Genomic DNA, 72,089 nt, shown 5'->3' with positions numbered 1-72,089 from the left:
CCGAGTAATACTCCATTGTATGTATATACCACATCTCCTTTATCCATTCATCCATCGATGGACATTTGGGCTTTTTCCATACTTTGGCTATTGTTGATAGTGCTGCTATAATCACTGGGGTGCATGTGTCCCTTAGAAACAGCACACCTAGGGGCGCCTGGGTGGCGCAGTCGGTTAGGCGTCCGACTTCAGCCAGGTCACGATCTCGCGGTCCGTGAGTTCGAGCCCCACATCAGGCTCTGGGCTGATGGCTCAGAGCCTGGAGCCTGTTTCCGATTCTGTGTCTCCCTCTCTCTCTGCCCCTCCCCCGTTCATGCTCTGTCTCTCTCTGTCCCAAAAATGAATAAACGTTGAAAAAAAAATTTTTAGAAAAAGAAACAGCACACCTATATCCCTTGGATAAATACCGAGTAGTGCAATTGCTAGGTCGTAGGGCAGTTCTATTTTTGGTTTTTTGAGGAACCTCCCTACTGTTTTCCAGAGTGGCTGCACCAGCTTGCATTCCCATAACTGCATCTACAATATTACAAAGAAGAAAAACTTAAATGCACATAAATGGCTTGCTGAAGGTAAGAAGTAGAAAGCAGTTACATTCTCTCATTAGAACTATGATATTGTTGGGGAATATAATTTAGTGCTTTTAAGGAATATTCCTTCTGTATTCCTTAAGAGATTCTTGTGATTTCTTCCCTTGACTTTAGGAGCTTTATTTCTTCACTTCACCCTTTTCTTTAAAAAAAAAAAAAAATTCCCCAAAAGAGGGGTGTCTGAGTGGCTCAGTTGGTTAAGTATCTGACTCATGATTTTGGCTCAGGGCATAATCTCATGGTTCGTGAGATAGAGCCTGGTGTCAGGCTCTGTTCTGACAGTGCAGAGCCTGCTTGGAATTCTCTCCCTCCCTCTCTCTGCCACTCCTCAGGTCACACTCTCTCTCTTTCAAAATAAATAAACATTAAAAAAATTTTTTTCTCCAAAAGAGAAGAAAACCCTTCCTGGCCTTGCATGGCTTACTGGAGGATAAGAGTTTGAGGTGACCTCAGGGGTGACTGGGGAAGGACAGAAAAGCTGGCATGTTCCAGGAGAGAGAATGAACTGCTGAGGAAATCACTTTAGAGTGACATGTCTTCTCAGTCCTCACCTCCCTTTTCTGCCATCTTTTCCTTCCTGCCTGTGGTCTTAAAGCCATTTGGCAGCCTCTTGCATGAGAAAGGGTTAAAGAATGTATTGCCATTCCTAGAGAATTTGCCATTTAAAAAATTTTTTTTCAACGTTTATTTATTTTTGGGACAGAGAGAGACAGAGCATGAACGGGGGAGGGGCAGAGAGAGAGGGAGACACAGAATCGGAAACAGGCTCCAGGCTCTGAGCCATCAGCCCAGAGCCCGACGCGGGGCTCGAACTCACGGACCACGAGATCGTGACCTGGCTGAAGTCGGACGCTTAACTGACTGCGCCATCCAGGCGCCCCGAGAATTTGCCATTTTAAAAGGTGGCACCTTGGGGCACCTGGGTGGCTCAGTCAGTTAAGCATTCGACTTCTCAGGTCATGATCTCACAGTTTGTAAGTTCCAGTCCCGCGTCGGGCTCAGTGCTCTCAGCTCGGAGCCTGGAGCCTGCTTCGGATTCTGTGTCTCCCTCTCTCTCTGCCCCTCCCCCACTCATGCTCTTTCTTTCTCAAAAATAAAATTAAAAATTAAATTAAATTAAATAAAAAGTGGCACCTTACTATTCCATTCCATCAGTGTTATGTAAGAACGGAAGACTGGTCAAAAATAAGCACTTAAATTGACATCACTCTTTCAAAATCCAAGATATTTCATTGAATGCACGATGGCTAGGAACGAATGTGGAGTCCCATACAAAATGCTTTTCTTTCTTTCTTTCTTTCTTTCTTTCTTTCTTTCTTTCTTTCTTTTTCTTTCTTATTTAGACAATCTGTTAATAAAGAGATCCAGAGAACAATTGTAGCTAGATGCTAGATTCTGACAGCAGAGGAAATGAACATGCCAGCAAAGCTGGGCCAGAAGGCCACAGGTGACAGAATGAGTGCATCCAAAAGACACCCCAAGTAAAAGGAATTCTATTTGCCCTGATTGTGTGATTGGCCTTGATTTTGTCCTCCAGCTGGCAAAATATGTTAAACAACTATTTATACACATTGGAAAAATGCAGGACAGGACACTGATCTTTGAGAAAGAGAGCAAAAGAGGTGAGCCCTGCAATTGTCTTTATCTTTTTTGCCTTTCTGGATTGCTCCACTGGAAGAGGCATCCAAGCAGAGGCAGTGGTTTCACAGATTCCACTGAGGAGACAGATTCAGAATTCAAACAGGTTGAGGGGCTTCCATTCCTCCGGCAGAGCACTCATGAAGAAGCAGACGAAGAGCTGTAGAGTCTCGTACACCAGCTCCTTTGAGTCTGCTGGGGATCCTAAGCTGGGCATAAATAGGGCGAAACTCCATGAGGCCAGGCAAAGAACTGCCAGGGAGCTGATAAATTTCTACAACTCACAGGACTGAGAGGCTTTCAAATTCCAAATAACTCGAGTAGAAAGCCTCCATTAAGGAGGACAATAAAGAAGAGAGAAGACACAAATTGCTAGTATCAGGAGTAAAACAGAAGTTATCACTCTAAATCCTATTAACAGGTGAAAAGCATTAAGAGAATATGAACAACGTGATGCCGATATATTTGGTAACTTTAAGTGAATGGACAAATTCTTTGAACAGACCACCATCAACCAAGAAAGGAAATAAAGCTGAAAAAGAGCAAAGACTTCTATTTGTGGTCTCAGAATTACAATTCAGGGAGCATAAGTCCTAGCAGAAACCAGAAAAGTATTCTGCCTGCGGGGTGAAAGCAAGGGGTTTTTATGAGAAAGAGGAAGGAGGGCAGTTATATGACTTGGATAAAAAAGAAAAAAAATTGCCAGTTTGTACTAAGAGGCTGAACTGCTTTTGGTTACACATTGATTGACTCTTCTCTTGGTCAATCAAATGAAACTATTCTGGTATGCATTAGTTAACTACTCTGTCTTCAGAACGTCCACAACCAACTGCCTTATGATCAGGATGCCGGCTGTCCTGTAGACAAATGTCCTATAGACAAATGCTTATAAAACAACTGCCTCTTTTGGCCCAGCCAAGGATTTTTTTGCCCAGTTCAAGTTCATTAGCCATCTGCTTTAGAAAGGAAAGTGGAGCTTTTCTCAAAATAGAGTCTCTCACGTCCAGAAGTTTTAAACAATTCCACGTGACCAAACTGACACTAGATGAAGGAGAAAATCTGAATAGCTGTGAAGCTACCTCATCTTGAGATGGCACTTTAGGCTTTCCATTCTTCCTGGTTCAGGATGTTACTTCTTTTTATTATTATTATTATTTTTTAAGTTTATTTATTTTGAGAGAGAGCAAGCATGAGAGGGGGAGGGGCAGAGAGAGGGAGAGAGAAAATCAGAAGCAGAGCTCGATGTGGGGCTCAATCTCATGAATCGTGAGATCATGACCTGAGCTGAAATCAAGAGTCTGCTGCTTGATCGACTGAGCCACTCAGGTCCCCCCCGGTTCAGGATATTTTGACTAAGGTAGCAGGGTGGCTTTCCTTAACAAAAGTCAATGTAAAGACCATAGCAATTTATGCAGAAATATATAAAACAGAGTCTCTAGACATGAAGACACCAAGGTAGAGAATGTGGAGAGATAATAATGCAAACAAAATCCTCTCAGAAATCCTTCAGTGAAGAGTCGAAGTGATACACAAAAGCTTGTGGGGGAGACTGAGGAATAACATTCAGAGAGAATAAAACTAGGACAGTGTGGTAGCTTGGAATCAAGCTAATAGAGGATACACTTGACGTTCAAGAGATGTTTCATTAAATAAGGATGGAGAAGAATCTGGTGAAAATGAGGTTCTGAGGACAAGTAAAGGGGTTACTTTTGAAAATAGAAGCAGGGTATTTTTTTTGTGACAACATTGAAGTGGATAGGAGGAAATAAGGTAAATTTTTCAGATAAGAGAAGAAGGAAGTCGATAAAATTTACTGCTAATAGCTTGAATCTTTTCAGTGAAATAGCCTCTGGATTTGAGTGTGGGATGTAGGATTCCACTTGAAGAATGTGGGAATTATTTAAGCTAGCTTCTCGGGTAAATAGAAGAAAAAGTTTGCTTATTAGTTCAAACCTAGTTGGGTTTACTCAGCATGCCCTTTGAATGAGTATAATCAGCAGTAGGGGGTATGAGAATAATGGAAACCATGGAATTAACCAAAGATAGGGGATTTTCCTGGCCCATGCAACAAAATGTTAGTGGAACAAAGGATTCTAAATTGATTTATGGACATCACTGAAACGACTTACCATAAAGTCTAGGCTAGGACAATAAATATGGCACTGAAATACAAAAGGGCACATAAGAGCTTAGAGAGGAAGTTCTCTGAGATGTAATACCTTGTTTCTGTGAGGCAAGATGTTCTGGTTTATTTTCTTGCTGTCATTTAATGTATGCTCCAACCGTATAATCTTGTTCTTTTAACTAAGAATTAGTATTCTTTACTTTAGAATATTCTGTTCCCACACTAAAATATTTAGTCATGCTTAATACCTTTAATAAAGGTAGCCAATTAAAATAAATAGCATCCCTCACTCTCAGATACTCCTTATTGTAAAGGTAAATTGTAAAGATACTTTATCTTAAAGGCTGAGCTTGATTTTTTCTTTAATGTTCTTAGTGGACAGTTTGTATAGAAAAGATCAATATTTCTCCTTAATGCATCTAGGACTTACTGTGATAGATATTAGAGAAACATGTTATATGATAAAAGGGTCTGCCAGCTGTTCAATCACTATTCAGCTTTCTCTTTACCAAGATTGATTATGTGGCTATAGCCATGTAATGTTTTTTATATCCCCTAGCAATCTGCGAAGTTGAATCATGTGAAACTGCTATTTTTTATAGGTCATAATGGTTGTATTCACAGTTTCATATGCTTCAACCTAATCTTTCAAATTTTATTTCTCTGACTTTGAAAATACTAGAATTAGAGGTAGAGTCTGGATATTAGTGAGTGAAGAATTACAGTTTGAATAGGCCGCAAAGCATTTTCGACATTAAACTTTTAATGATGGTACAATACTAGCGTTACTGACTTTAAAAGGAAATAGCACAACTAATTTCTTATAATTATAAATACATGGTTTTATAGACTATAAAAAATCCTCAGATTCTTGTAGTCACGCTCAGTCATAGGCTTCTCCTTGTCTTTTATTTCTAGTATGTTTTTTCCTCCTTAGGTCTCATATGCAATCTTATTTCACTTCATTTCTTCCCTACCAACTTCAAATTAATACTTGAAGCACTGGGTCAGCTTGCAAACTTAATGCAAATGTGTCATTTTATTATACATCTAGAAGAAAAAAATGGAGAGCCTCAGAGGTAGGCCCCCATCTCTCATTGCTTCCTCTGAACTCGACATGACAAGGACTCTCTTCTGCCCAGGTTTGTGAATCGACAGGATGTGTAAACGAATGGTTAAGTCCCCTGGTCGATAAGAGAATAGGATCGGACTTCAACCAGCACAGTTCTTGAAGTCAACAGTCCTGCATGGCACTACCCAGCTCTCTTCTGAGAGTATCACAGAATTGACATCAAGGTGTATGCTGGGCTGGGTTGTCATCTGGAGGTTCTGGGGAAAAATCTGCCTTCTAAGTTCCTTCTAAGTTCATTTTTGGTGTTGGCATAATTCAATTCCTTGCGGTTGTAGGACTGAGGTCCCTGACTCTTGCCAGGTGTTGGTCAAGGACTTCTCCGTGTCTTCAGAAACTGCCTGCATTTTTTGACACACGGTTCCTCTATCTTCGAGTCAGAAATAGAACATTGGAATCCTTGTGCTTCTTAAGTTTTTTTTTTCCATATTGAGAGAGAAAGGTGGGGGCAAGGGGCAGTGACAGGGGGAGAGAGAATCCTGAGGAGGCCCCTCATTGTCAGCAGAGAACCCAATGCGGGGCTTAAACCCATGAACAGTGTGATCATGACCTGAGCCAAAATCAAGAGTTGGACACTTAACTGACTGAGGCACTCAAGTGCCCCTCCTTTTTGTGCTTCTAATCTTTGACTTATTCCACTGACAACCTTTTTTTGCATATATAAAATTTAATGGTGAAAGCTGAAAGCCCTATCACACATTCCAAAGCCCAGAGTAAGTCATTTGAGATTACGTGTGGCTTCGATTGCTCTATTACTGTGGCGATTTGCAGTTTAAGTGTAGCTATTCCAATGTAATGATGCTGATGAATATACGAAAAACTCATCTAAATTGATATCTTCTAAAAAAATTGATGATATATGTTCTGATGTTTGTGTATAAACTTTTAGATGATTAAGATCAAATCCTTTGAAAAATGAATATTTTCTTCCTTTTTATCATATAACATGTTTTCCAATATCTTTCACAGTAAGTCCTAGATGCATTACAGAAGAAATATTGTCCTTTTCTATACAAATGATCTCATCTATTTTGACTTTGTTCTTATAACTAACTCATGCTTTCAGGAATCATTTATGCCAATGAAGTCAAAGACCATTTAAATTTCTTTTGGCGTATTTCCTATCAAATGTTGCCTTATGAATATGCAATTATATTTCCCTATTTCTGTTGTTAATTTTCTTACTTTTCTTTTTTAGGGCAAAATTTTTTCATGTTGAATAAAAATGCCAGGTTGAATTCAGCTAGTTTTACTGATAACCTTACGAGTGCTTAGTAACATATATTATCCCTTTCTATGGTAAAGTTGTTAGTTGGAAACATCAATTTTAAAATTAATAAGGTTTACCAATTTAATATTTTATTTTATTATTTTATTTTTAAGAGAGAGAGAGAGAGAGAGAGTGCAGGCAAGGGAGAGGGGAAGAAAGAGAGAGAGAGGGAGAAAATCTTAAGCAGGCTCTGCACTCAGCATGGAGCCCAATGTAGGGCTCAATCCCATGACTTTGGGATCATGACCTGAACCAAAATCAAGAGTCAATCACCCAACCGACCGAGCCACCCAAGCACCTGAACGTCTTATATTACTTGCTTCTGCATAGATAGACAAAAGAAGAAAAGATGTTAATTATCCACTTTTATTTTAGAAAAGGGATGAGTTCCTATGGGCACCTGGGTAGCTCGGTTGGTTAAGTTTCAGCTCAGGTCATGGTCTCATGGCTCATGAGTTCGAGCCCTGCATCAGGTTCTGCGTTGACAGTGCTGAGCCTACTTGAAATTCTGTCTTTCTCCCTCTCTTTCTGCTCCTTCCCCGCTCATGCTTGCCCTCTCTCAAACTAAATAAATAAACAAAAAAAAATAGAAAAAGGATGGGATAATGTCCCATCATTAGTTACCTTTACGAATTTGATTTGTACAACTGATATTTGTCACTTTGATTTGCCATGTATATAATTCAATCATCTGGATATTGTGCAAGCATCTCCAAAACCTGGCAAGAGAGCATGACTTTCCATTTCCAATATGTTAGCCAAGTCCCTGAATTAGTTTTGTTTAGAGAGATCTGTCTTTCTGAGACAACTCTGACTAAAATGAAACACTTTCTGGTGAGCAATTTTCCAAGCTTTAAGGCATCTGTGCACCCTGTTCGGTTCATCACAAACAGTGACTCCAAGGATTTGGCATTAGGGTAATGATTCTAAATCATGTACTAAAACATTTTTCCCCCCAAGCAGCCACAGAAATGGCAGTATCTCTGCAAATGAACATTTAGCTTTTCCCACCTGCCAAATGTATCAATGTTTACCTCTTTGAAAATGTAAGAATGTGTAGGTTAAGTAAATTTAAAATATTCTTTGTCTTGTAATGTCATTCACACGGCATTACGGAGGGTATTCTCTTCCAGGTGAAAGATGTTCTTGGGTTGTCTCTCACTATTTTCATGGCTACATGAAAAATCTCTCTCTGGTATTTACTGGATTTTCATCTTCCTGTGCCACTACCTGGATATTTGTTTCGTGTCTCAGTCTGAGGGATGTGGGATGAGTGTATGTGTGTGTTGGGGGGGGGGAGGCAGGTAAAAATTCTAGAAGCAATCTTGTTTTGTGAATTGTATGCAATTATCAAGTGTATTAGGCTAAGTATCTCTGAAATGTATGACAAGTTACAGTTTAAGTAGTAAATTGATTTTATTCCACTAATTTTCTTATGGAGCAGTTAAATGTCTATTTCTCAAGTTTTATATCATCATGCCATGGGAAATTGTGCTTCCATTTTCTGGTTGAAAACCAAGAAATACTCCAATCCACTTAATTAAGTCAGGTAATAATTGGAGAAGTGGAGATGTCCACCCCAATAAGGAATGGGGTGACCAAAAGTTGAGCAGATAGAGAACTAAAATGACTTTCCAGCTTTTCTGAGTCAGGTCTCTATGGTCTACTGTTATTACTTTGTCTGAAATGCAAATTCTCAGAATACCAGACACACCCATATTTCAATGAAAGTACAAAAACAAAATTGAAAGCCAACCACAGTTGAGTTTTTCATTGTCTGTCACGTTGAGTGGTCTTGTCCCTTCCCCCTTCCTTTCCATCCCACCTAACCTGAATAATCAAAAGCTGTCTCTGTTTAAGGGGGAAAAAATGTATGTACTAAAAGGTTAATTCACAAAAGGGGCTTTCTTATGTACATAAATACTCAGTTGACCATAAGCCCCCTCTTCTTGCTGATGGCTCTGAATATTACCAGATATTACTGATGTATTGTTTCTTGGTGGTACAGATGACCTTTACTGGGGAAAGTAATGCAGAGAAGGACTTTCATATCCAGCCTGTATTGCTGTTGGGCCTGTTTTCTCTTCTCACACAAGATTAAGGGGTAGGCTTACTTGAGAGTCTATGTTCTGGCAAGCCTTGCTGCTGAACTTGGCAGGAGCATTAAAATATCTTTATTAGAAACCATGAATCAAGTTCCATCACAGAACTCATAACCTTCTAGATCTGGCTGTCTTCTTTTGTCAAACCTCACAGAAAGGTGTGGTTTAAAATAAAGTTTATTTTAAGGTGCAAAGATCCAATGATGATGGTAAATTTTCTTCTATAGCATATACAGGAAGTCTTCATTTAAAGTAAAACACATCAACTTGTGATTTAAAAATATGCCACAGAATTTCCAAATATAATCCAGAGAATTTTGCCAGTGAAGAGCTGGGTTGTAAAGAAACTGGGATGGACTTTGAAGAGCGCCAGCATTTTCTTTGAGCCTGATGAAAATCCATTGGCTTTGGTTCTTTAAAGGTACATGTTAGAATAGTTATAATAGGAAATTCTGTTAGTACTTTCTTAGAACAAAGATTTGAAATTGCTCTCTCAAAATTGCTTTCAAGTTCTAGAAGTCTAGCTTGAAGTAGTCTAAACTCTCAGAAACCTACAAGACTTAAGCTGCCAGTCAGGCAGAGGCCCAGTTATCAAGGAAAGCTATAGACAATGAGAAGAGTTGTAAAATATTAGTAAAAGAATTTTTAGCATGTGTATAGTCTCTCATCAACCCAAATCTTGTTTTTCCAGCATGAACTGCAGGCCTAGATACCCATCACCAGTGACAGGTGACAAATGGGCCACACAGAATCTGTAGAACAGAATCTGTAGAATGGAATAGACTCTCTAGAATGGGCCACAGAGAATCCTAAGCACATCTTCAATCCTACGAATGGTAGTGAGAGGAAGAGGGCAGAAGAAGCCAGTCTCTCAATCAAGGTGAAAGGTGGGAAAAGTTAGAACAGCAGACTGTAGAGATTAATAAAGGTAATGAGGCAACTTCAAGAATTGTTTTGGTATGTACCATCATTCTGTACGAGTGACAGGGATAGACTACAATAAAAATTCTCAGTCAACTCTGTGAATCATAGAATTATCCAGACAAACAAGGCTTATTAGTAGTTTTAGGACTGTAAGTAGCCAAATCATTATCTATATATGCTACAGGTGTGGAAGTGAATGCTTCATAGACCTAATGCTTTGTATAAAGTAAAATTATTTTGTTTTATTGTTTATGAAAACACTGGTGAGTTAGACGCATTAGCTTTATATAAAAAATGCTATTTTTAATATTGTATGTGATTATTTCATAGAGAATAATCCTATGTGAGAATAGAGAAGGAAAGGCACTTGCTATTTCAGCTCCTATTACTAATTCTTTGATACTGTGATAACTGAGCCATGGATTTAGTGGGCTAAACAATTAATGTATATATATGTCATGTCCCTTTAAGTCTCCGATTACCCGAGAATGAATTGTTTTCAGCTGACTGAAAACACTGACCTGGGTTAGATCCTCTGACCTTCCCAGCGTCTACCTATCGCTCTTAATTGTTCAGAGGCACTATACCGGGATGGAACTCTGTTATTTTGGGAGGGCAAATTAGGAAATGGAACACCTTAGTTCTATCTGAGGGTACTCTACATGCTACCTGGCACATCTCACAGCCACAGGATGCTGTAAACACTCCTTGTTTATAAAGCCTTACAATACAAACTTGACTGAACGGCTGAGGAAAGAACACGCCACACGCCGGTGTTTTCCCCCTCAGTTGCCATCTGTAAAGAACATTTTGGCTTGGAAGGTTATCCTTCACTTCCTGTGTGTCTGAAGGCTCTGTTGAAAATAAAATGGAGTCTAAGCAAATTTTCAAAGATCTGGGAGGTGTTTGATGAAACTCTGAGTGTTTTTTTGTGTGTTTGTTTTTGTTTTTGTTTTTTTTTTGAGGTAATTGCTAAGCCCTTCCTCTCTGGTGCAGACTGCCCTTCACAGAAATCCCCATAAATTAAGTTTCTTTCCATGAGGTGGAGAGACGAGGAAAGAAAGCCTCTGTTTTAGTTTCCTCCATAGAATAACGCATATTTGCCTTATATCATGAGAGGCTGACAGGTTTAGACTCTGCTTCCAGATGTCCATATGGTTTAATGAAAAAAAAAAAAAAAGAATAATAGTACATGACATATTTTCTTTTTCTGCTCCAGAAAGAAACAGCTTCATGTCAAGGCAACTTGGAAGTTGGAAGTTGAAGGAAACTGTTATGTAAATAAAGAAGACTGATAAAACAGAAGAAAATGGGGCAAGTAAAGACACCTTGTTCAGGAAAAAAAAAAAAACCAAGAAGGCATACAATAAAAATTGCTTCTTTAAACAAAGACTGAAATGTTTCTATGATTTATCACAGGTTGAATTATATGTAGCTCTGGCTCCTGAGGTAATCTCAAATCCAACATATTTGCAAACAACCATGTCCTAGAGTCTTTGCTATACAATGCAACATGCTTAAAGCTAAAACTGAAATCCAAAAGAAACAGTATGAATAAGGAAGTTAAGATGATGAAGGCTTACCTAGGGGAGACATTCATCAACATCCAGACATGTGACTATTTGGTGCAAACTTGATTTATAGGTGTATAAAACTCCACAACCCCTAAAAATTAAAACTTTTATTTCCTACATAAAGTTTAGTAGCTTTAAGGCCTTTTGACTTTATCTTAAAAAAAATAGTAATTTTTATTTATTTTTTAGAGAGGGAACACACGCAGACAGAAAAGGGAGACAGAGAATCCGAAGCAGGCTCCGCTATGTCAGCGTAGAGCCCGACATGGGGCTAGAACTCACCAACCATGAGATCATGACCTGAGCTGAAGTTGGGTGCTCAACAGACTGAGCCACCCAGGCACCCCTTGACTTTATCTTTTAACAAAAGCATGTATAGTAGTTGATAGACTTTCTTGTTTGTTTTACAATATTTATCAAGGTTTCTAAATTTGTAAATATTTATATTTACTTTAAAAACAAAGAAAATTGAAAGAGTTCCCAGTTAAAGATTTTGCAATTCCAGGGGCACCTGGGTGACTCAGTTGGTTAAGTGTCCAACTCTTGGTTTTGGTTCCGGTCATGATCTCACAGTTTGTGAATTTGAGCCCCATATCAGGTTCCCTGCTGATAGTGCGGAGCCTGCTTGGGACTCCCTCTCCCTCTCTCTCTTCCTCTCCCTCGTTCACTGTCTCTGTCTCTCTCTCAAAAATAAATAATAAACTTAAAAAAAAATTTTGCAATTTCATCATGTCTGTATAAACAATTTTAAAATAACAAACCAGTCTTTTGAGAGAAAATAATAGAATGGAAAATGTTAAAGATATGGATTGGAAAAGAATCCATAAACTAAAAAGTTTAGTATCATAAGCTGTCCCTGTATGTGAAGCTGTATACTTAAAACTGAAATACTTAAAGGAAATCCATTTAACTTTTGGAAAAATGCCTCTTTCCTTTTATGATCATCTTCTGCATTCAGCAATTTAAACATATTCTTTACATTATTACTGAACATTCTTGAAACTTGACAATTTAATACATGAAGATTTATTTCATATCTTTCATTGAATATGTATACATATGTATTATATTCACCTCATTTATACATATATAATACATATTTATATACATATATATGAATATATACATATATATCCACATAATTTTTAAACACCAGGGAATATTGTGAAGATTCAATTGACAAATTCATGAATGAGTTTTACAAAGTTTATATGTATTTAGATTAAGGAATGACCAGGCTCCTCAAATATTTTCAGCTTTGAGTAGATGTGCTAAGATGATCAAAGTAGTTCTGCTAAATTTTCCTAATCATTTTTTTGGAAGGGATGGAATGGAGGTGAAACTAAAGGCCTATACAGACTGGCCTAGGGACCTGTAAGGTGCTCACAGCAGGTTGATATTTCTGAGCTCAACGCTGGATCTGTTGGGGTAATTGCTAATCGAGTACAGATAAAAATAAAATGCTACAAACCAAAAAATAAGAATAAAATAAAATTGCTTGAGTACTTACTAACCTCTTACCGTGCTCGATAAATAACATTGCAATATAGTTATGTGTAATATATCATGTATATAAAATATATTATGTATAATATATTACACACACGTAACAAGTTCTCTTTAAAACAGAAATCCTGTGAGATGGTTGCTATTTTATTATCTCAATCTTTTTTATATTAAAAAATGAGGTAGAAAGAAGTACATTACTTATTGTAAATGGAAATCCATGTATCCATTGCTATCCAGATCTGGCTTCCTGATTGAGATTTTGAGAACGTTCTCCCATGTGGCAGGCTCAAGGCCATGTAGGCAAATGACTGGACCAGAAGTTAAACCCAAAGGCAGCAGCTCAGACAGTTCCTTTCTTAGGTAACAATTGTGCTGGAAAAAGCAAGGAGCTGATTTTAAACATCAAAATTAGCTCTATCACAAAGCAAAAGAGCTCACACCCAGAGGGAAAGTAACCTTAATTACTGTGACTTTCAACTGTTATTCAGAGGCTTTGGACTATTGAGGTGGGTACTTTATGAATTGGCCAATATATAACCTAGTGGAATGAAGTTTAGACATATAAGTGGGAGGCTTAGCTCCTAGTCTTAGCTCTAGGAATGAGCCAAGTGGTTTTAAGTATGTCATGGGAACATTGGGTAATCTATTAACAATAAAAACAAAAACAATATGCTCAAATGCTTTAAAAGAAAGACATGTTAAATTCAAGATATTATCATCATTTTTACTATAATAAGAAAATAAAACCCATTGCTATAGTCCTAAGATTTTTCCTCTAGAGCTCAATTTTTCCAATGTTCAATGAATGTTTTGGTCCATTTCCTTGAAAGTGTGTGGGAGAGGCAGAGGAGAAACAGAAAGAAGTAAGTCCATGGGTCATCGAAGAACGGCCCCGATAAAAAGGAGGAAAATGAAAGATCATGTGTCTACTTCATTTATCTTATTCTTTATATTCAAAAATCTAAATTTTTTTTTTTTAATTTTTTTTCAACGTTTTTTATTTATTTTTTTGGGACAGAGAGAGACAGAGCATGAACGGGGGAGGGGCAGAGAGAGAGGGAGACACAGAATCGGAAACAGGCTCCAGGCTCTGAGCCATCAGCCCAGAGCCTGACGCGGGGCTCGAACTCACGGACCGCGAGATCATGACCTGGCTGAAGTCGGACGCTTAACCGACTGCGCCACCCAGGCGCCCCTCAAAAATCTAAATTTTGCAGTCATACTGCCTATATTATTCATAAAAGTTATTTATTTTAGAAGTTGTCTACTGATATCTGGGGAGCAAGAAAGACACAAATAAAAAAACTATGATGGATCCTTTAATGTTGAAAATCTTGATATTAAAAAAATATATTCAGTATTTTTTAAATATAGAATCTTGTGGCTTCTGTAATTCCATTTTGTTTTGTTTTGCCTCTTGGAATATGCCAGGATACTGAAGGTTAGGAATCATATTGAGGAATTTAAGATTTTAGGAAGCATCATATACTAAGACTGTCATTTAGATAATCATAGCTTCTGTCTTTGAGGTAGAGATTTTCAGAGGGAGATGAGAAAAAAGTTCTCTCTGATAACTATTTCACATATTTTCTAGAAGCTGGGTTCAGATTCTTTGGTTATAAAAGTGAAGTATAATTATCAATTGGCCACAGGGGCCATCATGAGGATGGCTTTAATTTTTTGGCTTCATACTTACAAATGGTTCATTAGTGATGTGTAAACAAATTTAAATCAATCTTTCTTCAGAGTCTAGGATTCTGGGCTCTACTCTATTCGATTTAGTTAATCCAACGTTTCTTCCTGGATCACATTACTACTTTCTAGGGTGGGGCTGGGTGTGTGGGAGGCGGAGTGATGAGGAAAATTAAGACTTTGTAGATCCTGTGGCTTGATAAACTTTGATATTCTACCAGGCTGGTCTGCTTCTGCCAGCACCCCTATGGAGGAGGACAGGCTACTGGCAAATGAGCTGATGTGAAACCTAGAGGCCTAAGCAGTGTAATTTTAAATATTTCCTGATTAAACAAAATAAAAGTAAAAGGTCAGAATCTCAAAAATAGCAGGACTTGACATTAATCTACTGGTAAATAGGTACGGTACCAGGATTTAAATGAGGCTTGGATGGTATTCTTTTTTCCTGAAAGAAAACCATAAACCAGACATATACAGCAAGATTTTTTTCACTTCGAAAAAGTGTACGTAGCATTGGTTTTCCTCACCATTTGAATTTTATACACCAAAGAGTTTCCTTTATAATTTGTAATAAAATATTAGCTGGAAACCAAATGGTCAAGTGGTAGTTTTATACCTTAATACCTCCCTCCCTCCCTCCCTCCCTCTCTCTCTCTCTCTCTCTCTCCCTCTCTCTCTCTCTCTCTCCCTCTCTCTCTCTCTCTCTCTTTCAGTTAGGAAGAATCAAAACACATTTTAAGGTCTTTTTTCCTGCAGGAAGAACAAAATATTTTTTCTGAAGTGATTTTATAAAGACTTTCTTTCAAGCTACTCCATAAATACTTGGAAAGCTCCCTCAAATCAAGCGATCTTATATTTAATGTGTTAGGGAAAAGGCAGTTAATGTAGTAGATAGAATGGAAGGAAGAAGGACCACAGTTCTTTTGGAAAAGCAGAGTGTGTGAAATAAGAGCTGAACCAACTTCAGTTATGTGTGGATACAGTTCTAGTAGTTAATCATTGCCTTTTTTTTTCTGTTGAGACAAGTAGAAGTTTTTCCAAAACTGGTTCCTTTCCAGGATGGAAAGTCGAGTGGAGAAGCCATGCAAATATCTTCTAAGCACAGATTGCCAAGAAAGTCATTGACTGGCAGGATCAGGGAGAGTGGAGGGGCTAGGGAACGGAGTAGAAGGGCAAATTGTCAAGTTTGAAATGTGGCGTCCATTCAGTTTGTTTATTGTAGGTTTCTGGCTTGAACCCACTTCTAGTTCTCGGACGTGTTCTTAAAACTTTGCCAATTGTTGGTGTCAGGGTTCATACTCATATAAATAAGTAGTCCAAACATTAAGATATAATTTATCAGCGTTCTTTACATAGACTGGCTCTGGAGGAAATTGAAGTAAGTGAGGTTAGTTTTTAGAATAATTTTTGTCACTTTACTACTCTTTCCTCACCCGCACCTGTCCTTCTTCTGTAGACAGAACTCTTTTCTTTCTTCCTTCCCTTTCTTTTAAGTTTATCTATTTATTTTTGAGAGGGAGAAAGAGAGACAGAGAGAGAGAGACACACACACACACACAGAGAGAGAGAGAGAGAGAGAGAGAGAACATGAGCTGTGAAGGGGCAGAGAGAGAGAGGGAGAGAGAATCCCAAGCAGTCTCTATGCTGTCAGCACAGAGCCCAATGCGGGGCTCGAACTCACTAACTGTGAGATTATGACCTGAGCTGAAATCAAGAGTCAGATGCTTAACTGACTGAGCCACCTAGGTGCCCCTGCAACTCTTTTCATTCATGTCTTTGCTCCATCTGATAAAATGTGTATTCCATTTCCTGAGGGTTCTTATTTCTGCTGGAGCTAATCTGATAAACTAATGCCTGGTGAGTTGTTTAATAATAAATGATTGCTCCTATCTGGCCCAACTAAAATTATAATTTTGCATATTAAGATCTTTCAAAGCCTCTCTTGTAAGAATGACCAATTTGAGGTATTTTTTATAATTAGTAGAGAAAAATTTGTTTGGTAGAGAAAAATTTTATACAAAGCAAACTTCAAGCGGCTAACTCACCTTTTGGGGCATATTTTTCTAACAAGACTGAATCAACTACTACATATATACATTATTAAAAGAGTGTTTGGTCCTGATTAACTTTTAATTTTTTCTGTCTGATATTCATGAATCCACGAAATGCTTCAGTGAACAGGAATACATAGTCATTCGTTTAAATTTTACTATACCCTAGCATTCATTTTCTAGATAAGTCTACTTTCCTAGATGCTTTATATATTAGTTGAGATGTTTTTGGTTGTAACAGAACTCCAACTCAAATTAGCATAAATGATAAACCAGATTTATTGGCTCTCATATCTGAAAAGTCCAGACATGTTTTCATTAAGGCAGTCTCTCAGTTTTCTGCGACTCTCTTGGCTGTGTCCTTCTCTGTGTTCTGGCTACATACTCAGATTGGCTTCCATCATAGCCATAAAATGGCTGCCAATAGCAACCAGGGCAACATGTTATTTGATTTCTTCCAAGGTGAGAGAGACTATCACTATAATCATTTAACAAAAGTCTGGAGATTTACTCTGATTGAGCCAATCACTGTGCCCAGGAAGAAATGAAACGCTGGTCAATCGGGGCTTCCCTGCTGAAACAATCTTTGTTTTAATTCGGACCAACTAATATAGCTTGGAGCTGGGATGGTGTTAATCCATCCAAAGTTCATGGCTATAGCAAAATGAGGGCAGGTCATTTCAAAAGAAAAATCTGAGTGCAGTTAATAAGGTGGAATAAATTCTAAGTACGTAACTAAATGTTATTCACCGAGTTCCTTTTAAGTGAAGTATATTCTTTCAACCTTTGAAAAATGTACAGAAAAACAGAGGCAGAGACCTCATTGCCAAACAGAAAAATTGTATATGACTCATATCTAGTTTGGCAGTTTCTTTTTACTCTATAGTAAGCAAAACTATACTCGTGTCTTAGAACTGGATATACACAGTTAGCCATGTGAGAGATTCTAAGTACCAAATAATTAAATAGCATGTCCAGCCCCCAGCCGTGTAAGGAAGTTCTGAGATACCACAGACAACTGATTTAAGAGGAAAAGGACCAAGAAGATACCTAGCCAAAGTTAAACATTCCATGTGGTTTGGTGTAAGGGTTATAGGGCTTAACCTGAGACTGAAGAGAGGTGTGTATAAATATCCAAATTAATTTTTTTTAACGTTTATTTATTTTTGAGACAGAGAGAGACAGAGCATGAATGGGGGAGGGGCCGAGAGAGAGGGAGACACAGAATCGGAAGCAGGCTCCAGGCTCCGAGCCATCAGCCCAGAGCCCGACGCGGGGCTCGAACTCACAGACCGCGAGATCGTGACCTGAGTTGAAGTCGGACGCTTAACCGACTGAGCCACCCAGGCGCCCCTAAATATCCAAATTAAAAAAAAACCCCACAGAATTCTGAGGAAAGAACCAACTTGGTGCTTGAAGAGTTATCCAGGGTTCAGTTTCCTTTGTTTCCATCTCTATTCTTGGTTCTATTGCTACCATGTTTTTTAATAAGCAATAATTAAGAATTTTAATCTGATGTTCTTTTATAGCTCCTGCTTCAGTACAGTGGTTTTCTTTAGGCATTTTCAATGTTTCACTTTCATCTCATTATGTTTAAATATTTAGGGACAACCCAAGTGGCAGAAAGCAGAGAATAACTAGTTTTTTGCTTGGTATTGACATACGGGACTGTAGCAGGCCTGCTCCAACCTCCGCTGCTCTCAGAGTCTCTATATGCAAAAATATCTCTTTACCTGCGTCTGATGCCTAGAATTCTTCTCTATAGAATCATGCCTTATTTGCTTTTAGACATTGTCCCAGAAGGTTGCTTTTTGGAATGCTTAAAATGACTTGCGTATAAGAACGCGCTGCTAATATGCAGATCGAACCTTTGTGTGAAGTTGAAATGTGAGCTAGTTGGCCCTTGCCTTTCTGGCCCTGGCTGTGTGGGTTTTTTTCACCTACACGCTGCAGAATTCCAGTTTTGAAAGAGGAGAATAGATGTGAAGCTCTTCTTGCTGCCTCCAAAGGACAGGCGTGGCTGAGACATTATGGGTAAAATGGGGATATGAAGATCTAAGACTGGCCCTTGAGTAGAAGTCCAGCAGGTAAGGAACTGGGAAGAGTGTTACTACGAAATCTTTCATGTTTAGAGCTGAGCATGCAAATATTTTTTGTTCACCAACTTAAATTAAGGCAATATAAACTTAATACCATGAGTTTTCATGCCTATGCATTACAAAATCTGGGGGATTGTCTGTCCAGCATCCCTTATTCTCATGAGTGCTATAGGACCTTCTCTATAATCCCTCCCTTGTATCTCTGCTCTGTCTAGAGACAGACACGCTATCTGAACTGGATCAACTGGAATCCTTACAGGGATTTTAGATATGGAAACTAAGAAATGGAAATCAATATCTTTTAGTACTCGAGGAATGTAGGTATAAAGGTGGAAGTGTGGAAGCAATTAGTAGCCATGTTTTCTATTCTGTGGGTAGGTGAAGTCAGGGTGCACTCGCTAATGTGATATGTGAGTCAAACAAAGTTATGAAAAATATGCAAGCTCCAATAGATGTTATGTAAGTCTAAAAGGAAACATAAAAAAAGTGCAAAGTCTAATTAAGTGGTTAAAAAACAAGTTAGCTGGAGTCTCAGGCAGCAGAATTCCATTTATTCTACTCAGGTGGAAATATTCAATAAAAGAATGTCTTGAACCCTGTTGTCAGCGGCAGGATTGATGTCAGTCTGTATGTCTACCTGTCCCAGGTCTTTCATTCTAGCCCCTAGGCAAGCCCCAAGGTCATTAGCAATTTTAACACACGGAAATGGCAATACCAACTCTTCTTTGAATAATAAAATCGTCCTCTTGTGCAAGTTTAAAATGAAAAATAGAGAATGTTCAGTATGTCAAGTTAACACTTAGGTATTAGGATAAGAATGATATATTCATATTTGGTATTAAATATTTATAATGTCATATATATTTATTTCTGATCTATTGACACTATGGCGGTTGATTTGTGTCAACTTGGCTAGGCTATGGCGACCAGTTGTTTGGTCAAATACAGTCCAGATGTTGCTGTGAAGGTAATTTTTAGATGTGATTAGTATTTACCAGTAAATTTACCTTCTGTAAAGTTCATGGGCCTTATCCAAGCAGGTGAAGACCTTAAGAAAAAAGATAGAGGTCCCTCAAAGACAAACGAGTTCTGCCACCATACCACCACTGGCCCAGAATACCTTTGGACTCAGGGTTGTAGCATCAACTCTTGCTGAAATTGACAGCCTTCCAGCTTGCTCAGCAGATTTTGGACTCACCAGTTCCCATGTTCTCTCCTTCTGTACACACCCTGCACCCCCCCCCCCCCAACACACACACATACAGACATTGGTTTATTTTTCTGGAGAATCCTGTCTAATACATATTTCTGACAATTGACTCCAAAATTTAGTGACTTAAGGCAACAAAAATATTGTGCTTTGATGAATGCTTGTGCCTTAATGTCTCTTCAAGGCTGTAATCAAGGTATTTGTTGGAACTGTAGTCTCCTCTCAAGGCCCAACCTGCTTCTAAATTCATTCACCTGATTATTGGCAAGATCCAGTTCCACAAGGTTTGTTGGACTGAATGCCCCATTTCCTCACTGGCTGTTACCTGAGGGCCTCCCTCAGTTCCTTGCTACATGGGTCCTCCATAGGGGCAGCTCACGACATGGAAGCTGGCTACATTAGAGCAAACAATCAAGGGAGGAAGAGAGGTCACCAAAGACGAAAGTCATTTGCTGTCGTTGTTGTTGTTGTTGTTATTTATAACCAGATCTTGGAAATAAAATAGTGTCATTTCTTTGGAAATTCACCGTAAGTCACTACATACACAACAACACTCCAAGGGGAAGGTGTTATATAAGAGAGTGACTATGAAGAGGTTAAGAATCACTGGGGCTTTCTTGGAGGTTGTCTACTCTATTCAGCTTATTGGAAAATCTGACAGTTGAGGATTTTTATTTCAATTTAAAAGTATAGTTGAATAATTGATTGACCTGTAATTTAGCTGAAGATCAGGAGACAATTTTTTTCTAAGATCGTAAACACTGCTGAGATGCTCGAGAGAACTTCAGATGGACCATGTTTATGAATTTATTAGGTTTACTAGAGCTGTTTAAATATCTAAGGAAGTACCTGAGAAAATTTCACTTGTTGGGTCAGGTCAGATCAGGCAACAAATGTGTTAATTTTCAACGTTGTCTGAAATTTTAAAGGCAATTAGATTAACTAATTTGTAAGAGGCCTGGTTGTTTAGTGATTTCTACATCATGAGTTACTCAGATAGCAAAGACCAACCTGAAAGTGATCGTTAAGTTTTACTAAATCTGTAAATAGAATTCTGTGATATATACAAAAGAAAATTAAAAGTTTAAGGGAAACTAAATTTTTGAATTCCTTTACTTTAATAAATTGAATATTAATTTTTAAAAGTCCCAGTAGCTGAGATTTGTCCTTCGTAGGCAAAATGAAAACAAAACAAAACACAATGAAACAAACAAAGCAAAACAAAAAAAGATCCTCATCCAAAAATAAAATCTTACATTGGCAAAAGCCAGTCTGTGGGAAGAGAAAGAGAAAATTCAAATAGTAGGAAGAAAAGGACAGTACTGATACCTTGGAGATCTTCCCTTCTAGCTGTTTCTGCCACTAGCTGAATCCCTGTCCTTGAGTTCTGAAAGACTCCCTCGTGTGCTTAGAATTTTTTTCACTTGAAACTAAGAGCCTGAACTCAAAGACGTTGTTTCCTAGAATCGCTTCTGCAGAAATGTAATTTGTGAAATACAAACTAGAGATAGTACCTTCTCTAATCATAGTAACTCTATGAGGTCCAGAAAAGCCCTCCAGCAGGGGGACGATGAGATCCAGAGTTTCTCTCTTGAGCTGCCATTGTTTTTTTCAGACCAATTTCCCATTTATTTTTCTCAATGTTTATCTTTGAGAGAGAGCAATGTTTATTTTGAGAGAGCGAGCGAGCCTGAGTCAGGGAGGGTCAGAGTGAGAGGGGGGCAGAGGATCTGAAGCAGGCTCTGTGCTGACAGCACAGAGCCCAATGTGAGACTTGAACTCACCAACCGTGAGATCCTGACCTGAACTGAAGTCCGACACTTAACCGACTGAGTCACCCAGGCACCCCTCCCATTTATGAAAACAAAGTGAATTTAATATCTGACCCCTGCCTCCTGAGGATATGGAGAAAATAAATAATAAACTTCAACATGTATTGAAAAGAATATTCAAGGTTACTGATATTCCAATTTACGTTTCAATGCCCCCCCCCCCAAGGGTAGTTGAAACTGCATTTATTTTGTAGCATTGGGATAATAATGGTTATCTGTCTTAGAAGATTGTTAACAAGATTTGAAGCAAAGTGCTTGACAAGGCATTTGGCACAGAGTAAGCCCTGGATAAATGTCATTGGGGATGCTGATCTGTTTTTAATCTTTGCATGTGGCACAGAGAAAACCTGACCGTTGTCCCAGGGCTCTCCGTCTTTTTCACTGATCATTTCCCAAGTAGCACTGCTGATTCTGATCCTATCGTGCTTCTGTCTGTGCTTACCTCTTTACCTCCCTCCGTTAATTGCACGTATTAAGGCCTCTCTCATCTCTCTTATGGGATTTTGCAACATTTTCCCACTTAGTTATCTGGGCTTTCAGGACAGCTTTTATCGGTTCCATTCTGAACACACCCCAAGATTATCTTCTCAAACACAACCCTTTTCATAACACCCACAAAAGCTTTCCTACCGCCAACACAAAGTGCAAACCTCTTAGGATGACACACAGGAGGCTTTACACGAGTTTCCAAGTCTAAATTTTATGCTAAACTTATAGAAACCTGATTCTCGTTTGCTAAACTAATTATGCAGTTTGCCTCTACCTGGAACATCTTTCTCCCAAAGTCTTAAAAATCTTTCAGGCTGGGGGCACCTGGGTGGCTCAGGGGGTTAAGCTTCTGACTTCGGCTCAGATCATGAGATCACGGTTCATGAGTTCTAGCCCCACATCAGGCTTCATGATGACAGTGTGGAGTCTGCTTGGGATTCTCTCTCTCCCGCTCTCTCTGCCCCTCCCCCCCCCAAATAAACTTAAAAAGAAATAAATTCCACATGACAATTGTACTTAAAAAAAAAAAACTTTCAGGCTCCGCTCAATATCTCCCTTTTTGTGAAGCTTCTTCCCTGACTCACTCAAGCAAAGTTTCCATTACAATCTTCCCACCAACCATAAAGCCACTAAAATCTTTAAAACATGGACTTTGTCCTTTATACGTTTGTTTCCCAAACACAATTGAAGGCGGGCATGTGACTGACTTACTCATCCTTGGCTCCTTGATGTCTAGTACTGTTCTTGAAGCAAGGTGGTGATTCAATAAACGTATGTAAAACTGAAAGGTTGATCTATTGTTATTCTTGGAATGGACAGTATTAAATGTAATTTAAAATTAAAGTAAATTAAATTTAAAAACTCAATAAATCTAACTTGCCTCACAAATTTCTCTTCTCTTGGGGAAAAGGACTACTTTAGACTATGGAACACTAAATTAAAGTAAAGCAAGTTTGTCTCTTTAGATAGTGAGATGGGGAAGAACAGAAAAACTTTTCCCATTACTTGCTTTCTGCATGTAGGTTAAAACGTCGTTAAAGTAGGATTTGTCACAGATAAACTGCAATACAACAGAGTTGTTGTATTGGGAATTTTAAGAACAACTAGCTATTTATTTACTTTTTGTGTCCATGTTAAGGGTGAGAACACCAAAACCGATGAATCAGAGAAGCTTGTGGTTGAGAAATAGTATGGGGATACTCAGTCTTTTCTCTCTACTATAAAATGCTTACGTAGCCAAGACGAGGTAAATGAAAAAAGAAACAAGCATTTGCCTTAGAAACCTTTAAAAATAAGCAGACTTTTTTTTTAGTTTATTTGCTTATTTTGAGAGAGAGAGAGAGAGAGAGAGAGAGAGAGAGAGAGCACAAGCAGGGGAAGGTCAGAAAGAGGGAGAGAGAATCCCAAGCAGGGTCTGCTGTCGGTGCAGAGCCATGAGATCATGACCTGAGCTGAAATCAAGAGTCAGATGCCCAACCGACTGAACCACCCAAGCACCCCCCAAAATAAGCAGCCTTTTAAAAGAGAAAATTTTAGGGGCGTCTGGGTGGCTCAGTCGGTTAAGCCTCCAACTTTGGCTCAGGTTGTGATCTCAAGATTCGTGAGTTCGAGCCCCACATGGGGCTCTGTGCTGACAGCCCAGAGCCTGGAGCCTGGTTTGGATTCTGTGTCTCCCTCTCTCTCTCTGCCCTTCCCCTGCTTGCACTCTGTCTCTCCCTCTCCCTCTCTCTCTCTCTCAAAAATAAATAAACATTAAAAATGTTTTTATGAAAGAGAAAGTCTTATTGGAGATTGCCATTTCTATCCTTTCTGGCTTTCTACTCATCAAGTTCTGTGTGTGTGTGTGTGTGTGTGTGTGTGTGTGTGTGTATAAAGAACTCTCCAGGGCGCCTGGGTGGCACAGTCGGTTAAGCGTCCGACTTCAGCCAGGTCACGATCTCGCGGTCCGTGAGTTCGAGCCCCGCGTCAGGCTCTGGGCTGATGGCTCAGAGCCTGGAGCCTGTTTCCGATTCTGTGTCTCCATCTCTCTCTGCCCCTCCCCCGTTCATGCTCTGTCTCTCTCTGTCCCAAAAATAAATAAACGTTGAAAAAAAAATTAAAAAAAAAAAAAAGAACTCTCCAAAAAGTGTTATTCCGTTTAGTTATTTATTTATTTTTTTAAATTTTGAATGTTTTATAGCAATGACAGGAAACAGGATTGTTTGGAGTGCAGCATTCCTCATTACTCACTCACTGTAACTTGTAATAAGATGAAAAAAGAGAGAGAGATCAGTCACTGCTCTGTTGTATTGTGCGTGAAGAGATACTGAGAGGCAGCAACCCAGCAAGCCTGGGGACTGACTGGGGATCTTTCAGGACAAAAAAGAATGTTTGGGATAAAGTCCTGTGATGGGTGGGTCCATTTTGGATTACAACTGATAACTCCGGCCATTAAAGGGTTCAAATCAACTAGCAGGTAACAGGCACTTCCTTGGACCAGTGAGGTTTTGGGAACTGTGAAAGGCCTGCTTTTCTGTCTTAGGTGCTATGATTATAATATGAAAAACGTATTCATTGCTCAATTGAATCTGAATCAACACTGATTACAAACATCTGTATGCAGACAATTAAATTCAGAAATCTATTCCTTATGCTTTTATGCCAGGCTAAATCTGAAAAACATATTCCTCTGAAGTTTATCTACATCTCTTCCTAGTATCTTAAGCCTAACACTCCCTTCACCCCCAACACCCACCCCCTCAGTTTTAATTTTCTGCCATTTGCGAGAATTCTAACCATCCCCCTTTGCGCATTCTCCTGTTCCCTTCAACATGAGAAAGACTTAGAGATGGGGATAAAAGGGAAATCCAATAAGCAAAAGCCAGAGGTGGGATTTGGGAAAGCCTGTAACTTGATAAGGATTAGCCCCAGATAAGGCAGGCCTGGCAAATTGTGGTCTGATTGTGAAAGACCTGGTATTTCTGGCCAGAGCTCCTGGACTTCATGCTTCTGGAAACAGGAGGCAGGAAGTTTTGAGCAGGGGAGTGACCTGATTAGATTACACCAACACAATAGTTAGGGTTAATTGACCAGGACAGACACAGGAGGCTTGAGAGTAATTATGAGGAAAATCAAACTATATTAGCACCTGTAAGATATTATGTGAATCTGATCTTAGGCAGTGGATGCGGGTCAGAGAAAAAGCAAAGAGATAGGAAAAACAAGAGGCCCCAGGCTAGAAAGATCCAACTTTCTGTCTCAGTTTTATAAGAGGTAGCATGTTCACTACCATGAAATCCTAGGTGTCCACTTGTGGAATCCCATAAATTTATAACATCTCTTCCCATCTAAGACATGGGAAGAGGAAACAACAACAAAAAGATAAATTTTATCATATCACTTTAGCAGCCATCAGATAAGGATGATGAATTTAAGAAAAGTGATGCTGAAATCATCCTCCTCGCCCAAGAAACTTCCTCACCCCCACCTCCATGGGCAGAAAAAATGGAGCCGGTCGTTAACTAACATTTTGTAAGTCTTTTACCACAAAATTGAATAAAATAAGCATTGGAATTATACAAAATTAGGTGGTCACTGTGACTCATTTAAAAAGGTCCTCGCCAGAGCCTAGAAGAAGGCAGCCAGATTGCAGCTACATAAGCAGCAAAGTAGGACCCCACGGTTCTGGAAAGCCTCCTACCACGATGCATAGACTCAGACATCAAGGGAAGTTTGAAAGGAAGCAGAATAATGCACAAATACCATAGTGACCCTTTACAATTAAGGAACGTGTTGCCACAAATGGTTTTTACTTTGTATAAACTTAATGGCGAAGACCATTATGTAGTACTGTAGAATGGAAACGGAGTTAAAAGAGATTTAAAGCTCTTTTGGCCAACTTCTCACTTGTGCAGAAATGCTGGGTACAGCATCCCTAATAGGTGCTAGTATTAGCTTCAATCATCTCAATGATCAACAAAATTTGTGCCTCCAGGACCAGCATATTTCATGTGGAGTATCCTCGTTCTTTTTTTTTTTTACATTTATTTATTTTTGAGAGACAGAGAGAGACAGCATGAGCAGAGGAGGAGCTGAGAGAGAGGGAGACACAGAATCCGAAGCAGGCTCCAGGCTGTCAGCACAGAGCCTGATGTGGGGCTCAAACTCACGAGCCGCGAGATCTTGACCTGAGCCGAAGTCGGACACTTAACCGACTGAGCCACCCAGGCGCCCCAGGAGTGTCCTCATTCTGATGGTAGCTTATACCACATCCCTTGTGCCTCTCCTTATTCACAGTTCTGTTCCCTGGAGGAAACTATGTCTATTCTTCCTGAAAACAACTCCAAGTATTTGAAGTTTTGTATATTTCTCCCATTGCGCTTAAGATAAAAATCCAAACTCCAGATTTCCAAAGGCTTCTTAAAATGTGCTACTTAGGCTCCGACCCAATATCCTAGAAGTCATATGATGAATACAAAGAACAGTGGAATAGTAACTTCTGGGGTTTGGGGAACTTATACTTTTAAAGACAGTCTGGGATGCTTTAGCCACTTAACAGACATTTCACTCATCGAATCAACAGTCTTTACTTGATGCACATCATGTTCCCTGCACGGTTTTATATGCTGGGATTAGATGGAGACCAGACACAGGTAAAGTCCTTGTTTCTATAGAGGTTGTATTAGAGTAGAAAAACCATCATGCAGTGAAAAAATAAATGACCAAGATAAATTCACAGAGAATCAATGCTACGAAGGCAAAAACTAAAACAACTGTGATGTGATAGCCTCGGGTAGGATGACTAAATGGTTGGATTAGAATGGTAGTCATGGGGGACTGTACTGAGGAGGGAACATTAGAGCCCAGCCAGTCTTGGAAATCTATGGGAAGAGGGCCCTTAAGGCTGCAGAGTGAGTGCAAGGCCCCAAGGGGAAAGTTTGACACAAAGGTCAGAGAAGCCATAAGTCTAGAGGGAAGTCAGAAACAAAGGAAGTGAGAACAGGTGAGATCCCAGAAAGAGGATTTTATCTTAACGGCAAGGGGAAGTCCTGGGGTTTGTAAAGAGAAGTGTGGGATGATTTAGTTTACAGTTTCATCAGTCATGCACTTAATTGTTTTCTGTTGGGTCTACCATTATATGCACTGTTCTTCCTCTCTTTGGACTCATCAGCTAATTATTATTACAATTTCTTCTCGGGGTGCCTGGGTGACTCAGTCAGTTGAGCCTCTGACTCTTGATTTGGGTTCAGGTCATGACCCCAGGGTCTTGGGATTGAGCCCCACAACAGGCCCCATGCTGAGGGCAGGGTCTGCTTGAGATTTTCTCTCTCTCTCTCTCTCTCTCTCTCCCCCACTCATGTGCCGTCTCTCTCTAAAATAAAGAAATAAATAAAAAATAATAAAAATATAGAACTTCTCCTTTTTTATCTATAGAAGAAATTCTCAATTCGCTTATTAGTTATATATTATTTACCTTTTTCCCCATATTTTATTTAAATTCCAGTTGATTAACATACAGTGTAATATTAGTTTCATGTGTAGAATTTAGTGAACATTATTTATCATGATGAATTTATTAATACCTAATATTAATTTGTGGTTTTTACCAAATCCTAGAAAATATAAATACCCGAAAACCCTAACTCTATTTACTCCCTCTTGATGTCTATGCTTTCATACATTTTAAATTCTGTAAGTCATTATTTTTGTTGCTTAGTGAAATAAATATTTTTTTTATCTATCACAACTTTTTTTTTCTATTACTTTTCATACTTTCCTGAATTTTTCTTCCTCTATCTGGGGATCCTTTCTGGTGTCTTAAAGCCTCCTTGCTTTTATTTCTTTGAATGGGGGATATGCTGTGAAAAATTCTCTCAGGTTCGTGCCCCACCCCCCCCCGGAATATTATTGTGCCTTCAATTTTGAAAGATTTTTTAAACGTTTTATTTATTTTTGACAGAGAGAGAGTGTGCATGCATGCTAGTAGGGGAGGGGCAGAGAGAGAGGGACAGAGAGAATCCCAAGCAGGCTCCACACTGTCAGCACAGAGCCCGATGCAGGGCTCAGATTCACAAACCGTGAGATCATGACTTGGGGTGAAATCAAGAGTTGGCCGCTTAACCAACTGAGTCACCCAAGGTGCCCCCAATTTTGAAAGATTTAAAAAAAAATTTTTTTTAATGTGTATTTATTTTTGAGAGAGAGAGAGAGACAGAGAGAGCAGGGGAGGGGCAGAGAGAGAGAGGGAGACACAGAATCCGGAGCAGGCTCTAGGCTCTGAGCTGTCAGCACAGAGCCTGACACGGGGCTTGAACTCACCAACGGTGAGGTCATGACCTGAGCCGAAGTCTGACACTCAACCGACTGAGCCACCCAGGTGACCCAAAGATTTTTTTATTGCATATAGAACTCTAGGATTTTTGTTTGCTTTAGGACTTTGAAATATCATTTCATTGTTTTCTGACTTACGTAGTTTCTGTAAGAAGTCAGTTGCCAATTTTTTTTCTCCTTTGAAAATAATGTGACTTTTTCACCCCTCTGGCTGGTTTTAAGATTTCCTCTGGTCATTGGTTTTCAGTGGTTTTTTACTATCATTTAGCAAAGTGTGCTTTTGTCTTGTCATTTGTATTGTTTCTCGAATCAGCAGCTTGAATTACTTTGGAAAAATTCTTGAAAATTAGTTTCAAATATTGCTCTTGCCTCAGTTTCTCTTTTCTTCTTTTCTAGGACTCTTTTCTAAGACATCTGGGATGCGCGGCTTGAATCCACGAACCATGGGAGCCGAAATCAACTGTTGGGTGCTTAACCCACCGAGCCACCCAGGCTCCCCCTTATGTTAGATAATTTTAAGTCCACATTTCTTTCTTTCTTTTTTTTTTTTTTTTAATTTTTATTTATTTTTCAGAGAGAGAGACAGAGACAGAGCATGAGCAGGGGAGGAACAGAGAGAGGGAGACACAGAATCTGAAACAGTCTCCAGGCTCCAAGCTGTCAGCACAGAGCTCCACACAGGGATTGAACTCACAAACTGAGAGGTCATGACATGAGCCGAAAGTCAGATACTTAACCGACTGAACCACCCAGGCATCACAAGTCCACACTTCTTTCACCCCTATGTCTGGATTTGCCATCCCTCTTTTTTTTTTTTTTTCAATGTTTATTTATTTTTGGGACAGAGAGAGACAGAGCATGAACGGGGGAGGGGCAGAGAGAGAGGGAGACACAGAATCAGAAACAGGCTCCAGGCTCTGAGCCATCAGCCCAGAGCCCGACGCGGGGCTCGAACTCACAGACCGCGAGATCGTGACCTGGCTGAAGTCGGACGCTTAACCGACTGCGCCACCCAGGCGCCCCTGCCATCCCTCTTTATCTTTGGTTTCAAACTAGAGATTTCCTGCTGGCCTAATTTCTGATTCACAGATCAAATTCACAAATCTCTTCAGTTTTGTCTAATCTTTTATTTCATCTATTGTTTTCTTAATTTCGGTAATTGTATTTTCAGTTCTAAAAGTCTTCTTTTATTTGTTTCTGGTTTTTCAGCAAAATTCCCAATCTTGGTCATCTAATTTTTGAACGTATAAATTAGAACGATTATTTTAAAAAATTTTTTTAATGTTTATTCATTTTTGAGAGACAGAGACAGAGCATGAGTGGGGGAGGGGCAGAGAGAGCGGGAGACACAGAATCCGAAGCAGGCTCCAGGCTCTGAGCCGTCAGCACAGAGCCCGATCCGGTGCTTGAACTCACGGACTGGGAGATCATGACCAGAGCTAAAGTCAGACGCTTAACCAACTGAGCCACCCAGGTGCCCCAAATTAGATTTTAAAGTCCACTCCTGATAACGCCAATATCTAGTCCCTTGAGGCTGTCTTTTTTCAAACAAAATACTTTTCTACTGTTTCTCTGTATCTCTGCTACTTTTTAATTGCTGGGAATCGTATATGAACAATTATAGAAGCTGTGGCTGATTACTTTTTGCCAGAGAAGGTTTTCATTAGCTAAAGGTAGATGAGTAGAATAGTAGTGTATCAGTTAAATCTAAAAGGGACTCAGATGGCTCGAGTCTGGATTTTCGTCTGTGTAGAGCCTGGTCTCTATTTCTGGTTTGCCCTAATTTGTAGAGTATGGCCATAGGGGCCCCACATGAGCCTACTTTCTATTACCTCCCCACCAAAATTGGGACTCTTACTGTTTTCTCTCCCACATGTGATGCTGATGAGAACTATGCTTGGTTTTTCAGTCACTTATATTTTTTTTTTTAATTTTTTTTTTTCAACGTTGATTTATTTTGGGGACAGAGAGAGACAGAGCATGAACGGGGGAGGGGCAGAGAGAGAGGGAGACACAGAATCGGAAACAGGCTCCAGGCTCTGAGCCATCAGCCCAGAGCCTGACGCGGGGCTCAAACTCCCGGACTGCGAGATCGTGACCTGGCTGAAGTCGGACGCTCAACCGACTGCGCCACCCAGGCGCCCCTCAGTCACTTATAAAGCCACTTTATATGAGCTTGTCTGCCTCTCAAACCCAGCTGTTTGTGAGTTGTTGGCTGGCTTGTGTTGAAACTGGCTTCCAGAGCTTTAGGCTTTCTTCTCTGTCCTTCTTTCTCTATAATCTTTCCCTCTGGCTCCTTGGTCATCCTAAAGTCCAGTAGTTGTCTTCCAACCATGTAACATGTTAAAGTTTACTTGTTTATTTTGAGAGAGAGAAAGAGAGAGAGAGAGAGCACGCGCACACACACGGGCACACGCACAAGTGGGGAAGGGACAGAGAACGAGAGGGAGACGGAATCCCAATCCCAAACTGACAGTGTGGAGCCCAGCGTGGGGCTCGAACTCACAGACTGTGAGATCATGACCTGAGCCAATGTCTGATGCGTAACAGAGTGAGCCACCCAGGCACGCTGTGCATTCTGACATTTTAATTCTGGTCTATTCTGCTTCTCTGCAACTTGGTAGCCATTAGCCATGTTCTACTGTTGTCAGCATCTCTGAGCATTTAAAACTCAGCCAGTGTCTCCAAGGATTAGTAGTAAAAACACCAAGCTCATTTCACTGAGTTTCTCTTCTCTCCAGCATCTTGATCCCTCAAAATTCTGATTGCCTGGGTAGCTTTCCTTTGCCATCAATCAGATTTGTTTTATTATTATTATTATTATTCAATCAAGCTTTTTCAGTTTTCTTTTTCTTTATCTCTCCTTTCTTCCTTCTTTCTTCTCTTCTCCCTTCCTCCCCCTTTTTCTTTCTCTTTCTTTGTGTCTCTCTCCCTCCCTCTCTTCCTTGCTTCCTTGCAGCCCATCAAGTCCGGAGGCTACTTGTAATTTTTACGTTATGGAGCATTCTGTATTTTAAATAGTCTTTTTTTTTTTTTTTTTTTTTTTTAAGATTTTCACATTTTTTTTTTTTATAACATCTTTGTTTTCAAAGCCTTCTTACATCAGGTAGCATTTGCCACATAACAAAGAACGCCTATATTAGTGGATTAAAACTATTTATCTCTTAAATTCTGTGGGTTGGCAATTTGGTCTGGGCTCAGCTGAATGGTTCTGCTGCATGAGTTAGGCTTGTCTAATCTCGAATGGGGCTCACTCAAGTAGCTGCTGCTGCCTCCTGGAGTGGCTGGGAACTGGCCAATTAGCATGTTTTGGTGTTCTTCCACATGGTCTCTCATCCACCAGCAGGTTAGCATCAGCCTTGTTCGTGAAGAGGCAGGATTCCACGCGTGAAAGTAGAAGCAAGCAAAAACCTCATGTTGGACATCATACCGTATTGATTTTCCTGCATTGTTTTGATGATGGAAGTCACGAAGCCAGCCCATACTCAAGGGGTGCAGAAACAGACCCCATTTGTTGTTGAAGGAAGCTGAAACAATTGCAGCCATTTCTTTTCTTTTTTTTTTTTTTTACAGTCCACATGCTTGATACATCATTAATTCTAATAATTTAAGTTTCTTGGACTTTTGTAGATTGATAGTCACATCCAAAGCAAATAATGATAGTTTTTTTTTGTTCTTTTCCATTTTTATATTGCCTTTTCATTGTCTGATTGCGCTGGATAGATCATTTGATTTCAAATAAAAGCTGAGATAGTGGACATTCTTGATTTGTTCCCAATTACAGAGGGGAATTTTTTTTTAACTTTATTTATTTAGAGAGAGACAGAGACAGAGCGAGTGGGAGAGGGGCAGAGAGAGGGAGACACAGAATCTGAAGCAGGCTCTGCAACTGTCATTGCAGAGCCCCATGTGGGGCTCAAACCCACGAATGAGATCATGATGTGAGCTAAAACTGAGAGTCAGACACTCAAACAACTGAGCCACCCAGGTGCCCTAGATTAAATATTTCACTGTTAATACGCTGTACTTTTTTGGTGGATACTTTTTGTAAGGCTAAGAAATCACACTTTTATTATCATTTTTATACATTTTGTTGCAATTAAGGGGTTAAATTTCATCAAATTTTTGCATATATTAAGACAATTATAGGGTTTTCTTTTAACTTGATTAATATGATAATTCTCACTGAATAAATTTGGATGTTGGACCAGATTCAAATACCGTAATAACCCACCTTGTTTTCTGTTATTTTTTGACATGGAAGAATTTTTTTGTGTGTTAACTTTTAGGATTTTTAGACATATGTTCACTATAGGAAAAGTGTGATTGGCCTATATATATATATATATATATATATATATATATATATATATATATATTTTATAATGTCTTTAGCAGGTTTTCAAATCAAGGTTGTAAGTTGGGAATTGGCTTCTTTTTCTGTACTCTGGGATAGTTGATGTAAAGTTTGAATTGTTTCTTCCTTAAATCTTTGGGAGAATTAACCAGTGTGAAGCCATCTGGGCAAAAAAAAAGTTTCTTCTTGGTCTGTTATACTCCATTTTTGGGGGGATCGGGGTACCAAATCTTTGGGGAAGTTATGCCATTTTCACATGTTCTACACTGTCAATGCAAGTTTCAAAACCCAAGGTTTAAGTCTAAACAGTTAAAGGCTTTTTCAGTCTGGTTTGTAATTTTTTTTTAGGTGGACAATTCCTTAAAAAAAAATTAGTAGACTACTAATTTGCTTCGGTCAGTTTTGTTTGCCTGAAAACAATCTTTGTCATAATAGTCACAATGATCAAGCTTTGATATGTTTCTTTGCACCTCCTCCCCCCATTCTTCTCTTCCTCCAACATGATGGCAGCTATGTTGAGGTAGGCAGGCTTGGATGGAACTCTATACTTGCGATTTGTGACAGACCTATACTTTATTATTATTATTTTTTACATTTTTATTCAAATTCCAGTTAGTTAACATACAGTGTAATATTGGTTTCAGGTGTACAATCTAGTGATGCAACAGTTCCAAGTCACCAAGTGCTCATCACAAGTACCCTCCTTCGTCCCCATCATCCGTTTAATCCATCCCCCCGCCCACCTCCCCTGTGGCAACCACCAGTTTATTCTCCATAGTTAAGAATCTGTTTCTTGGTTTGTCTCTCTCTCCCTTTTTTTGTCTCCTTGCACATTTGTTTTGTTTCTTAAATTCCACGTATGAGTCAATCATATGGTATTCGACTTTCTCTGACGGACGTATTTCGCTTAGCAGAGTATTCTCCTAGCTCCATCCACATGGTTACAAATGGCAACCAGCCAATTCCAGCCTGAGCTTACCTCTGGGTTCTATACCTTGCTAAATGTAACAAAAAGTACAAAACCACACCACCATCATTCGGTCTTCCAACCTCTTCACCTAGAAATCAGCCTCAGTAGGCATAGAAGACAGTATAGTGATCAAATGTCTTAGCCTTGCTTAACGTGGTCCTTCATTTTTCTAGCCTCACCACCTGCTCCCCACCTAGTAAGCCAATGCACTTATGTTGGATTTGGTTGTTGTTTGGCAACATTATACTTCTGTGTCACCTGTATTAGCTAAGGTAATATTCAGTGCTGTAGGAAAGAAATCCCAAAATAGCAGGAGCTTAACAAAATAGAATTTACCCCTCTCAGACACAAGAATTCAATGCAGATATGGAGTGGGCAGCATTCCAAGAGGGTGATGTAAGGATTCAGGCTCCTTCCATCCTACAGTCCCCTCCCCCCAACCATTCAGAGTCCCAGAGTCTACGTGGATAGTGGACAAGGAGATCCTCACTTCCAAAGCAGAGACTTCACAGTGCCTACTTGTAGGATTGTTATCGCTGCTATTGACCAGTGATCCTGTTCTTTCCTTTTCCAAGTGAAAGAATTTATTGTAGATTTTCTCCCTTTGGTCATGAATATGCAGTGTGTGTGTGCACAGGTCAAATTATCTTCTGAGTTCATAGGTCACTAGATCATGAAAAGCCACATGTACTAGTGGAGAGGACTGTGCATCTACCGGGATCTAGATTTGAGTTCCATGTAGTAACTGCATGGGAATTTTGGATGTTTCCCTCGAGTGGGGGTGTGTGTATTCAGTGTGAGGGACAGTGTGTATATTCAGTATTTATAGAGATATTTGGTGTGGCAAAAACATAAAAGATGTGTTTGCCCATCAAAAATGCATGCTCCCTTTCTACTGTATAGAGTTGGTTTGGGGAGGCTTGTGTCTACAGGTTCTATATTTCCCAGCATTGTTTGCATTTGAATAGGGTCATGGGACTAGTTTTCCCCAATGGGCTATGTGTAAAAATAATTTATGTTATTTGTAGGCTGACATGTTTAAGAAGCAGGTATACCTTATCCACTTTTCTTCTCCAGTCTACTGGCTGAAAGTGAATGATCCCAAAGACCTAGACAGTGGAGCTACAAGGCAGAAGGATCCTGAATCACCTCATAGAAAGCTGCTCGCTGAATACAAGGATTGGATTCCTGTGTGAGCAAAGAAAAAAAGTTCTATTACTTTAAGTCATGAATTTCGAGGTTTATCTGAATCCTCTATTACTCTTACTCAATGATTACAAGTATACATAGTTCTAAAAATTCCCTTATGGGCACAGGAGCAAAACATTTGAAAGCCACTGATCTATTCCAGTTACTTCCCTTCCCTTCCCTTCCCTTCCCTTCCCTTCCCTTCCCTTCCCCTCCCTTCCCTTCCTTTCCCCTCCCTTCCCTTTCCTTCCTCCTTCCTTCCTTCCTTCCTTCCTTCCTCTCTTTCTTTTCTTTCTTTTTCTTTCTTTCTTTCTTTCTTTCTTTCTTTCTTTCTTTCTTATGTATCATCTATCCATCCATCCATCCATCCATCCATCCATCCATATATCTTATCTATCATCTTCACTTCATATATATGTGTAATTTATACACACACACATATATATACACAAATTTAAGTGCAGATAAATAAAAAAAATTATATTTATACATTTAGATTGTAGATAATAGTATCTGATTAACATGCGACTACTTTAGGGCCACCTAAATCCAGGAATTTACCACTTCATTACAATTTAAACTCAGCAGGTTGAATCCAAAAATCTGATAGGATTTAGTAAGACAGGAAACATGTTTTAGCATCAATGAATCCTTTTTAGCATGTATACAGTGATGGTGAGACAGTATTTCTTAAGTACATGTCTAAAGTCACAGCATAATGGGGTGCCTGGGTGGCTCAGTTCCTTACGTGTCTGCCTTCACCTCAGGTCATGATTTCGCCATTAGTGGGTTTGAGCCCCGTGTCAGGCTCTGTGCTGACAGCTTGCTCAGAGCCTGGAGGCTGCTTTGGATTCTGTCTCCCTCTTTCTCTACCCACCCCTGCTTGAGCTCCGTCTCTCTCTCTCTCTCTCTCTCTCTCTCTCTCGAAAATGAATAAACGTTAAGAAAAAACAATGTTAAGTACCAGCATAAGACAAATAAGACTAATGATCTTGGGGCGCCTGGGTGGCTCAGTCAGCTAAGCGTCTGACTTCAGCTCAGGTCACGATCTCGCAGTTCGTGGGTTCGAGCCCCGCGTCGGGCCTGTACTGACAGTTCAAAGCCTGGGGCCTGTTTCAGATTCTGTGTCTCCCTCTGTCTCTGCCCCTCCCCCGTTCATGCTCTATCTCTCTCTGTCTCAAAATAAATAAACGTTAAAAAAAAAAAAAAGACTAACAATCTTAATGATTAGTGATAGGAATTGGTAAAAATCCATTCATCTCTATGCTCAAGTGCATAGGCTGTTACGTATATGCAAGGTGTCTGCAGAGTCATTAGCTATTGTGCAACTAGACCCCAGACTGTTGCACCATTTTATTTTTATGAAGTTAGAGTTATCTTTACTCATGAATCTTAAAAATAAGCTTTAGTGTGTGCTAAGTAGCAAGCTCAAATCTATGATTACAGTAGGAAAATCTCAAATGTATGTTGTGACTGTCACTTGACTATTTATTTTCAAATCCATTCCGTTCCATCTTACTGCTCAGCCCTGTATCACAAGGGGCAGACCCTGCGAGCTACCTTTTCCCAACTTCCTCCTGAACTGGGAGACACTGACAGAATACTGAAGGGAAGGCCAATAGGAGATTTCAGAGTTATTTCCTCCTTGTACCCTCTCTTAGTGACATTTCTGACAGTGGCTGCCTTCCCCCAGCATTCCAACTCAGGTAGTGCTTTCCTGCTGTTGCTGGTTGCTTTATCATCCCATCCTTTTTCTTTGGCTCCTCAGTTCTTCTAATACCTTTGTAACTAGCTCCCCATATTCGATTCCTTTAGACTTGAATGCTGTTTCCCAGACCACACCTTAATCAATGTACGTATGCAGTAATGTTTGTATAGAACATAATATATTGAAACCTGGATATATAAATTTACCAACAAAATAACCGTTCAAGAATTATTTGTTGAATGAGTGAATTTTGGGGTGAAAGTGTTACTTAAAAACTGGGAAAGCGGCGCCTGGGTGGCTCAGTTGGTTAAGCATCTGGCTTCGGCTCAGGTCATGATCTCACAGTCCGTGAGTTTGAGCCCCATGTCAGGCTCTGTGCTGACAGCTCAGAGCCTGGAGCCTGCCTCAGCTTCTGTGTCTCCCTCTCTCTCTGCCCATCTCCCTGCTCACACTCTGTCTCTCTTTCAAAAGTAAATAAACATTAAAAAAAAAAAAAAAAAAAAAAAGAAGTACATGTATCTAAAAACCAAAAAAAAAAAAAAAAAAAACTGGAAGAAAAAAGATATTTTAATGGCTCAAAGTTAAACTTAAAAACTCTGTTAAGGGGCGTCTGTGTGGATCAGTCAGTTGAGCGTTTGACTCTTGATTTGGCACAGGTCATGGTCTCATGGTTCACGAGCTCGAGCCCTATGTCCAGCTCAGTGCTGACAGCATGGAGCCTGCTTGGGATACTCTCTGTCCCTCTCTCTCTCTCTCTCTCTCTCTCAAAAATAAATCAACTTTAAAAAAGCATTTAAAAAACCTACTGAGGGGCGCCTGGGTGGCGCAGTCGGTTAAGTGTCCGACTTCAGCCAGGTCACGATCTCGCGGTCCGTGAGTTCGAGCCCCGCGTCGGGCTCTGGGCTGATGGCTCAGAGCCTGGAGCCTGTTTCCGATTCTGTGTCTCCCTCTCTCTCTGCCCCTCCCCCGTTCATGCTCTGTCTCTCTCTGTCCCCAAAATAAATAAACGTTGAAAAAAAAAAAATTAAAAAAAAAAAAATAAAAATAAAAAAAAAAATAAAAAATAAAAAACCTACTGAAATTTAGTGTAACTATACATTCATGATGAAATTTTAGTACCAAGAATTAGAAGTGGTGCTAAAACATTTGAATGGACCCATCGGATTAAAATGGTAGTATAGTTCGAAATTCAAAAACAAAGTCGAGAGGTAATGATTACAGTCAATATTAAAGCAAGTAGTTATTGAAACTTTTTGAACCTTACTGTGCTTCATAGTGAGATCATATGTTGAGTACAATTACATATGCATAAGGACACTGCTGTATTTTCTATTCATTTTCTTCTTTCATCATATCCTCTCCAATGTGATACTCAAGAGTTGTAAAAACACGGTTCTACATATGTCACAGGAACCATAATAGTCTTTGCAAATTTATCCAAGCAATTAAGATGTAACTAATCCTTGTTCATTCTCTTCCTCTGTAGTGATGATTGCTTTTGTTAGCTCAGCATGATCACCCCCTTTCTGGTAATGTCAGCAAATTGGAAATTATTCCTCTGCTTGTCTTCATCCATTGGGTTCAGGTCAACGTCCTGCCCACCTCTCCTGTCCCCCCACCACTCTTTCTCCACCACCTTTGGGAGAGGCATGTCATCTGGTTCTGGCCAAGCAGAATGATCATCTCTCTGCCCACGAGGGCTGTCTCAGTACTCGGTACATAACCTAAGCAAGGCCAATGAGCTCTGTTGTCGATTCTTTTGCCAGACTGGAAGCTGGTAAGAATCAGGCTACAGATCGTGAAGCCATCCTATGGACATTGCTGCCTAGGAGGGAAGCTAACAAGAGGAAAGAGGGGCACCTGGGTGGCTCAGTCGGTTAAGTATCTCTTGTTCCCTTCACATGATCTCGCAATCATGAGATTGAGCCCTGTGGGGAGCATGCTTAAGAGTCTCTCTCTCCTTCTGCCTGTCCCCCTTCCCTCTCTCTCTCTCTCAGTAAAGAAAAAAAAAGAGGAAAAGAGATGAAGACTGATTGATGCCACCATTTGTGACCCTGGGGCCAGTTACCTCGTCCCATGCACCGGGCACTAGTAAATTTGCCTCTTGAAATTCAAATATAAAAAAGAAGCTACCCTTCAAATGATAGTTAGTATGCAAAACGACTTGAATTTTATTAAAAATTTACACTTTCAGACCTCTTCAATATCCTAAACTTATGAAGATAGGGGGGAAGAAAAGACAGAAATCATCACATAATCATTTGTATTGTAAATGGCACAAGTATCAAATTATTTTGATATGGGAAAATTAAGTTTGTTGGACATTTCAATGCCGTTTTCAAGTCTTAATCTTTTTCCAGCATCCACATACTTTTAGTTTTGTTGTTCTGGGAACCCTGCCCTATTTATTAAGGCAAATACATTTCGAAAAAAATGCATATTATTTACATTAGGATTTTCATTGAAAAAAATATAATTAAAGAAACTAATGCTTCCCCTCCCCCAAATTTAATATTTTTTTCCCAATTAGTATACAGAGATATCATATAACATTATAGGTTTATTTAAAGCTATTTATAGCAGATACATTTTAATGTAAAATAAACTTTTAAAACCGATAACTCATTTTTTTCAGTTCTACTCAGTATTTGATTTCCAATGTCTGCAGAGTTCATTGATTTGAGAAAAAATTTCCAATTCAAAGCACAAAGTATATTGAGGGCTGCCAGTACAGAAAATTATCCATAAATGAAAAGTTTTAGCTATAGCATTGAACATTACAGTAGGAAAATCTGTTAAGATAAGTGACGTTCCACATGCCTATATTATTATTCAATGACGGCTTCCTGCCACAATGTATGAACAAGTTTTTGCATTATTACAACTTTTCTCTATCAGACATTCACTGATGTTTATTTCTTGCTGTTTTTCAAATACATTATATGAACCTCTAGATAAGTTATTCATATTCAAATTACTCCTTAAAAATGAAGGCAATAGTTCTCTATGGTAGAATTAACACAGAACAAGATAGGAAAACACTCCAGTGTCTCTAGAAAATATTCATCAATCTCAAATGGATGGAATTTGCTCCAAGCAGGGAGCTTTGGACTTCACAGGCAGAGTGAATCACTCATACAATACTCTATGGGGAAAAAAAAAAAAAAAAAAAGATTGATTTGGAAATCTTGTGCTTTCACTATTATTAACATTAATTATTACTTGCAAGTAATGTTACCCAACACAGCTGAACTTACTGATCTGATCTTAAACCACCTGACAGGGAAAATAGCAAAATATCACAGCTATCTTTACCTCTTGTTAATAGGACTTTGAGCACACAAAAACATTTACAATTGAAGCTGTGACAAAATTAGTTTCTTCAACAGCTATGCATAGAACATGAAGTAACTTCTGGAGATTAGAAAAAAAGTTATTTTGAAAAGTAGGCACTTTTGAAATTGGTACAGATAAAGAAGTTATCTGAAAAATACTGTATTTGTGTTCTTTTTTTCTTAATGAGGCTATCTTAAGTAAAATATTTAAAGAGCATTAACTATCCTTTCTGCTGTAACTGTACAAGTTTATTCCTGAGATTTCTGGAGAAAATTATGTTTTTTTATTCGTTTTTACATTGTTTATATAATTTTTTTAAAGCTTATTCATTTGGGGGGGGAGGGGCAGGGAGAGAGAGAGAGAGAGAGAGAGACAGACGGACAGACAGACAGAATCGAAGCAGGCTCCATGAAGTGCAGAGCCTGATGTGGGACTCAAACTCACGAACCGAACCGTGAGGTCATAACCTGAGTTGAAATCAAGAGTCGGCTGCTTAACTGACTGAGCCACCCACATGCCCCCCAAATTAAATTTCTTAAAACTAGCAAATAGGAAAGAAATGGTTTTCCTAGATGGGAGGCCGAACTGTGGGTCAACATCTCAGCCAGTTACTTTCTGTCACTTTCCCATACATCAGATTTTTCATTTGGGATATATTCACACAGTAATTTATTCCTTATCTGGCCCCCAAATATGCCACGTCTTTAAAGAGCTGAAATGTTCAGCCGAAATGTGGTACGTAAGTTATTGTTCCTAAAAATTTGCCATTGTAGGTAGCTTCTCTCTTTTGAAGTGAGAACATAAAAACAAAATGAGATTTTTACATCTGGTTTGATTTAAATAACAATTCAAGTATCTCCTTTGAACTGATACTCTGAAAAACATTAATATTTATGTACCACAAATTTAAATACATTTTCTGAAAGGTAGAATATTCCCTGAATATCCTTTGTTTTAATCATTACTCAGACTATAAAGATCAAAAGTTAGCTTTGGTTCACGTCATATTTCTGATAGTTACTGATTTTTAAAAAAAATTTTTTAATGTTTATTTCTGAGACAGAGAGAGACAGACAGAGCATGAGTGGGGGAGGGACAGAGAGAGAAGGAAACACAGAATCAGAAGCAGGCTCCAGGCTCTGAGCTGTCAGCACAGAGCCTGACGCGGGGCTCGAACTCACAAACCGCATGACCTGAGCCGAAGTCGGTTGCTCAACCGACTGAGCCACCCAGGCGCCCCAGTTCCTGAATTTTTTTATTCAAATACTCCACTAATCATTTAGAAATAAAATTAGTATCAAATACATGAAGGAAAGCTTCAGACAATGACATTTCCTTTAAAAAGCTATATTCAAATCAAGATATGTTCTAACAGAAGTCATTAACTCTTATTTTCAGCTATGGCTGATATAGAAGATGTTCACTGAGTTTTTGCATGAAATGGAGTTGTTTCATAGTCTTGAAAATGGATTCCCTTAGAAGTTGTGATCTTCATAATAGCTCCATTTAAAGCATCATCTTCAATGAGCGTTATTAATCCATTCGCAATCACGGATGGGCTAAAAAGAAAGGAAACATTGTTTTTTTTAAATTTCAGTATGAGGCATAACTATCACTACATTTTGAATTGTTTTTGGAGAATCTACTAGCTTTAACAAGTATTAGGGAAATGCACGTCATGAAGCTATTGCTACCTCCATTATTTTATTCAATTTGATATGAACTAAATTATATGACAACCTTAGTCATGCATTTCCTTGCTTACCCTGTCATTTTGACAGGAAGAACTTAGGGGCTTATTGTTTACATTGAGACAATGATTATTTTCTCCCCTCGAGCTTACAGATCTTAGACTTAATCAGATGAAAAGGGTCTTAAAATCGAATCACGAAGAATTAGAGATAACGCTTCTTGAACATCTCTTATTTATCTGGTGCTATTTTAAGTACCTTCCATGTATTCATGGCCTTTCAAAAGTCCCCCGTTTGTTTTCGTGTTGTCTCGATTTTATAGGTGAGAAAATTGAGGTACCCAGAGGTTGAGAGATAACGTTTCTGGTCAGAGATAGAACCAGGATTTGATACGGGGGGGGGGGGGGGAGATTCCTTCAACCTGATAGTTATGACTCCACGCTGTGAAACCCAACTGCTCAAACACAGACACTATTCACCAACCACGTGTGTTGATTCTTATGAAAATGGTTGGAGTTAAGGGGCCATGTGAGATGTCACAGGAGGCAAATGTGAATATTTCTTGGTATTTAGTCAAATAAAGGTATCATTACTTCCAAAAGCCTCACATTAAAAAAAAAAAAAATCTCATCATGGCTGAAGGCAATTATGATGCACTGACTGTATCTCAAAATTCATAATGTGTAAACGTATTCTGTTCAGGAGCCCAGAAAAAAAAAAATTCTCTTTTGAGAGTTTGCTGAACCAACATGTCAAAGCTGGCGTTAGCTTCTCAAATTTAAAAGGTTATTTTTCCCCTCTTTATCACTTAAGACTAGATAGTACTTTAACCACAGTACAAAGGAAAATAAGTACTTACTCCAAAATTCCATAGAATTTCATCATATCCTTGATGTGATCTTTATATTCTATATATTGTCCCATGTTTTCTTCTTTTTCAATGGATTCGAGGATGGGTGTATTAACAAAGCCTGGGCAAATGGCATTCAGTCTAACACCGCTGTTCATGAGATTAGCTGCCATCTGTTGATGAGAAGTAGAAGGTTGCAGGTTTCAAGCTTTGTAAATGTATACCATGGGGCACACTGATAATTAAAACCATTTCAAAGAGTCTGAAGTGAAAAATGCTAGTCAGATATCCTTCTAGCTACAGGACAATGACAGTGATAAGGCTGACTGGTAGCAGAAAGCAAAAGAATACATACCTAAAATGCTGAATGAATTCCTGAGAGCCTCAGTTAATTAATCCTTCAAAAATTAGTTTCACTGGGAAACTCCTGAAAATACTTGATTATTTAAGCTGATCTTATCTACTGAATTCTGCAGGAACCCAAATGTAAAAAGCTAATGCTCAGAATTAATATCTCAGGTTTGCTTTCAAAGATCAGGGTTGTAGAACAGAGAACATTTCCTTAAAAAATACTGTTAGTGGAAAGTTTGCGACTTTGATGGATTCTAAAGATACTCTTGATAATATGTACTATCTGGAAAGTAATTTAAGTATTTTCAGACTAGCATTCTTTGGCTTAATTTTGCACCTACTGATTTTATTTAAAGTATCTGTAGAACGAAATGCAGTCGATTATTTTTCCATTCCATTTGCTTTCTTGTAACCTCCAAAATCAAGTCATAGAGCTTTTGGGGTCATTTATGGACAGGCACAGAGCAGTGGGAAATTTGAGTTGCTATACACAAATGTTTCAGCTAAGATCAAAAAAGATGCACTTTGTTCTTTTTCAGCTCTTATAAACAAAGGTCCTTTTGTGATATATTCAGTCCATGTTTTTCTCACTTTTGTGCCTTTTGTTGGTGACTTGGCTCTTTAACATGACTCCCAAGCCTAGTGGTGAAGTGCCGTTTGGTGTTCCTAAGTGTGGGAAGGCTGTGATGTGCCTTATAGAGAAACTACATGTGTTAGATAAGCCTGATGCAGGCAGGAGGCATAAATGCTGTTGGTCATGTTACTATAATACATATTGAACACAATACACATTAAATAAGATGTGTTTAAATACAAATATATTTAAACTAGGCTGTGGATGGTTGATCAAAAATGCTGTGACCAGAGGCTCGAAAGAATGTAACCCTGTATTTCTCCTAGGAGCAACAGTTCAGTATTCTCTAATTCAGTGTTTGCGAGTGAACTGACTGTACAGGTGTCCATTCTTGTCCATTCTTGTCATTGTAAAGAGGGAGTTTCTGGTATTTCAGATTTGCTTTGTTTTGTAATAGCTTTATGCGTTCACTGAAAGTTGAATTATAGAGTAAGGCTTTGCAAAGTAAATAAAAATTTCCAATCAATTTGAATTAAGAGGAGGAGAGCTGCTTGTCTTCCCTTTTGATTGCACATCTACTGTTCATGCATCTATTTCCTCTCTCGCGATCTCTTCTCTATCTGTCTGCCTCCTCTCTTTGTCTCCCCTCCTCTGCCCAGTGCAGAGACTTTCCCAACTGTCCTATTCTCTTCTATACTTGTCCTAATACATTCTCTAAACAGTAGCCAGAATGGTCTTCAGAAAATGGAAACCTGATCTTGTCCCTCCTCTGCATAAAAGACCCCCTGGTAGCTGCATTTAGAGTAAATCTAAGCTCATTACTGTGGCGCACAAGCTGCTTTTCATCTGGCTCCTACTTCCGACTCTCCCCTTCCTCCTCAGGTTCCATTCAAATGGCCTTTTTTCAGTTATTATAAAAAGGCAAGCATTCTCACTTCATGCCATCAATGCATGTGGTCAGTTAGGCCTAAAATATTCTTCTAAGCTCTGTGCACCTCTTACCCTAGGCCCCCATGGAGACATCCCTTGACTATTCTCTCTGGTAAATGCCTATTCCCCCTGCCACCCCCCCCCCCGTGCTCTCCTTTTTGTCATATTTCCAGTGATAAGTAATATCTGGGGCACATTGCATATTCTACTCAAGGAGGGCTAAAGTTAATAATTTTTAAATTTGGAGCCAATTTTAAAAATAAAGAGTATCTTCCCATTTTTTGCCCTTAGGAGATTTTTCAATACCACATCTGTGTTTAGGACCGACTTCATTTTAAAAGGATCTAGTCTTCATTTGCCCCTTGATGTGACTTGAGAACCATTTTCTTTTTTATAATAAAGATTAAAGGATAGTTTATTTTTCTATTTTTAATCCAGATGTATTGAATTCTGATTTTATTCCCCTCTACTTTCTAGAACTCATGTTTCATGCAGGTACAGAAAGAGAAAAGGAGACATTGTAGTTGTTACATCCTCACCGCTGCTGAGCGTGTGAATCCAATTATGCCATGCTTTGAAGCACAATAAACAGGCTGTTGTGCAACAGGCATGAGTCCTGAAACAAACAAAAAATTTCAACAACTTAACTAAAAAATAAGCAGACAAAAACCAAGAAATAGTTGCTATGCAAATGGATAATTTGTGTCTGTTCTATTTTAAGCTTATTCTACAAAATACACTAAAATCATTATTGGACAACTTTCCTTCCACGATCTCTATTACACTGTCCAGAATTTATGGTATATAAGTGACAGCCTAGGAATGAAGTCAAGAGTGATATGTAAGCCCTTCTGTCTCCCTGACCTTCTGTCAAGAGAAGTCGGTGTTACCTAAAACACAAACAGGAGCGCCTGGGTGGCTCAGTCAGTTAAGCGTCAGACTTTAGCTCAGGTCATGATCTCATGGTTTGAGTTTGAGCCCCACGCCAGGCTCTGTGCTGACAGCTTAGAGCCTGGAGCCTGCTTCGGATTGTGTACCTCCCTCTCTTTCTGCCCCTCCCCTGCTCACATTCCCTCTCTCTCTCTCTCTCTCTCTCTCTCTCTCTTTCTGTCTCTCAAGAATAAGTAAATAAACAAACAAATCACAAACGGAATCATCTTTAAATTCCAGTAAGTTACCATCAATTTTCAGTTTTTAAGGCTGGATCTTAAAAAGTATATATTCTATATTTGTAAGACTTGCAAATGGCTGAGGAATTTTAAATTTCTTAAGCGAGATATGTTGATTAGCTGTCCTTGCTATAAATTAGTATGTATTTCCCCATCACCACTTGTACTGAATGATGCCTGTAAGTGTTTAAGAAAATTCAAAGTAACTTCATTTGATTTATATCTGTAGTAGATGCCTAGATCTTCTTGCCCATGACTTAGGAAAAGAAAACCAGAAAGAAAGAAAGAAAGAAAGAAAGAAAGAAAGAAAGAAAGAAAGAAAGAAAGAAAGAAAGAAAGAAAGAGAAAGAAAGAGAAAAAGAAAGCAAGCCACAACTAAAAATGTATGATTCCATTTTATTTCATTTCATAATTACGCACTCTAATAGAATTCAAGCAATTTTAGAATTGGCTTAATTTTCCACATATGCAGAGTAGTAACTATTTGAATGCATGATTAAATTCATGGCCTGCAGAAATAGTATTGTAGCACGCACAGCATCTTTTGTCCCCCTACCTCTTGGCACAACCCCCCAAAAGAAACAAAACAACAGGAAAAACCTTTTCCTGCACAATCAAATTCTATTTCTAGTTCTACTACTACCAAGTTTATTTCTCAGAATTGTCAATTTTCTAATCAATAGTGAAACTTTCAACTAGCGCCATTTGTATATTTCAGTTTTTAACAAACTTCTTCCATTAACTCCTTTTAACATTTTTAACATTGTGACTTCTCTGAGTCAAGGGACAGCGATCCCTGATTATTATAATGTTATTAATATCAGATGTCATGCTAATAATACTAAATTATTCTGCTGAGACATGTTCATCTCCACCCAGCTAACTAGTCCCAGAGCACCACCAATCAGTCGAGCGTGTTGTGCCAAAGTTCAGCACTAAACGCAGACCTTAACCACTCCCTGGGTGCCTGCCAGGTCTCAATTTATGAAGTATGTTTGCTCAAGAGCACTTTAAATCCCTGAGGATGGTAGATCACACGGAGTGCGTCCACCCAGTGACCTCAAAGTATTATAACATGTGGTTCTCTTCTTGTTTTTTGTTTTTAGGTTTAGTAAAATGTGTCAGTTAATTAAGTTCATTAAGGTCAGCCACCAAGAATTCACGATGCCTCCACCGTGTACACAGGACTGTGTATCACCGTGTATCAGGACTTTGGGGTAAAGGGAATAAGCAGGTGCAGCCAGGCATTGCTGCGTCTTGCTCTTGTGAGTTAGTCGTGGCTTTGCCCCTCCTTAAAGGTCTAAGAGATAAAGGCAGTGGGTGGTAGGACCGTGTCCACGGACTGTAGGAAATGCAGAAGGAGCCGTAGTCAGAGAAAAGCTGACACAGCCACAGAAACAAAAAGCACAAGGGCGCTGTTAATAAATGTTGTCAAAGATGAACTTGAAATGGACTTTTGTTACTTCTGTGAAGGTACTGAACTTCTGAACCCAAGCTGGTTCAAAGTATCACAGAAGTGAAATAAATCAAGTACTGTTAGGTGGGTTCCATTTAAACAGGCAAGCACAAAACATATACTTCTCTTTAAAGGCACAACTGTAAATGCAACCAGAATGGGAAAAATTTGCTTCCATTTTTAAAGCGGCACTTGGTTTTATGAATCTTGTACCATTATAATGACATTTTCACTGCGATCCTGCAAAATGTTGACTTGTGCTTTGCTTTCGCTTTTTGATATCAGATCAAAGGCTGTATAAATCAATAGCAGACACTCAGAAATTGTGTCCTTTTTTTTTTTATAACTTTATGAAGGCATAAATGACACACAATAAACTACATAAAGTGCACAGTTCAATAAGTTCCAACATATGTAAACACCCATGAAACCATGACCACAATCAAGATAATGAACACATCCATCAATTAAAAGTCTCCTCTTGTGCCTTTGTCACCCCTTCCTTCTGCTTCCTGCCCCCCTTTCCCTGCTCTAGGCAACCACTGATCTGCTTTGTGTCACTACAGTCCTCCTTTTCTAGAAGTTTATATAAACGTAATCACATATTGTAAACTCTTTCAGTCTGACTTCTTTCACCCAGGATAATCATGAGCTTTACCTACGTCATAGTGTGTACCAATAGCTAATTTCTTTTCTTTTCTTTTTTTTTCTGAACACTATTCCACTATAAGAATATACCCATCAATTGCATATACTTTCACCTGTTGATAGATACCTGGATTGTTTCCAGTTTGGGGGTATTACAAGTTAAGAGAATTCTATTTTTCAGTTACTTAGGCAAGCCACAGTTAATTTGGAGACTTTTTTTTTTTTTAATCTTCCCAGCATATATAGATCTTAACTGTTACTTCTTATGTTTCGAACAGGAAGGGTGGGTTGGAGATCTGTATCCCCAAATCTCATTTTACAGACATATTTTTCCACATTATATCTTTTTCTGAAAATGTATATTTTTGAACTACAATGCCACAAATCTGGTACCATGTCCTAACTTGGTTGGGTTTCTGAACCCTGGTGAACCGTGGGCTGCTGCTAATCCTAATTCAAGAGGATTTACAGAGGTACATTCGTTTGAGATCTATGTGTTTAGTCTGTTTCAAGTACAAGGCACAGGGAAGCATATTTAAAATATACTCTATTGAAATGAGTCCCTCCAATGCTGAAAGGCCAGATCACTGCCAGTCATCCAACTTCAAGGAAATATTGCCAGTATGTAACTAGCTGGCCAGCGGCTGGAATTAATGTGGGTTTTTAACATCTTGCAAATTAATACCGATATGCACAGGGTATTCATGTTAAAGGATTTAAGAACAACAACAAAACAAAGGATTATGACAACGAGATAGCAGTCTCTAAAGAAATGATGTTTTGTTTAATGTTGTGAGAGAGAAAGCTATTATTTGTGCTTAAAAATGGTTACCTTATACTGGGGCACCTAGGTGGCTCAGTCGGTTAAACGTCCAACTTGTGATTTCGGCTCAAGTCATGATCTCACAGTTCATGAGTTCGAACCCTACACTGGGCTCTGCACTGGCAGTGTGGAACCTTCTTGGGATTCTCTCTCTCCCTCTCTCTTTGCCCCTCCCTCTCTCGCTCTCTCTCTCTTTCTCTCTCTCTCTCTCAGAATAAACCTTATTTAAAAAGAATAGTTTTTTTAATCCTTAGTCTAGACCCAGCATGATGCAAGTTGACTTACAGAATTGCAAAATGAGTCTCTCCAAAACATAATAGGTCTAATTACTTACAGGTTTATGTCCACCCTAAGTATAGATTCATTTGGGAAAAAGATTCAATAGGGACGCCTGGGTGGCTTAGTCGGTTAAGCGTCAGACTTTGGCTCAGGTCATGATCTCACAGTTCGTAAGTTTCAGCCCTGTATCCGGCTCTGTGCTGACAGCTCAGAGCCTGGAGCCTGCCTCAGATTCTGTGTCTCCCTCTCTCTCTCTCAAAAATAAACAAACATTAAAAAAGTTAAAAAAAAAAATCAATGGAAGGAGAAATTCTACCCACAAAATAAATGTATTTTTCTATATGTTTCTATAAACACTCAGGATAATAACACCAAATAGCGAATGACTGGATGAGATAATTACAAAAAAAATTTTAAATACCTGAAAATTACATATGCAATTACAGAACATAGAAGGAAGTCACTTAGAAAAATACATTTTCCATTTCCACATCAGTTCTTCTATCTTTAATATTCTTTCTGCCCATATTTACGACAGATAGCTGTAACCTTTACATCTCATAGAAGGTAAAAAACTGCAAATCTGCTCAGACAAGGCAATTGTACTGAATCACCAAACGTACTTCCTTTCAAAGGGACAGAAGCCATGTCAAATAGATTACACAGAAGTGCTGAAGAAATTCCACTTAGGAAAACAAACTGAGAATCCAAGGACACCAATCCTCGCATGCGAAACTGCAGCTCAGCAGCTCAGCCAAAAAGCAGGAATCTGAACCTCTCATGTTTTCTTTACGATCAAAAAAGAAAACATCTACCCATCTTTCTGTTTTCAACCATCGCTCTTCTAAGAGGAGGGAGAAGGAAGAAGTGATGAGAATCTGTTTATCTATGTTGGTGGAGACAGCTGACCCAAGTAGTTGGTGCACCTCCTCATTATATGCAAGTTTCCACATAACAGAACACCTTATCTGATGCTGCTTTTTTCCATCAGTATCATGTGCGCCATTAACAAGTCACATTTGCAAGTGTGACGGGACATCAAAAGTGGTGTAAGCATTCATAAAACTACTGCACCTTCTGTAATGAAAATCTTTCCGGAAAGGTAATTTTGTTTGTTAAGAATCACCTTTATTAGTTCTGGGGTGCCTGGATGGCCCCATTGGCTAAGTGTCCGATTCCTGGTTTCAGCTCTGGTCATGATCTGGTTTGTGAGTTCAAGCCTGCGTCAAGCTCTGCACTGGCAGCAGGGAGCCTTCCTGGGATTCTCTCTCTCTGCCTCTCTCTCTCTGCCCCTCCCCTGCTCATTCTATATATGGCTGTCTCTCAAAATAAATAAACACTTATTCAAAAAAAAAAAAAAAGAATACTGCAGAGGGTGGTACCACCTGATTCTTTTTACTGTTGGCTTGGAGATGAAAGAAGGTGGTCAGTAGTCTAAGTCACCCAATATTTCTGGTCTGTTGCGACATTCCAGTCCAACTACCACTCTTCAGGCCATGGGAATCCCAGCGCCTTGCAATTCGATATCATGTTTCTGCTTAAAAAGTCTATGCCATTCTATTTACTTCTGCCATGTTGATTAGAGATACCGATATGCGGCTCTTCAGGCAGAAATTTTGCCTCGTTACTTTCACATCCCTATTTGCCTTTCTGTACATGCCCAAGGTATGTACGATTAAGTTGAATTTGTTACTTAAAGTGGTAACTTTGGCACATCCACCTTAACACAAATGGCAAGCTAATTACACTCCTTTAGATGAAACATATGCCTCAAATAAGTATGCTAGTGGGCTGGTATTTAAGACATGCTCACGTATTTCCTTGAGACTCTAAATGTTTTCAGAAAATAAGTCTTCTTATTTATTGTTTTCAATCTTCGCAAAAAAAAAAAAAAAAAAAAAAAAAAAAAAAAAAAAAGACCCTAATAGGATCTCTCACAAAATGCTACTGAGTGACTGTCAGAGGCACAGAGAATGCCCCCAGTGAAAGACCTCAGCAGCTGAGTCTGCAGGCGGGTGGAAGCAGGATTAGCAAGGGAACTGCTTTTCCTCTGACAACTGCTTTGTCCTTCCCTCTGGTTGAAGCAACTAACTATGTAAGAAGCAAACTTGACTCTTACAGGATGTCCTAGGCTCAGAGCACAGCTGGTTAATTACCTGCATGACACCAGACGTCACCCTGTTCTTCTCAAAAAAATTTTTTTAATAGTTAATGATGAATGTGGCAAAATGAGCTCAGCTCTATATATTACGTTTATAGACAAAAACTCCTACGGAAGAGTCTATGTGGTTAACAGTGATCAGAACAGCTTCTGGAGCTTCCAGATGGAGCACACCCTTCCCTCAGTACGCTGAGGGATCACTCTCCGCTTTACTCCTGTTTGTTAAACTAATTAATTGCATTTGATACTTGGGCTGCGTCAGTGGTCATTACTCATTAACTTCTCTGCCCAAACCAGTGTTTCAACTTAAGGTTTTACTGACAGTGAAGGACTCCACCGAATCTATGTAAGAGACCGTGAGGAAAGACTGGTTGAGTTCAACAGGACCCAAAGCTATTCCCTTCATACAGTGAGCAGTAAGGGGGAAAAGAGGAAAAACCTGTGAGGAGAGAAAGCTTGGAAAGCACTTTTGGAAAACACAGAGGAAGCAAGCGTTAGAAATGCTTTTTTCTACATTTTGTGTACTATACCTCAATAAAACTGGAAAAAAAAAAATTACTTTGACTCTGGTAACTCCTCAAAGACTCTTTTGGTCATCTGGCCTCTCCCATCATGCTGTGACTTCAAGGGTAGACAATTTTTTATCACATTTCTGAGGCAAGTGTGACACTTGAGAGGTTCTGTTTTTCTACCGTTACAAAATCCTGAATGTTTATCGAACTCATTATGGGAAGAATAGAAGCGCTTGGTGAGTGGACAAAATACAAGATAGTACATCTTAATACTGTTTGTCAGATGAAAGTACCTTAATGACAAAGCCCGGGTGGGAGGAGAGGTGGCAGGGCCTGTCCAGACTGGCCAGCGACAAATAGTAGAAAGGCAACAGGTATGGTGGTCAGGCATTATGAACCTTTCTTCACAAGGATGGAGGGACCAAGTCATACAGAATGGACAAAGATAAACTACTTAACCATTATAAATAGAGTTACCCTGTTGGCTGGGAGGAATATTAGGCAGAGATGCAGTTAGGAAGGTTAGGATATTCTTTAAATTATAAGGGTGCCAGAAAGGCAATTTAAAACCCAAATGATCTTATCACTGATTTTGGTATCTAATCACTGTCTTATCTGCATAATTAGAGAAAGACCCACACACGGTTCCAAATGTTGACCCTGAAATAGGGAAGGAGAGAAAGAATACCCTGGGGTGGATAGTGTGATAGAGCAAGCTCTTAGACAAGAGAGCCAAGTGGACGTCTAATTATAATCCTTAAATTGTTCTTCTCAGTGACGTGTTTTGACTTGCGACTTTGGTAAGCTCCTCAAATGTTTTCAGGGCTTTACTATGTGTGTCAAATGGGCAAAAGCTTAAGATATCACTGGGGTTTAGTCTTGTCGTCTTTAGATTAGAGCAGTGCCCAGGCCTCAAGAAGTTTCCCTGGCTTAATCAAGTTATAGGAATTCTGTTTCTTTTACTTCACAGTGAGGCCAAAATGGCGGTGGATGGAGAGACAAATTAACAAACTCCCAGAGAGAAGAGATAGATAATCTAGTGGTTAAAAAAGAAGAGGTCTTGTAGCAGGTTGCTTGCATGTGAATTCCAGCTTCCCTGCTTCCTTGCCATATACACTTGTGCAAGATCCTTAAATTCTCCTACCTTGATTTCCTCATCTACTAAATGGGGATTACGGAATCTACTTCACGTCTGTTGTATTCAATGAGGTAATGCTCACGCAGTGTTTAAAACAGTATCACATACACAGCAAGTGCTCAATGAGTGTGAAGTGTTAACACATTTAAATGTCTTTATTGGATAAAAGACAGTGCTACATTGCATTTTGCTATTCATACTTACTTTGATGCAAGCAAGCCTCCCCTTATGGTATAGAATGTCTCCCACAGAGTCCTAAATTGATCCAGCCCTGGAGCCTTGCAGGCTTCCTGGGAATGACATAAGTACCTCTAGTGGCAGAAGGGCGAGGGGCTCCCTGTACAGTGCTTGTGGCTCAACAAGCTTTTCTAGCCTGTTGGCTTTAAGACACAATCCATGGAATTATCTCTTGATCACCACCCCGGGTGGTGAAAAAAAAGCCCACTTTTTTTTTTTTTTTTACATTTCTATTTTTTATTTAAAAAAATTTTTTTAATGTTTATTTATTTTTGAGAGAGAGAGAGAGAGAGAGACAGAGAGAGAGAGCACGCATGCAAGTGGGGGAGGGAGCACAGAGAGAGGGAGACACAGAATCCAAAGCAGGCTCCAGGCTGTCAGCACAGAGCCCTACATGGGGCTTGAACTCATGAACTGTGAGATCATGACCTGAGCCGAAGTCAGGCACTTAACTGACTGAGCCATCCCGGGGCCCCTAAGTTTCGATTCTTTTTTAACTAAAAAAAAATTTTTTTTACATTTATTTTTGAGAATTTCACATTTATTTACATTTTATTTATTTATTATTTATTTTACATTATTTTATTTTTGAGACAAAGCGTGAGCGGGGGAGGGGCAGAGAGAGAAGGAGACACAGCATCTGAAGCAGGCTCCAGGCTCTGAGCAAGCGGTCAGCACGGAGATGGACACGGGGCTCGAACCCACAAACTGTGAGATCATGATCTGATCTGAAGTCGCTCAACCGACTGAGCCCCCCAGGTGCCCCCCTCTAAGTTTCTGTTTTTAATAAAATATTAAATACTTCTTGTTACTTCTCAAGTCATTTGTGTATTTTTTCCTTATAATTTCATTTTAAAATAGTGCGTACGTGGCCTTGACAATTTGACTCCAGGGTTTCTGCCTCCCAGAATCTAAAACGTGGCCTTCCCTTAGGCCAAATATCTCTTGTAAGTGTGGTCTGTGCTGTCACCTTTTACTGTATCCTCAGAATTGCAGTGTTATCGTTTATAAGATGTTGCATTAGGAAAAATAACCCGGTTACCCTGAAAAATTTATAGCATCAGTTCTACAATAACTTTAGGGATGTCATTTTGTCTTTTGGCAACCCAGAAAATGAGATGCTAGTCTGCTTTGGAGAAGTTGTAAGGAAGGAGGTTTCTAGGTCTCCACTGGGGGCACGGTTGCCGCAGCTTAAGGGCCATCTGACAATGATTCTCAGAGGAAGGAGAAGGTAAAGACGGAGAGAATCAGACTCCGGTGTGATCATAGGCATCGCCAAGACAGATTCCTGAAATACAACCGGAACCGGCAGGTGGGGCAGAAGGGGGAGAGATGGGGAACCCCTACAATTACCACACTCACTGAAACCAACCAGATAATTTAAGACAGTCTCACTACTCCTGGACCCGAATAATTGAGACTTGCTCTCAATAACAGCCAGACTTCTAAGACTTCGTCATTTCATTTGAACTACTCAAGAACCATTGATGATTTTTCCCCCTAGAATTTTAAAAGTAAAGTCATCTGGTTAAGTGGCTCAAAAAGCTGCTGCCAAATATTCTAGCTACTGTTGAGTAATATGGTATCAGATGGTATTAGAGCCTCCTGCTCTGAATAAAACGTAGCTTGGGATTGCACGCTGTGGCAAAGATGATTAGCAGTCTACTGAAATCCATTCTTAGGCACATAGCTAGACCACATGCTCAGACTCCCCTGGAGTTAGGTGAGCCAGGAGATCAAATCATGTACCGGGCCATGAACAGAGGTGAGGTGTGCCGTTACTGGGCTGGGGTTTTAGAAAAGAAGCTTTGCCTCCTCGGTGTTCTCTTTTTTTCTGCTGCAGAGAAAGGAGTCCCCCCCCCCCACCCCCCGCTGCCAGCCTAACTGTGGAAGCTCCATGCCAAAGGGTTTCTGCCAGCCTGACTTTCCAAGTGATTGCATATAGAAGAGGTTCCTGGCAACAACGATCTTGCCCCGGGCTGATATATAAGTGAGGAATAAGATTATACTATATTTAAGCCATTACATGTTTGGGTCTATTTACTATAGCAGTTTAGCATTGATGGGTGGCGGAACAGTTCACCCCAAATGGGGCACTTTGGCATAAGGGTTATTTTGACCTAAGGGCACTTGAAAAAACAGCAGGTACAAGAAGGGTACTCTGACCTCTCCTCCTCCTGAAAGCAGGTGCTACAACTCCCATGTAAAATAGGGCCTTCCTAGGCAAGAGCATGTGGCAAAGAAACATGCTTATCACCAGAGATGGGGAGTTGAGGCCAACGGAAATCTGTACAGAGCTTGTTAAAATAACTCTTATCTTCCTTTAGGCCCCCCATATATTTTAGTCACTTTCCCACAATTACCTTTCTTTGTTCAACCTTCAACCTTGTTTATAAACGCTTAGGCCTAGCTATCCTTGGTCTCGGTTTTCCCATAGGGGTTCTCGTGGACATATAAAAATCCACAAGCTTTTTTCCTGCAAATCTTAGGTCAATTTAATTCTCAGGCCCAGCCAGAGACCCTGAGAAACTACAAGTAAAATCTGGCTTCCCCCACAACAGATCCCAACAGCTGTATGTGCTGTGTTTTTAAGTTCTATTCTCTTTCTAAAGTCACAGGGGAGTAGAGATACCTTAATGGTGTTTTAGCACTTTTGACTCTGTCAAAGATGCTTTCACGTGCCTTACTGCTTAGTGCCACAGTAAGGGAACTTGAAAAGTCACAGTTTAAAATCATAGACATAAGGCGCCTGGGTGGCTCAGTTGTTAAGCATCTGACTTTGGCTCACATCATGATCTCACAGTTCGTGAGTTCGAGTCCCACGTCGGGTATAACATGAGCCTCGAGTCAGGTGAGTCCCGCTTCTCTCTCTCTCTCTCTCCCCTCCCTCCCTCTAGTGGGATTTTCTTTCCCTCTCTTTATCTCTCTGTTCCTCACTCACTTGCACCCTCTAATTAATTAATTAATTAATTAATTAAAAGAAATAAACATTTACTTCAAACTTCTGACATTATGCAATAGAAAATCCCATAGAGCCAGTAACAACAAAACTATTAAGCACATTTTCAATTCCAAACCTGAACTGATACTGAATATCCTCTGAAGATTCACTTTTGTGGTCCAAATTACCAATAGGAAATTATTATTAATGTAGTAACTGTCCTTACCTGCTAAAGATGACATATTGATAATGATGCCGCCTTCACCTCCATTTTGCTTACTCATGTAATCCAAGCCAAGATATGTTCCACTGATAACAGAAACCTAATCCAGAGGCATAAATGGGAAAAGCTATTCATTATACTTCATTGCACAGTCACAGAGCAAAGTTTTTATTGCTATTGCAGATACCCAGGGAGATTTCCGCAAATACTACCCCTGAAAGCTTTTTCAAGTGACTGCTTGCCTTTTTTAAAAGCTAGTCGTTGACTGCATTCTCCTTTGTTTGCCTACTGTTGTGGAGCCCGTCACATCTCTGCAAATCTTCACTTACTGCCCCGCCTGATATTTTATGAATAAAGTTGTATCCCCGTGGTGTTTTGTCACTTGACCTCAATTCGCAGCACCTTCCGGTACACAGTTTACAGCATTCTTTCGTGTATACCGTACTGTGTATAGTATTCTTTTTCTTTTCTAACTATTGGACACAAAATGTATTTACCCTTCTTAGCGTAAGGTTTTCAGACACAGGTATTTTATATTCAGCTGCTGTGTTTAATTCTTTTGGATTTGGGAATCTATAATAGTGGAAACCCTTGATTTCCTACCCAGTTTTCATCTTTTTTTTTTTCCTAATGAAAAGCCTATTTTGCCTTTGTATCCACTTCTTCCCCCATGTAATGCAGAGGAAGGTGATCTCCCCAGGTTTAGGGTAGATACTGATTAATTCAGTCACAGAAAGCCCATTCTCTATGCCAGTGACTGGTTTAGGAGCCTGTAGGTGACCTCCTTCTAGGTGGTTAGATCTGAAGAGCAGTCAGCTAAAAGGGGGTGGGGGGTCCAGGTAGGTGATGGGGTGGTGGGAGAGGGGGTCACCGAAAAAATTTTTGCTTTTAAGAAAACCAGAAAGAAATGATTCCATTTTTCCTTTTTCATCATTTCATAAAGGTGTGATGGCTGGGTTAAATCATTATATGACCAGTGTCTTGAAGATGAAACCTCCACGAAGGAAGACAGACCAGAGAGATGAAAAGAAACTAGGTTCTGATAACACTGTGTTGCAGTATTAAGCAATCCTGAAGCCTGTGTGGTGTGAGATCACATAACTCTTTTACCCAATTTCAGCACCCAACTTTTCCGTTAGCTGGACATAGGATCCTCTGTCATGTCTGTCACGTAAGTTCGCTCGTCACTCTCGCACCGTCTTTCTGAGAGTTTACTCTGATTTGTTACCTATCTCCACGCGTAGGCAACTCTTCTGTTGCAGGAGTCTGACATTTAAGAATTCACCACTACCCAGAGTAACTTGTGATACAAAACTTATATTTGAAACCTTATTTTCCCTTTTAGATGTCAGAACTGCTCTCCTTTCCAACTTAGACTTTTAGAAGGTGGATATTTTCTTTTGACATCTTTATTCCTACTTTTTTCATTCTTTACGAGACTGTAAAGATAATGATGAAATAGGTAATGAGCCTGAAACTGAGGGCATACATTGGTGTTTACCCTTTTTTTTTTTCCTTAAAGTCCTTTTAGAGTTTTCTTAACAAGCTTTCAATGTTGCCTCTCTACCTAACAGTAGTCCTAGAACAAAAAAGTAAATTGAAGATTCTATTCACTTAAGCCACGTGTCAGTTTGATATTAAGTAGGCTTAGGGAGAATGAGTAAAAATCTCCCCATGATTCCCTTTAAAAAGAAAAAAAAAAACCCAAAACATTGATGGTTTATATAAGAAGGAAAAAATGTATATGGCTGAAATTACTGAAGTCAGTCAGATTCTGGTAGTTTCTGCCTAAGTCTCTAGCATGTCTGGACAGAATTTCTATTTATGCATATTGGCGCTATGCTTTTATTCTCAGGTATTTACAGCTTTGCTGACACCCTGCTTTTGTGTTTTCAACATCTACAAGATGCAGCCAGTTAGACAGTTTGGGAATATTTAAGCTTTAATTTTTTAAAGAAGGAAGATTTATTTCCAGGTCTTTGGTGGTGGAGGACAAAGGATTATTTTCCCATCAAGTATCAGGTTAAAAACTGAGTAACTTTTCAACGTTTATTTATTTTTGGGACAGAGAGAGACAGAGCATGAACGGGGGAGGGGCAGAGAGAGAGGGAGACACAGAATCGGAAACAGGCTCCAGGCTCTGAGCCATCAGCCCAGAGCCTGACGCGGGGCTCGAACTCACAGACCGCGAGATCGTGACCTGGCTGAAGTCGGACGCTTAACCGACTGCGCCACCCAGGCGCCCCTAAAAACTGAGTAACTTTTCAAATGAAAGTGTTCTCAGAATAAATCTACAAAACAGGGTCTGATATGCTCTGGCTGGGGCATATAGGATATTTTACCTCTTTTCCTATAACAATCTCTGCCTTATACAGACAATATATTAAATGAAATATTAGGAAACCACAGAATAAAATGGTTTTTTTTTTTGTTGTTGTTGTTAAATTCTAAATATCTCTCTTGTCCCTTGGCAATGTTTATATACCACATAGATCTGGTCATTATAATACCAAGCATCTAGGGGAAAATAAGAAAATGAAAACTACAGACATGCTCTAGCTACAAACACAAAGTAGCTGGAGTCCATAGTATGATTTCAGTCCATTATATAAAGGTACAATTTAAAAAAAAAATTTTTTTTAACGTTTATTCATTTTTGAGAGACAGAGAAAGACAGCACAAGCAGGGGAGGGGCAGAGAGAGGGAGACTCAGAATCTGAAGTGAGTTCCAGGCTCTGAGCTGTCAGCACAGAGCCCGATGGGGGCTCAAACCCACAAAATGTGATATCGTGACCTGAGCCGAAGTTGGACGCTTAACCAACTGAGCCACCCAGGCGCCCCAAGGTACCTTCAATTTTGTACTTGACCTTCAACACATTTTGTACTTGACTCTCAAAAAAAAAAAAAAAAAAAAAAGGAAAGAAAGAAAGTATATCCTGTGTCTAATTTCACATAATATGAATAAAAATTCAATTAGTGACCAAATGACCTAATTAACACATGCTTACTCCATACTTTTAGTTACGAGCAATTTTTATATGTAAAACCAAAATTATAATTGCACTGTATTCCAGATCTTAAATTAGTTTTTTTCCACAGATTAAAGCACTCTATAAGTTAAAACCACTCGTAATTTCCCCTGTAACAAAGATAAATGGATAAACGGTAGTAGCTTACTTGTTTAACTCTTCTTATCAGACATTACGTCTTCTTAGTTTATAGATACATAATGTATCATATACAACATACAATGTTATGTATCACCTATATATTTCTATAACGTACATATAATACACATGTGCCTGTGTATTCGCTACTGAAATTTCCTAATCTATCATTTCCCTTCTCTTCCTCCGATCTGGGGTTCCTTTTAGTTTACGGTTCTTGTGCTACATTCTACCTCTAATTTAAAAAATTCTGTCATCTAAATCATGAAACATTGCCTTTCAGGTTTCTTGTCTTTTCACCTGCCCAATTCTCAAGAAATACTAAAATAGATGACCGTTTTTTTTCCTGAAATCCTTTTTTTATCTTTTGTTTCTCTGTGTCCAGTCTTTTCCCATTTTTACTCACTTATGCAGTAAATATTATATTTCCCCTTGTAGAACTACTTAAAATTGAGCAAGTTTTGCCTAACCATTAGAGCTCAACTAGACCTTTAGATATTATTGAGTAGCAATAACAGAAAGAAGTTACTAATTTAATTCGTAATTAACATCCTTGGGAACCAAGAAAAGGGAGTACATTTGACAACATTTCTATCTACCTCCTCAACTTTTCCTTAGAGGTAGAGAAGGGCAGAGAAATCAACCTCATATAGAAATCAGACTGTGCCAATGAAAACAATGTAAGTTTTTACAATCTGGAAGGGAAATATAATTTAGTGAGTGAATACTATGTTCAGGCACTGTGCTGGATACTTCGTGCAAGTTCTGGTTTATTTAAGTGTAACCATCCTTCGTGGCAAGGAAATTATCCCCATCCTCTTACAACCGTGAAACCCAAGACCACAGAAATGAAATAAAAGCTCACACATTCTAAATTCAGGGCTGGAATCTAGTTTTGACTGAATCCAGTCTTGACTGACCTTTCCAGTGCAAATCTTTAGTCAACCCGTGTACGTCTGACAAAAATAATCAATAGCAATAAGCTATCTATTTTTTTTTTAATTTTTTTTTCAAGGTTTATTTATTTTTGGGACAGAGAGAGACAGAGCATGAACGGGGGAGGGGCAAAGAGAGAGGGAGACACAGAATCAGAAACAGGCTCCAGGCTCTGAGCCATCAGCCCAGAGCCCGACGCGGGGCTCGAACTCACGGACCGCGAGATCGTGACCTGGCTGAAGTCGGATGCTTAACCGACTGCGCTACCCAGGCGCCCCAATAAGCTATCTATTTTGTTTAGTTTTTATTTGAGTACACTAAGGGATTCAATATACATTAGTCACATGTCCAAATTAGGTTATGAAATCCCACCTGAACGGGAAGAAGTTAGTCAGGCATATTAAAGGGTCAAAGAGTAAAAGGAATACATCACAGAATGGCTTTACCAGTTCTCAAAGTCAAGGCTACCTCCACCCAATTGCCAGAGTAACCTTTGATAGTTATGAAAAGATTCGTTCTTTCCTGAACATTCTTAGCTCTGAGCAGTTCGAAATAAAGATAGCACAGTTGGCTCCAGACGAAGGAGGAGGCACAGACTAGCCTTGTGGGAACAAAAGACTGGGAAGAGGTTTAATGTACCTCTTGTGTGGGGAGAGTGGTGAGATCTGTGGAGTTAAGGATAAGGAAGGGGTAAGTCTGGTAAGGAGTGAAAAGTGGAAGGACAGATGATACAGCCTGGCAATGCTGATATACCAGGAAATAATCCCAACAGTGTATTAAAACACAAAAATGAATACTCCTGTATGCAAAATATCATCGAATGACAGTTTATTTATCCAATAAGCATTCACTGAACACCTACTCGGTACACAAAACACAAATTTTGTGCCCTGAAAGAGCTCAGAGTATACTGGCATATAGTGCATGGGTATAAAAAATAATTCTAATAAAAATTTTAAATTTGTAATTCTTTCTAAGAATGGTATAATAATGTTGTACAAGATTCCAGAAGAGGGAGCGATATGTGGTAAGGTTCTTTAACTAAGGGGTTCTTCTCTTGACAGGGACAGGAGCACAGAAAAATGCAAAAGCACACACAGGATCTTGTAAAAGGAGGCAAATTACATTGAGTCTAAAAAAATATATATGTTATGTAAACCAAACACAAATATTTGCATTATACTAACAGAGATAATCAAGTTGGAAGGATAATGATTGGTCAGATTCTAATCTACTCTTGAAATGGGTGTTGAAGGTAGGAAGGGAAGTAACATGTTTTCGAGTTATATATAGGTAACAAAGGTTGTATCTTGCTCTCTCGATGTAAAATTAAACAAATATTAGTTCCTGGAGTTAAGCTAAGGAGTGGCCTATGTCAGCAGAGGCCAAAGAAAAATAAACGCCAGATAATTTCAATGAGCAAGGATCCAGGAGAGTGAGTTGTGGACAAAGGAGCCAAATAAAATTCTCCTGGTCTTCCAGAATTTTCTATTTGCAGATAATGTAAGAACTTTCTAGCACGCAGCAAGTGTTTATTCACCCAGGCTACATTAAAGCAAACATTCCCTCTCAGTCAGATGAAGATAGACAATTTGAATCCTATTATTTAAGATAATCTCTTCACTATTTTCATGTTCTTTATATTGGCTCTAATCATTGCACACTGCTTTCTGACAGCTGATTTCTCAGAGAAGAGACACAGTAGCTGTCCGTTATGAATACAACAAATATGGAATTTTATACCCTAGTGAACTTTATCTATAAAATATCTGTAGACAGCACTGATGAAATTATTAAAAATATCAGTAGTGATGCTTCAGGGAGAAAATGGCTGTGGGATTTGTGCTTTTTCACTAGCAGAACTCAGTTCAAAGAAATTCTTGCCACGTTATGTGGTTTTGGAAAGTGCCATCAAGTTTATAAAAATGTATTCTTAAGTATTCCTGCAGTTCTCAAATGGTTGTACATTCATTTTTTTTTAATCTGGCAACCAAAGTATATAATGAAGTATGGTTCATAATAAGTCAGGGGCAACCACCAAAGATTAATAAAATATTCTTAACAGCAAAAAAAAAAAAAAATTCAGAGGTATCCAGTGGAACTTAAGAAAGGAATGGAAAAAGATCAAAAACAAAAAGAAAACTTAGTAAATTTAAAATATGAACTAAAGTGTAAGAAATAAGTTCCAGAAGAAGGGTAAAAAATAAAAGTGGCTTAAATTCACAAATATACAATGCAGATATGCTCACATATGGCTTTAAAAATAAGAGCTCACAGTATATTGTCAGCAAGAGACAAATATAACATAAAAGTTGACAGGTCTCTAAACATACACATATATCCCAGAAAGATATGGGGGAAACTTGACAAATAACATTTTAAAGTTCTTTTGAAATCTCATGATATCTAGGAACACCTGTGACAAATTTTAAAAAGAATTAGGAGAGTGTTTGTACTTTAGTTTTCTTTTTTTAGAGAGAGAGAGAGAGAGATTGAGAGAAAGTATATGGGGGAGGGGCAGAGAGAGAGATTGAGAGAAAGAGTATGGGGGAGGGGCAGAGAGAGAGAGACAGAGAGAGAGAGAGAGAGAGAGAGAGAGAGAGAGAATCTTAAGTAGGCTCCACACCCAGCTTGGGGAGGAGGGTCTCGATCCTGAGACCATGAGATCATGACCTACGCTGAAGTCATGAGTCTGACATTCAACCGACTGAGCCACGTAGGCACCCCTGTTTCCCTGTTTGTATCTTAAAACAGTACCTTTCACTCTTGGTTAAAGGACTTTAGGCATCTGTCAAGTTTGGGGAGCAACTCTGTATCCTTATCAGAGTGTTCACGCATTCCTCTCTTTTGTGAGGTAGTATAATTCTCATTACTCCCACCAAGTTACTACTATTAAGCAATCACTCCTGGGAATGTAGATTCAAGTCAAACATTTACTGACTAAGCACTATCTTCAAGATGTTGTGTTGATTACTGAGAAAGAAAGAAGGAAAGAGAGAAAGCAAAAACATAACTCAGTTCCTGTTTTTAAGGTGTTTATCATCTCCCGGGAGGGTATCATGAAGGAGGGGGCCACTCCTTGTATGTTTAAACACACTTAGTGGCCTCTCTGTACTTTACACATCCCTGCTTTGCAAAACTAGTCGAATGGCCTTACCAAGGGCGGGATGACCCCCCCTACAGCTTAGCTCCGACAACTTGTTTGGCTAAGGTTTAAGTTTTACTAAATCCCAATACCTTATGTCAAGTGTGTTTATAAAATGAGATACCCAACAACCTTGTAATACAGTGGATAAAACAAATCTTATTTCTTTATTCGACGTTTTTGTAATTTAAGCAAGACCTAAACAATCATCAAACATTGTAGAAATTACACGCACACGTACACACATACCGACTTTCAAGATAAAAATCTTAATAATTACAAAGTCTCACAGTCCCTTTAGCCTTATTTTCTGTTAAATTTCCGGAATTAAATTAAGATTTAGTTTTCAGGGGCACCCTGGTGGCTCAGTCGGTTGGGCCTCCAACCTCGGCTCAGGTCATGGTCTCCCAGTTTGTGGGTTCGAGCCCTGCGTCAGCTCTGTGCTGACAGCTCAGGGCCTGGAGCCTGCTCCCAATTCTGTGTCTCCCTCTCTCTGGGCCCCTCCCCCGCTTGCACTTTCTCTCTCTCTTTAAAAAATAAATAAACATAAAACATTTTAAAAAATGATTTAGTTTTTAAGTAAGTTAAGCCACGGTTAACAGATTTTTTTTCTGTAATGGGCCAGATGGTAAATAGTTGAGTCAATGTGCACCACAAGGTCATTGTCACACTATTCAAGTCTGCTGTTGTAGCAAAAAGTAGCCACAGACAATATGCAGATGGATGACTGTAGCTGTGTTCAAATAAAACTATATAGATACTGATATCTGAATTTCGTATATTTATGTACTTCATATTCTTCTTTTTACATTTTTTCAACCATTAAAAAATATAAGACTCATTTTTAGCTTGCAGGTCATACAAAAACAGGTGACAGGCTAGGTGAGCCTGTGGGTCATAGTTTGCCAACTACTAAGTTACCCAACAAACTATGTGGGGGGTTTTTTCTTATATTTCCTTTGAAGATTTTAAGACAGATTTATCTGCATAATTAGAAGTCTCAAATATCTTCCTATTTGTAAAAGGAAATGCTTTTTTTCTTAGCTTTCTGTAACTTCCCTTTTTCTACGTTGTACGTTTTTGTATTGATTTCATGAATGTAAGAACCTTTTTTTCCTTTAAAAGCATCATTTTTTTTTTTCAACGTTTATTTATTTTTGGGACAGAGAGAGACAGAGCATGAATGGGGGAGGGGCAGAGAGAGAGGGAGACACAGAATCGGAAGCAGGCTCCAGGCTCTGAGCCATCAGCCCAGAGCCTGACGCGGGGCTCGAACTCACGGACCGCGAGATCGTGACCTGGCTGAAGTCGGATGCTTAACCGACTGCGCCACCCAGGTGCCCCAAAAGCATCATTTTTTAAAAATAAGTTCAGGCAGTAAAAACATGGCTAAGATAGCTTACCAAATTAATTTGCACAGTTTTTTCCCAGTTTTTCTCATTATTCACTCCAGCGTTATTGACCAAAATGTCCAATCTTCCAAAGTGGTCTACAACTTTTCTGAAAGTATCTAATTAAAAAAAAAGAAGACATTATAAACTTTTTTTTAATATTTATTTATTTTTGAGACAGAGAGAGACAGAGCATGAACGGGGGAGGGGCAGAGAGAGAGGGAGACACAGAATCGGAAACAGGCTCCAGGCTCTGAGCCATCAGCCCAGAGCCTGACGCGGGGCTCGAACTCACGGACCGCGAGATCGTGACCTGGCTGAAGTCGGACGCTTAACTGACTGAGCCACCCAGGCGCCCCCAAAAAAGAAGACATTATATAGATATGTTCTCGTTTTCCATATATACATTTCAGTCCTACCCTGTGCCCTGAAATCAATTTTCATGTATTCACTCTTATAATGAAAATTATACTCTTAGATAGTGACTTAATGCCTTGCTTCTCGAAGTATGGTTTGTGAGCCAGGAACATCAATCAGCATTACCTGGGAACTTGTTATAAATGCACAATCTGTGACCACCACAGACCTACTGAATCAGAATCTTAACTTTAATAAGGTCTGTAGATGACCTGTACGTACACTGAAGTTCTTAATTTAATGAAGTAAATTTTAGACAACTGAGCATCCTAAACTAAGAGCTCTTACAAATCCATCCGGGCAGCCAGTATCAGTCTGTCTTTATGACATTATTGAAGCTCTCTGGCTTAGACTATGACAAACATCCTTTCTCAATAAGCTGTATTATCTTTATAAAGTGTAATATTAAACATAAGTCTTCTTGTGTATTCAGATCCATTATGGCCATTTCAGGGAGTTTTAATAGCCCGGGAAGTAAAAGTGTATATACTTCATTCAGTTGATTTGGGTACTGCAACTTGAAATATGTACCATTCATTCTTTTCTCTTTCTCACTATTATCGCTGCTTTGTATTCCTAGTTTGTATAAAAGCTATGTTCAACCAGGGTAAAAGCCCACATAGATGCTAAGGCATGAAAGTCATTCATGGCATTGTCAAACCACATATCCAGTCCTTGCAAACCCTCCTTAGCCAGTTCACACTTGGCTTTGTCATCAAAGCAGTTTTTGACATACTTCTATAGATTTAAACTGTTTCCTTGGGCCTTTTACCATTGGTTCTAATTCTATTACTTGAGACTACAGATAACAATTGGGGTTGTTCTTCCACATGACAGAAATGTCTTCTCTGGTCTTGAGGTCAGTATACGAGTTCCTTGAAAAAAGTAAAGTCACAGAAACTTTATTTTGATTGAAATGAAATCTAGAATCACTAACAACCGCAAGACATACTGAGGGGGACACGGGCTCATCAGTTCCCAAGTGGGCAAATCACTATGCAAGCTAATTGCCAAAAATATCACGAAGGCCATTATTTACAGTACTTTACCATACTGGAATAGAAAACAACAAAATAAAAGCCATTTACTTTTTCATGGAATTTTTAAACTGCTTAAAATGTCAAATTGATTCTGGAAAAGGTCCTCCAGCAGAAAACATCTAAGGAATATCTATCTATCTATCTATTTATCTATCTATCTATCTATCTATCTATTTTTGCATCTATCCCAAGCATGTTCTACTCTTCAAAATCCCACATTCGGGGCACCTGGGTGGCTCAGTCTGTTGGGCGGCCAATTTCGGCTCAGGTCATGATCTCACCGTCCGTGAGTTTGAGCCCCGCGTCGGGCTCTGTGCTGACAGCTCAGAGCCTGGAGCCTGTTTCCGATTCTGTCTCCCTCTCTCTGACCCTCCCCCGTTCATGCTCTGTCTCTCTCTGTCTCAAAAATAAATAAACGTTAGAAAAAAAATTCAAAACCCCACATTCATCTTATAGGATTTAGGTTGTTAAGTATGTAAGTCTAACTGCTTCTTTAATTTTTCTTCCCTCATCCTGGTCTCTGCTGCATACCTTACACTCTGCCCATATCAGTATATAATACATCATTCTCTTTCTGATCTACCACTGAATTTGGGGCTCACGGGGCTTACGGTTAAGCTCTTACGATTAAGCTCTTGCTGACATTTATAAGCTGAGGCACTCTGTAATTTACCTAAATTCTCCACACTATTTTTTTTCATTTGCAAAATGAATTCTGTCTAGATCATCTCTAAGACAGTTTTCACCTCTGTATTTTTACGATTTTAATGAAGTCTCCCTCGGCCGCCACCTAAACAGTTTCAAAACTCGTAGACAGAATTAAATCCTGAAATTGGAAGAGTCAAGGCCATGTCTTCCTTAAATGCAAATAAATGCTGATGTCCAGACAATGTGTGGATTTCTCATGATCAACATGCTTTCTCCTGGTCACTCCTGTATCTGAATTTCTTCCTCCACAATCCTTAAGGAATGTGTTTACAGCCAAGATACTAATTTTAAATACTGGGAAGCAAAACAATTAAGGTTAAATGTCACATGTGAAACTACATAAATTCAGGCAGAAATAGCTTTCAGATGATCTATACTTGTTTCCTATTTCATCAGCATGGATGTTGGGATCTGGCACTTTATCCTTGATCCAAAATATCATGCACAATCAACAAAACGTTACCCTCTTGCAAAATATGTTCCACGAGCACTGTGTTCACAGATCTCTTCTACTTAAGCTTGTAAGCCATATTGTGAGTCTTAGCATTTTCAGATTTAATTACATAATTTCCTATAAAACAATTTCCTTTAACAGTAGGGGAAAACCCGCTTCTAATGTACCACTCCATCTTTACTCTCCTACAGAATAGCCCAACACTTTCAAAGAAATTCACATATCCAGTGTGCTTTAAGAACAGGAGTACTAGCATGACTTTTATGGAAAATTTCTGGCCCTTTCATTAAAGATGTGCCCCACATTTACTCAGTCTTCCAATAAAACTCTGTGAAATATGTATATTTTATTTTTCTGGGTTTTTTTTTTTCCAGAAAAAAAATGTATATTTTCCATGCAGATCTACCAAACTTCCATATGACCAATTCTGTTTAGTCTCCGTGCCAATACTGTCCTTGATCTCTCACAAGTAGATGGGTCTATTTTAAGGGAGTAGACGGAAACAGGAAAGCATTGAGGAAAGTCTGATAGAAACTTTTCTTCTGTGATTCTAACACTGCAGTAGAGCTATTATTATTTTTAAAGTACCATTTCATAGGGGAAAACCCAGAGAGAACATTTGGTTGATTGCATCTAGCACGTCTGCGATGATGATCCTTGATCTTGCATTCTAGTATGTTTAAAAGGAAACATTGCCACATTTGGTTGTCATTGAACTCTGCATCGTCCAGCATTCTGGAAGTTGTTTGCCACAGTCCCTTAGCCTACTTCAGCTTTCCAAGTTCCATCTGCAATTTCAATCATTTAATAATCCCTGTAGCAGCACGGTCTTTGAATACACAAAGGAATTTTGATTACTTTACGTGCTGCCAAAATTAAAAAAATAAAATAAAAGATTTCTCAAACAGTCTTGGTTTTCCCCCTCTTAGTTTTCATAGCTATGGGGATGTCGGCAGGGAACATAACAGTCCAAGCTATCTTTCCGAGCTTATTAAATAGCTGCTCTCCAGGAGGTAGCCTTGGAGCTTATTAAATAGCTGCTCTCCAGGAGGTAGCCTTGCATATGCCTGCACCCAAGCTGGCGCTCCGGCCGGGCTGCCTTCAGGTTGTTGCTTGTTCAAGGCATGTTCCGTGCTGATGGGACTGATTCCCCTCTCTTACCTCTCAATTGTTCCTGGTCAGCCACATCGCACTGGATGAACAGAGTCTTCTGCGGTTCAAACTGCTCATCCAGGGCAGCTTTACACTTTACACCTGCTTCAAGGTTCCAGTCGACCAGCGCTACCTATAAAGAGCAGAGGAATCGAGGTTCTGCGCAGCTTGTGAAACAAACAGCCGGACGAACAGTAAATACACACCGGGACGCTGTCCCTTCTTGGACCTCAAACTCTGCAATTAAAATTCGGGGTCTCTCCCCACCGCCTTCGAGGTCTGCTCCAGACCGTCAGCCTCAGCAGCTTTTGAAAGTGGCAAAGGTGGGCAACCTGGGGCGCAGCAACCCCCACCCCCTCCCGCCCCGAGCTCGCCGGGAGCCCTCTGACCGGTGGGCGAGTCTCCGGGTGGGAAGACACGTTTCCCGGGGGAGGGGGGCGGGCGCCAACGCTTACCTTGGCGCCCTTGTGCAGGAGCGCCTCCGCAAAGGCCCTGCCGATGCCCTGCGCCGCGCCGGTCACCAGCGCCACTTTGCCGTTCACATGCATGACGCGGCCGCTGCTCCGGGCGGTGGGCGAGCTCGGCGTCTCCGCGCCGCCGCAGCTTTTATGGCCCCCTGCGCGCGCGCGTGCAGCCCGGCGGGGCGCTCTCCTGCGAGTGGGCGGGGATGAAACTGTCAAGCCCGCGCCGGGGAGCCCACGGCTGTGTCACCTGGCGCTGAGCGCTCCGGGGCGCCAGGCTTCGCGATCTTTGCCTTCCTGACTCGCTGCCCGGGTCAGAGCCTCCCCTCAGCCTGTGGCTGAGTGGCTGGCAGGGCGCTGACAGGGAAAACAGAGAAGTTGTTTCTAAAAAAGATTACCTTCATTCAGTGCGCGGGAGACCCCCCCACCCCCCCCGGATAAAAGGAGAGCGGAGGAGGGAGGGGTTGGGAGCTTGGTGTCCCCCTCCAACCCTCAGGGCCTCCTCTCTCTGCTACCCCCCACTCCCCCGAATCAGAAACAAAAACAAGCAAACGAAGCGACATTTTAGGGGTGTTGCTGTTTGTCTCAATCCAAGTTTATGTCTGAATTCCCATCTCATGGCGATTGGGGTGCGGATGGGGGTGGGGTGCAGAGGTAACTAGCGCCATTGTTTTCTTTCTTTCTTTCTTTCTTTCTCTCTTTCTTTCTTTTTTTAACTTAGTTGTGCGGTTGACAGTCTTGTACACACATTAGAGATAATCGAACTGCGCTCTGACCGAAGACCCCTGAATCATATCACTTCAAGGCTGGGACTTTAAGATTTCGCCCTTCTGTTTCAGATCAGTGTCAACCGTGTGTCATCTTGAGAGGGCTCCACAAGAATGGTAATCATTTACTTGCCCAGGACTTCCAGAGTCGCTTTTAGCCTGGTGAACTGTTGGTTCAATGGAATGCTTGCTCGTTGAATCATACTAGCTGTGGAGGCTCTGAGTTGCAAGTATGGGACAGAAAGTTTTCCTTCAGGAGCCTGAGTGCCGGCTGTGTATCCAAGATGGATTCAGCCATGGCTATTCTTCTGAACTAGTCACTTTCCCCCCCCCCCCCCCACCCTTGTTATCACCTGCAGGTTTCAATTTTATTTAAAATTATTTTTGTAATGTTTATTTATTTTTGAGAGAGAGAGAAAGAGACAGAGCACAAGCCAGGGAGGAACAGAGAGAGAGGGAGACACAGAATCCAAAGCAGGTTCCAGGCTCTGAGCTGTCAGCACAGAGCCCGAAGCAGGGCTCAAACCCACAAACTGCGAGATCATGACCTCAGCTGAAGTTGGACATTTAATGACTGAGCCACCCAGGCGCCCCTTCAGTTTTAATCCTGTAAGCACAATAACAGGTTGGCATTTGTCTTTATGAACAAAGAAATCTAAGCACCAGGGAGATGAAAGTCAGGAAAAAGGTTTTAAACTAAGAGCAGAATGAATCCTTTGTGTACTTTGCTGCTTACAGGAGATATGGGGGAAGGTGACCCGGTCAGCAGTGAAGGTGTTTAGGGAAGCTGGGGAGGACGTGTAAAATGCATGTCAGTAAGCCACGGAAGAAAGACCTCCAAGTTAGTTTGAAATTAGATCTTCAAAAAATATTGAGAAATTAAGGGAGAGAGAGACTTCCATTCCATCACAATAATTAAAAGAGTCATAATATGAAGAGTAAGTTGAGGGATCATACTGAAAGAGAACAGCAGAGGACAAAAAAAAAAAAAAAGGAAATAAAAACCTCAAGTAGCATGCACAGAGCATAGAAGAAGAACAAGTTCTTCAACAGAAAAGAACGGACAAAAGAAACAGAGAAGGAACCGCAACAGTGACATGGGACCATGTTGGGAGAGCCAGCACATATGGGGGAAAAGAGCTTCAAGAAGAAAGGAGCAGTGAATTATACAAAGTACCCTAAAGAGCACAATGAAAAGGAGGATGGAGAAATGCTTTGAATTTTTCAAAACAATAATTAGCGTGAGTAAATTTACAAGGCACAGAAACCAAAGGGCTGAGATTTAAGGAGAAAATGGCTGGCAAGAAGATAGGCATTGCAGGAGTTCAAGACATTACATGGAGAGAAATAGATTGGACAGTAGTTGGAAAGATTAGAGGGAAAATAAGTGTGTCCTTTAAGGAGGGACAGGAGGACTGATTCAGCTTATGAGGCGAGGAGCCATGAGAGTAAGAGGAACCGGAAACAGTCTGCAGGTGGGTGGGTGAGACATAAGAGCGTCAGCTTTGGGTTCAGACAAAATGGGTTTGGATCTTGCCTCTGCTACTGACCAGCAGGGTGACCGTGGGCACGTTGCTTTGCCTTCTGTGCCTCAGACTTTTTCTTAGTAAAGTAGCAGTTCCTATAAGACTTTGGTGAAAATTAAATTAGGTATTACTTATAAAGCACTATTCTAATGCCTGGTACACAGTAATACAATAAATATCTGTTTTAACTAATTACTTCTGGATTGTTAATAAATAATATACAAGAGATAGAAAAAAATGTGAGAAACAGTTTTTTGTTTGTTTATAGCACATAGGAAGGACTGGGATCTAGAGCAAAGTTAGCACCTTTAACTACCTTTCTTCTCAGTTTCCATTGTCACTGTCTTTGTTCAGTGATCACATGCTTTCTTATACTTTCTCCTGTGATCACAACAGCTGAATTACTTTGCCCACAAATTTCTTAAATCCAATTCAGTTTCCACACTCTTCCCAGTAAAAGTTCTAAAATATAGATCCAGTCACGTTTGGACATTCTCGCTTTTAATGTCCTTAAAATATCCAGACTCTAGGACACTGCATAGGAGGTGGGGCATTCCACGCCCATATCTTTCTTGGAGTTCCTCTTTATAGTCTAGGAAGCGAAATCATTTCAAACCTACTCCACTTTCCAAGCCCCAGGTCTTTGCCATTCTCTGTCTGCTTGCCTGAGGATACTTGCCCACCCACTTTCTTTTCTTGTCTTCCAATTCATCTATGAAAACTCTACAGTGGAAACACCAATCATATCCTTCTGATGAGCTTACCATCTGTGTGTCCAGCTCAGGGTCCTTTTCTCTGGATATCCAGCATCCAGCACAAGGCCACCCAAAGTGTGTGCTTGCA

At 39.6% G+C, this 72,089-nt stretch overlaps 1 protein-coding gene and 1 long non-coding RNA gene across 4 annotated transcripts in view; one reads left to right on the top strand and one right to left on the bottom strand.

Moving 5' to 3' along the window:
* The window catches only part of LOC123589968, a 13,353-nt gene extending 2,241 nt beyond the window's left edge, over positions 1-11,112 (top strand). Inside the window, exons 2-3 of the long non-coding RNA XR_006708536.1 lie at positions 482-569; positions 10,995-11,112. This is a non-coding gene — a long non-coding RNA (uncharacterized LOC123589968). The remainder of the gene's footprint in view (positions 1-481; positions 570-10,994) is intronic.
* A 30,318-nt stretch (positions 11,113-41,430) lies between these two features.
* HPGD (15-hydroxyprostaglandin dehydrogenase) lies at positions 41,431-69,337 on the bottom strand. Of its 3 annotated transcripts, XM_045462623.1 has the most exons (7): positions 68,948-69,335; positions 68,502-68,625; positions 64,734-64,840; positions 56,086-56,182; positions 45,035-45,111; positions 42,650-42,813; positions 41,431-41,658 (listed from the first exon to the last, which is right to left on the bottom strand). In XM_045462623.1, the coding sequence occupies exons 1-7, from the start codon at positions 69,038-69,040 to the stop codon at positions 41,520-41,522; spliced, it is 801 nt and encodes a 266-aa protein (XP_045318579.1). In that variant the 5' UTR covers positions 69,041-69,335; the 3' UTR covers positions 41,431-41,519. The 3 variants fall into 3 exon arrangements, with proteins under 3 accessions (XP_045318579.1, XP_045318594.1, XP_045318588.1); XM_045462638.1 differs by lacking the exons at positions 41,431-41,658; positions 42,650-42,813; positions 45,035-45,111 and adding an exon at positions 52,798-52,971 and having other exon boundaries at positions 68,948-69,336; XM_045462632.1 differs by lacking the exons at positions 41,431-41,658; positions 42,650-42,813; positions 45,035-45,111 and adding an exon at positions 53,757-54,206 and having other exon boundaries at positions 68,948-69,337.
* Positions 69,338-72,089: the final 2,752 nt, after the last annotated feature.

The sequence above is a fragment of the Leopardus geoffroyi genome, chromosome B1 (genome assembly GCF_018350155.1).
Source record: "Leopardus geoffroyi isolate Oge1 chromosome B1, O.geoffroyi_Oge1_pat1.0, whole genome shotgun sequence".
NCBI lineage: Eukaryota > Metazoa > Chordata > Mammalia > Carnivora > Felidae > Leopardus > Leopardus geoffroyi.
This window is presented reverse-complemented; position numbering and strand designations above follow the sequence as displayed.

Bases quoted from the DNA above. Each gene is read 5' to 3' on its own strand.
- HPGD (XM_045462623.1), bottom strand. From the start codon at position 69,040: ATGCATGTGAACGGCAAAGTGGCGCTGGTGACCGGCGCGGCGCAGGGC. The intron at 42,814-45,034 runs GTGAGGATGTAA...TCTCATCAACAG, and splicing joins GATTCACACGCTCAGCAGCG to ATGGCAGCTAATCTCATGAA. The intron at 41,659-42,649 runs GTAAGTACTTAT...CTTTCTTTTTAG, and splicing joins AAATTCTATGGAATTTTGGA to CCCATCCGTGATTGCGAATG.